Source organism: Phocoena sinus, chromosome 10, assembly GCF_008692025.1.
Source record: "Phocoena sinus isolate mPhoSin1 chromosome 10, mPhoSin1.pri, whole genome shotgun sequence".
NCBI lineage: Eukaryota > Metazoa > Chordata > Mammalia > Artiodactyla > Phocoenidae > Phocoena > Phocoena sinus.
In genome coordinates, this window is record NC_045772.1 from 48,123,158 (window position 1) to 48,195,246 (window position 72,089).

The window sequence follows — 72,089 nt, forward strand, 5'->3', positions numbered from 1 at the left end:
AGCAGCGCTAGGAAACAAATACAGAGGGTGTCTCCCCTGCCCCCTTGTGGCTCTGGCTGGTTTCTAGAAGGTAGAAGAGCTTTGGATCTAAACTGTCATCAAGTTCACTGCCCACTATTATTCTCTACTTTTACAAAAGAATTCTGTTACTAGAATTGCTTACATGATTTCCCAAAAAAGGACTGGGTCCTAATTCCATATGCTAACTCAAAAATTATCCTGGATAAATAAATATATATATATAATGAGTATATTCGTACATGGAGGCAAATGAACTTCTCCATAGTATAAGTGTGACTGCAATATGTAAAGCTATTGAGTTATTGTGAGTTTGTGTCCTTGTCAAGTACTTGCATTGTTAGAAAAAATGGGAAGCTCCATTGTTAGGACTATGGAGGCCTTAATGAGGTCACTGTTCCAGACTTTTATATACTCTCACTTTTCCCTGACCAGTTAGTAGCTTACTGGAGGGTGGGTATTTTGTAAAAATGTGTGCTCCGTGGGAGCTTCAACTTTATATAAGGCAACAAGTGGAAGATGGCCTTTCAAATGTGACTTGGCCATTCTTGAATATTCATCATGACACTCGGTTTGTGTGAGACCCCAGACACCCACTGATTAATAATAACATCTCCTTCCAGCTACTTTCCCATTTCTTTGCTCTTTACAATACTTTTAAAAACTATCTCCTTTCTCTCCTCTCACTCCCTCCTGAATTCACTCCTTTTATCCTCACCACCCCATTAAAATCATTCCACCCAAAGTCCCCAATGAATTCCAGATACCAAACCAAAAGGTCAGTTCAGTCTTCATCTTATCGAAACCCTCAGCACGTGACACACCTCACTCCCTCTTTTGTGAAACTTGTCTTCTGAGACCCCCCTCATTTTCTCTCCCTCTCTCCCTCCCTCCTTTCTTCCTTCCTTCCTCTTTCTCCCACCCTCCTTCCCTGTCCCCCCCCCTTCTTTCTCTCCTCTCTCTCTTCCCCTCTTCCTTGGTTCTCTTACAGGCTGCCGCCTCTATCTATTTGGTTGCATCATTCTATTTTCCCTATTTCTAGGCATAGGAGTCCTCTATGGTTCAGGCTGCTGACATTTTTTTCTTTATCTATCATTCTCTCAGTGACCTCATCTGGTCCCACTGCTTTAAATAGTATTTAGACACTGATACCTTGCACAGTCATATCTTTAGCCATGAAATTGTCCCTGAATTCCAGATATGTACATCCAAATGACTCCTTGATATCTCCACTTGGTAGTCTAATCGTTCTCTCAAACTCAACATACCCAACATGAAACTTTTTATTCCTGCTCCCACCAGAAAATGTTTCTACCCCACCCTCCAGTCTTCTCTATCTCATTTTTTTATTTCTTAGGTCAAAAACTATAGAGATAGCCTTGATTTCTTTCTCTCACATTCACCTTTTGTCCGTCAACAAATGTAGCTGGCTTTACCTTTAAAATATACTCAGTCTCACTGCTTCTCCACTGCTATTACCTTAATCAAAACCACTTTAGGGACTTCCCTGGTGGCCCAGTGGTTAAGACTTTGCCTTCCATTGCAGGGGGTGCAGGTCTGATCCCTGGTCGGGGAGCTAAGATTCCCACATGCCTTGCAGCCAAAAAACCAAAACATAAAACAGAAGCAATATTGTAACAAGTTCAATAAAGACTTTAAAAAAATGGTCCACATCAAAAAAAAGAAAAATCTTAAAAAAAAAAACACACTTTAATTTCAAACCTACACTAATGCAAAATCATTCCAGTTGGTCTACCTGCTACCACAACTGCTCACTAACAGCCTCTTCTTCAGATAGCAACCTGTGATAAAACTTAGGATTATATCACTCCTCTACTCATATCTTTCCAAGTTTCCTGTCACACCATGAGTAAAAGCCAAAATCTTTACCATTCCTTATAAAGCCCTACACAATCATGCCCCCAAACACTTCCCTAAACTCATTTCTGACCATTCTCTTCCCTCATCCTACCATCCTTTGCTGCTTCACTTACCCTTTAGAGCATCTCCACTTACCATTCCCTCTGCTAGAATGATCTTCTCCTTGATATTTACATAGCTGACTCCTTCACTATCTTTGGATCTCTGTTCAAACTGCACCTTATAAAAAAGGGCCTTCCCTGATGAACCTGTATAAAAATATCCTGCCTTATTTCACTTAGTAACTTCAACACCAATTGGTATATTTGACCATTGTCTATCTTTCCTCATTAAAAATAAGCTCCAAGAGAAGAGGGATGTTGTCTGTTCCACTCAGTGCTGCATTTTTGGCTCCTAGATCTGTGGTCAGCACATTTGTTAAATGAATGAATCTCTCCTACCTGGAGAGAGATGCTAACTATACAATGTCCTGATTTGAACACCATATATGACTTCACATAAACCCCTCTTCCAAGACATCCTGAATACTGCAGCACCACCTCTTTTGGGGCTAATCCTTAAAAGCATGCACATAAAAGCACTCAAAAAGCGAAGTTCACGAGCTATATGTTCTTCAGCCAAGTTAGCTCCATAATATCCAAAACTAACTCGGTCATAGAAGATTGGGAGCCCCCCAAATTGATGAGAATATATCCACTGCTTCAGAGAAAAATTACCTTTTCATTTCTTCACTAATCTTGAGATGAAGGAATTTTTTTTTCCAACCTGGCCCTTAGAACAGTGCCTGGCATCTAGTAAGCAACTCAGTAATTCCTGAAAGAATGAATACACAGAACCCATTGGTAATTAAGGCCTTTCAAATATTGGAAGACACTTCACTGCCATCCACATAATATCGATAGCTTCCCTAACCCATCTTGGCCTGCCACCTAGTGGTAGTTGCTTCCAACACTATGCTAGGGTCCATTCTGTCCCAAGAAGACTCGTTCTGGTAATCTCCATCTTAGCTAATTTCTTCAAGAAGCGGACTCCAACTGAGGTCATCATTCCAAGATTTGGGAGCCGTTAGCACAAGCAGCTGTTTTTCAAAACAGTTTTTGAAAAAAAAAAGGAGGTACCACATCACCGTAAGGAGGACAAAGATGGTTTGGCACATGTATACTACTGTCTAAGAGCAAAGGCTCACCCAGAGTGGCTCTAGAAGGCATAGAACTCCAGAACAGTCTGCTCGATGAGGGAGGACGACTCTTCAGTCTACATCCAAGTACACTGATTGTACTGACCACTGCATCCCATCTAAAACAATGAATACACAAAATATACTTGTGTGCAGCCTGACATGCAACTCAAAGTTTCAGAATGTTTATCTTGTTACTGACCATTGTTGGCAATTGCACTTATCCCAACACCCACTCTAGTACGCTGGGACACTGGTGACCAGGCACGTAGTTTCCTTTAACCAGTATGGTGTTAAGACTAATTTTAAGGCTGTTCTGAGAGCAAGTAGTGTCATAAGCTCACTTCTAATATAAACCTTATGCTTTACACTGATGTTATTTGAAATAAAACATATCAAAGCAATGGTAGTTTTTCCAAACTACACATCTTTCTTTCATGTTGAGAATAGAGCAGGAGGCTAGTTATAACATTATTTGCTATCGCCATGCCCTCAATGGATTGTGCTATCTCCTACGTCAAGTCAACTCGTGCTCAAATAAATTTTCAGATATAAACAGGAAATCAACTGTTTTAGAGTAGCATTTGTAATGTTTTTGGGAAAATACCTTAAGTATTATCTTAAATACTCGTTAGTAGCATTATCTAGGTATGATGATAGCTTGATCTAGAATTCAGTTGCACTTAACACAACAAAAGGCTATTTCTATCACTGCAATTTTATTGTGTATTAAATATATCTAAAATGTATATTTACAGTTCAAAGAGTAAAAACACACGAGTACCAACCATTCCGATTAACAAATACATTATGCCACCTTAGGAGCCTCCTGTGGCATGCTCCCTTGACTGTATTCCTCTACCTCCCTGCCTCCGGAACTATTATGCTAAATGTTGTTCATGACTTCCTTGAACTTTTCTATTGTTTTCTTTACATAGGAATCTCTAATACACACTCAAAATTTTGCCTGTCTTGGAACTTTACATAAATAGAATAATACGGTGTGAATTCTGTGACTTGCTTCTTCCAGTCAATATAATTGTAAGACTCATTTATGGTGTTGTGTGCAGCTAGCGTTCTTGTCTTTCCAGCCTATGTAGTATTTCATTATTATGGATGCCCTGCTATTTATCTGCTCTATTGTTGGTGGGCATCTGAGCCATTTCCAGTTTTTTTGCTATTGGAAATAATATTGCTATATACATTCTTGTAAATGCCTCCAAGTACAAAGACACAAGGTTCCCTGGTGTATACATGCACATTTACTTTACAAAGCAATGCTAAACTGTTTTCCAAAGTGGTTTTAACAATTCAGACCCTTTCCAGCAGTATTCTTCATTGCACCATCTCCTAGCCAATACTCAGAACTGATTAAACTTTTTTTTTGTGGGGGGGCAATCTAGTAGGTGTGAAATGGCACCTGTGATTTCAATATGCATTTCCTAGATCACTAACGAAGTTGGGTATCATTTCATATACTTACGGAATATTGTGTGAAGTATCAGTTCATGTCTGTTGCCCATTTTTCTACTGGGTTTCTGTCATTCTCTTATAGGTCTGTAGTTTATTATATATTCTTGATATTAATCCTTTGTCAGTTTTATATGTTCCAAGTGTCTTTCCCCAGTTTGGGGCTTCTCTTTTCACTTTGTGGTGTCTTTTAATGAACGGAAGTTCTTAATTTAATTTATTCACATTTATCAATCTTTCCCTTTATGATTTGTACTTGTATCTTAAGAAATCCTTCTCTAATCCAAGTTCATAAAATTATTTCCTGTATTTTCTTCTTAATAGACTAGCTTTGCCTCTCCCATTAAATCCACATTTAATACACCTAGAATTGATATTTACGTATAACATTAGGTAGATCCCATTTTTCTATTTCAGTATAATCCATAGCATTTCCATCTTAGCATAAAATCTAGCTTTCATATATATGTGGTTTCTGGTCCCTCTATATTGTTTCATGGCCTACTTATTTATTCGTGTACAAAGTCTGCACTATCTTATTACAGGCCTTGGTATGTGACAAGAGCAACTCTTCCCTCTCTTCGTTATCATTTGCTTTTAATTCTGCATAAAGTTTAGGAGACTGTCATATCCAGTAAGACCTGACAAACCTCTTGGAATTTTAATTGGATTTGCACTGATGCTAAGTTAACTTGGAGGGAATGGCCATATTTACATTAAATCTTCCTATTCATGAACATGGTATGTCCATTGATTTGGGTCTATATGAACGCCTTCCATTAGAGGTTTAAAACTTTCTCCTAAAGGGCTTGCACATCTTTTATTAGATTTAAAACTAGCTACTTTATATCTAGTTTCTATATTGATGTTGTGTCCACAAAGCTTTCTAACCTTTTGATTCTAATAATTTATCTGTAGAATCTTTCATACCATCTCCTATCTTCTGTAACTAATGACCAGTAAATCCCACTGTCACATTCTCTAGATTTGCTCTTCTGACCCTAAAGTGGATTACTGCTCTGCTATTGAATCTTCCTAAATTTGTTTCCTCACCTGTAAAATGAGGAACTCCAATGGAATTGATTTGATGCTTACATTAAAAATACCACCTGGGAAAGTGGCCAACATATATTAGTCTCTTCAATGGCTTTCTTCCAGACAGCACATGGTTTTCTTTCTTTGTGTATTCATGGTATTTTGCACATGGCAGTCATTTTGAGTATTCACTGAGTATAAATTACTTTATTTCCTGACTCTCGAAGGGCAGAAAAAATATTCCTTGGCTTATGTCCCCTTCCTGAATGCCAATTTTAGCAGAGTGGCCACTCAAACGCTAAAAACGATAGGCTTTTTCACCTAGGGTTAAAAACAAAAAAAGTATTATATAGCTAAGTAAAATTAAGCCCACACTCTTATACCTACCACAGAATTCTATTCAGAATGACATTAGAATACTATACTTTCCAAAGAAATGTTATATTCTCCATATAATCTATATATAAATACAAAATATGTAGGTACAAAATTCCTTCCCTTCAAATGACCCTTATTATGTGCAGAGAAAATTTAGAAACATTTTCAGTATAACGATGGAAATAAAAAAGGTTTTATTAACTGACTTCATCGGAATATTATCATTATTACTTTGATCTTTTGGTTTGACTATATTGCTGTGACTTAACAGGGACAATGATTAGAAAAGAATCCTTCAGATCTTTCTTGGATAAGAGCCTGGCTTGAATTTTTCAGTTCTTGAGTTTGTCTTTAATTAGTTATTACTTTGGGTCCGAATGCATACACTTATCTGTTTCCTCAATTATAAAATGAACTTACTAAATTACAACTTACCCTTTTTTCTTACATAGTTATCACTAGATGGCAGCACACTAATATTTTAAAATATTAAGCCTCTGTAAAAAAAAAAATCACAATATTTTAATATATCAATTTTCACCTCTAAAACCGATAATTTTTAAAGCACCCATTATTGAAAAGGATGTGGAGAAGTACGCACTTTCATATACAGCTGTGGTGAAGGTCAATCAGAGGGCAGAAGAAAAATGGAAAATAGGTTTAGTAATAATGTGGAGAAACTGAAATTCTCACGCATGGCTTGTGGAAATATAAAATGGTATAGCTGTTGTGGAAAAGCTTCAGGGTTCCTCAAAAAGTTAAATATAGAATTACCATATGATCCAACAATTCCACTCCTAGGTATATATCTAAAAGAATTTCAAGAAGAGACTCAAACAGATACTTGTACACCAATGTTCACAGCAGCATTATTCACCTCAGCCAAAAGGTGGAAACAACCCAAATGTCCACTGACAAATTGATAAACAAAATGTGCTATACACATACAATGGAATATTCACTCTTAAAAGTAATGAAATTCTAACACATGCTACAATGTGCATTTTGAAAACATTACGCTAAGTGAAATAAGCCAGCACATAGGACCAAATATTGTGTAATTTTACTCATATAATGTACCTAGGACACACAAATTCATAGGAAGTACAGTAGAGGTTGCCAGGCTAGAGGGGCTAGAAGTGGGACAGGAATGGGGAGTTACTGTTTAGTGGGTACAGAATTTGTTTAGGATGTTCTAGAATGTATAGTGGTAATGGCTGAACATTGTGAATGTACTTAATGCCACTAAAATGTATATTTTAAATGGTTTAAATGGCAATTTTTGTTATATACAATTTGAAAGATGCTGAATTAGCTCTTACAACTGTACTACCATAAGCATAAGCTAACAGGATAACGTGGTAGACCTAAACCTTAAGGACATTCATTCATTATGTACTGAACATCTATGTGCCATACCCTTATGTAGGCACTTGGGACTTACAAGATATACGCTTTCATGTGCCTGATAGTCAAACAGACAACAAAGATAACATCTTGTGCTAGGTAACAACATATATTATGTTAGGAACACACAGAAAAATAAAGCAGAACTAAGGGAGATATTGGGTTCCATTCTTCAATAGAAAGGTGAAAATAAATCTCATTAAAATGATACTGTCATGCAGATATCCAAAGCCTTCCAAGCAAGGAAAACGGCCCATACAAAGGCTGAGAGGAATATGCCTGGACTATTTGAAAAAGGCCAGGGGAATTCCCTGGCTGTTCAGTGGTTAGGACTCTTGAGTTCTCACTGCCAAGGGCCCAGGTTCAACCCCTAGTGGGGGAACTAAGATCTCACAAGCCACGTGGCATGGCCAAAAAAGGCGGCGAGAATGGCTGGAATGCAGCGAGCATGGGGAAAGGTACTGGGAGGTCTGGTTAGACAGGTAATAGGAGCCAAATTATGGAGGAACCTTTTAAGGACTGGAGTTTTACTCTAGTACAAATGGGGAGCCACAGCAGGATTCTGAACAGAAACGACAGAAGCTCTGACAGCTGTGCTAAGAACAAACTGCAGGGAGGCAGGAGTGGAAAGCACAGAGAGCTGTTAGGAATCACTGCAGTAATACAGGCAAAGAATGAGCGCAGTGCAAGCAGTAATGGGTTGTCAGATTCTAGGTATTTTCTGTGGTGGACAAGATTTCCTGATGTACTGGATATGGGGTGTGAGAAGTCAATAATTTCAGGTTTTGACCCTAAGCATTTGAAATGATGTTGATGTTAGCTGTTAGGGACAACTGTGGGCTGAGCAGGTGGTGGGGAATGGGTGAGGATAAAAGAATTCAACCTTGGCATGTTATGTTTGGGATGCCTGTTTGATATTCAAGTAGAGATGTCGGTAGACACTTAAATCTCCAGTTTGAGAAAAAGGTCTGAATTGGAAATATAAATTTAGAAACTGACAGCATATTAATACTTAGAGCCATGAGACAGGAAAAGAGGACCAAGGAATGCAGGGAGGCTAAGCCTCCTGGGAGTACCCCACAATTCAAAGGTTAGGGAAGAGAAACAGAAGACTAAGAAGGATGTAAGGAATAAAAAAATTTTAAATTAAAAATCTTCATTTATGACCCCATTTTATCTATTTATGTTGAACTGATCAACTTCTAATAAGAAGGCATGTTCCATCCTCAACATTCACGTAAGCATGTGAAACAACTGGTAAAAGGTACCTTCAGGTCATCTCACCCAGGGGTGAGGAGTTGTGCCATTTATCTCCCTCCTCCCTTTAGTGTTCATCTACATACTCAGATCATTTAGAAAGCCAAGGACAATATAAAACTGATTACCACAGAAGTTTACAGGTAGGCAGTTTCCCGGTGTGTAGATATACACAGCATGTTGGCTGCCAGCCATCCTGAAACAATTTCTGAGATGCATAAAAATGATTTCAACAAATGTTTACAATGGATATACTATTATTAACTGTGAAAAGCCAGTCATCACTAAATTCAGCAAATAACAATTAGCTCCAGTCTTCAGTCTGCAAATCGCTTTCTAATAAAATGAGCATGTTCTTAGGCTAAGTTAGATGCTTAGTTAGATTCCAGCATTTTGTTTTCATTTTCTCCCTTACTTGGGAAAAGTTGAAGAAAGAGTAATGTAAAATGACTTACCAGTTTCAGGGGAAAAAGAACTAAAGTGGTACACAGTGATACTCGAGTTTCTATACTGCAATGGGGTGCGGCCCAATTCCTGAGTCAATGCCAAATTTTCCCACAATGTTAAATTAACATTTCCACAAATGTTACTCATTGATCTTATATCTAATAGGACAGCTACAGGAATTATGTCAGTAGAACCTGTACAACTATTAATATGAAATTTTAAAAAATAAAAATGAGATACAACTGAGTTGCTATGGTCCGTCCTATACAGCACAGTATATTTTACAGAACAGGTATGTTCAGTATTTGTGGAAATGAACATTTTTTGTTTTGTTTGGCCACACTGCACGGCATGTGGGATCTTAGCTCCCTGACCAGGGATCTAAACCCTGCACCTCCCCCCTCCTCCCCCCCCGCCCCCCCCCCCCCCCCCCCCCCCGCGTTGGAACAGCTCAGTCCCAAGCACTGGCCAGCCAGGGAAGTCCCAGAAATGAACATTTTAAAGTAATATACTCCTAAATGCTTACAGCTATCAATAAAGCTTTTTAACTTAGCACTTAACAGCAGTGGGGGCTTAGTTTGATAACCATTCAGCACACAAGCTGTGTGGATTTGCAGTCATAAACCTACTCTAACTTCAACTCACCATTCTGCTAGCCATAACCCCTCAGAGCCTGTTGGCTCACTTGTAAAAGGAAAAAACCACCTTGTGTACTCGACAGGGTAAGAAACTCTATCGAGATAATAGGTACAACAGCAATTTTTAAAAAATGCTCATGGATGGACCTTGAGCATACGCTAAGTAAAATAAGCCAGACAAGTACCCTATGATATCATTTATATGCGGAATATAAAAAATCAAACATGTAATGAATCCTGATGGCACTCCCCCCATCCCCAAAAAAACAATGAGGGCATGGGTGATTCTATTCTGCAGCTGGGTTGACAGCCATTAAATTGAAAAATGATGAAGACTCCCCCCATTATTTAGTTTCTTCTCTATTTTAATTGTTACTACAAAGTTATGGCTTTAATCCACATGTCTTCTAAACTCCAAAACCATGTAACTATTGAATACATGACTACTTGCTATTTCTTGGATCTCAAAGGCATTAAATTCAGTGTCTTTTTCCAGTGTTTCCCATCTCAGGCAATGAAAAACCTACCACTAAGTTCTAAACATCATCCTTCCAAACTTTCAGTTATTACCAGTTTTGTCTCAAGTCTTTCACCAAATCAACTTTTCTCTACCACTATTATTCCCACTATCTCTCTAGTCAAAGACTCTTGCAATAGTTTCACTGGTTTACCTCATCTATTCTCTACCTGATTTAATGTGCAGCCAAGCTTTCAGAAATGCTTTGACACTACACACACTTCAGTGATGCCACATCATTCCTGGGACAATCTTTAGTGTGATTTACAAGCCCTGCAGAGTCTTGGTCCTTGTCTGTTTCTTGAGCCCCACACACAGGCCATGCTTTTTTTTTTTTTTAAGGCCATGTTCTTCATTCCCTACTTCAGTCAAATCAGTATTCTTCCTAATATGCTCCCTCATACCAAAAGGTCTTTTGTGCAAACCTCCCTTTGCCTAGAAGGTACTCCCCTTCCCTTTTCCCCAAGTTAAATCTTATTCCTTCTTTAGGACTCGGTGTAACTTAAGGACGTAAACTATTTTCTCAAGTTTTCCTGTAAGTCATAGGTTTTTTGAAAAGTTTGTAAAAAATATACATGTATTCCTTATCTAACACTGAAAATAGCAACTGACTGGAATTGATATAACATGAAAATTCAAGAACTGTTAGTGAAATATAAAAGAGAAAGATACAAGACAAGACAGCATTGGAAACTATTTCTAATATCATTTACTTTTGGAATTAAAACTAGAAGACTGGGAAAATTCTGTCTACGAATCCTTTTTTATTATTATTTGGTCACACCACATAGCTTGCAGGGATCTTGGTTCCCTGCCCAGGGATCGAACTTGTGCCCCTGCAGTGGAAGTGCCGAGTCTTAAGCATTGGACCGCCAAGGAACTCCCTTAGAAATCCTTTATTAAAAAGCTCCCTCTTTCACTAAATCAGGCCTTGACTGACTCCTATTAAGTTTTGTGTAGCACCTGATTAAAAGATGTTCCCAATAATCTTTTCTTTCAAATACTCTTCAAGAGACTCAATTAACTCAATGCAAGTGAGGATCAATGAACACAATCCTCTTTAAAATGTAAACATATAACAAAGAATATTAGGGAAACTAATAAAACCTCAAGCACAATTTTAATGGGGTCACGGAAAGAGATCCTAGTAATGGTCATTTATTTCTTATATCGTTATTTCAACTGTTCAGAATTGCTACCTTCAACATACACTGAATCATACATATGAGAAATCTGGGGCCTGATTTAACACCTAGCACACAAATCTTTATTGAAATCATAATTTGTTACTGTTTAAAAAGTACTCTGTATTACTTCAAAGCTAGTATGAAATATTTTTGCTGCAACCTAGAAACATTTTTACTTGATTAAAGTCTAGTAAGGTTAATAATCCTCTAAAATTAGGCAAACATTTTCTGAATCTTAGACTTAAAAATAAAGCAGCCTAGAAATCTTTTAGGCTTCTAAATCCTAATTTAGTCACATATCATCTGCTTTAAAGACCATCAAAAGGCCAAAACAAAATGACCAGTATCTAGGAGGCTGGCTTAAAGATAAAATACAAACAGTACAATTTCTGTTATACTGCATATTGCAATTAGATATGAATTATTCACACCATACACAATGGTTAAAAAATTATAAATCAAACAAGACAAACTGCAAAGTATTATAAAAACTGTTTTATTTTCAATACAAGATAAATACCATGCTCATTACTAGTGCAGTTTAAAGGCCAACAATGGCCATATAGCAAACTGCTGAACAGTCACCTAAATGCTAAAGAAAGAAAAGACAGAAAGTAAACATTAAACACAAAATTGCAATTACAAACATTTTAATAAAATGGGATAAGCTTTTTAATAGAAGCGAATATGGAAGTCTAGTTCTCAGGGACACCAAAAAGATGTTTATTTGATCAAATATCACCTTACCTTTTGCACAGAAATCTTATTGTGAAGTCACCATAGAGTCAATGGCTAAAATTTTAAGACTTTCTTTGGCCTTCTGGTATTAGTCAAATTATTTACAAACCATGGTTCAGTAATGCATGTATACTGGTAATATGATACAGTTTTTTGTTAAGGGCTTTCGATTAAAAATTGTAAAACAACTTTGTAAGGCTGTACAAGGCTGTAAACTACTTTGCTAATATACCATGGAATGAAGAGGAAGAAGGAATAATAGACCTTTCTTTAAGGCTAAAGTCAATGTTATAGATGCATTCCTTAGAATACATTATGATTTACCCCAAAGGATCCTTTCCCATTAAATACCACCTGAGTACTACAATTTTCAAAGTAAAAAAATAAACACGAATTCACCATTTTAAAATAATTTAACTTACAGAATGCTGAGAAGTGTTACGCAGTAACAATGAGACAAAAAGAACACATCTTCAAAATGAAATGTTTTCACTAAATGCAGGGTCTGTCCAATTATGAAATTAATGTAAAACACTTACACCCATGGTGGAGTTTTAGGATACCCCCACAGGAAAAACTCTCCGTAGTATTTATTATCTGCAGATACCATTTCAAGATTTGTGTGACTTCAATTAAACTCCACCTAATATTTTTAAAAACTTCCATTCAATATGCTAATTAATATAGCAGGAAGTCTTTAAAACATTAACATCTCTCTATACCTAACCAAGTGTTTATATGTCCCATACAAAAACCATAGTAGCTGCATACTCAGAGTGAATGCCAACAACCTGAAATTTTAAAGAAATTGGTTAAGACAAACGTAAATCAATCTGAACAAGATACAACTGCCTGAATATTTTGAATATTCATAGAAATTCATATTGCTTCTTTCTAATACCAAGAAAGAAGAGTATAAGAACTTCCTCCCAGAAGCCTAGACATTTTAGACATTTTAACACATTTTCTATTTCAACTTACAATAAGATACTTTAATCCTGAATCTTTTGAGTTCTCTGAATCAAAAATCTCACATTACAAACATAAGGAATGCTATATGTAAGGCCACATCTTAATAAATTTATAATTTTTGGTTGAATATTTATTAAAAAATTAGTCTAAGGCTTCTAAGAGTCAAGTTGCTAAAAACTAAAATACACCAGTGTTTAAACTGAAGGTTAACGTAAAAAACAACACACACACACACTGTAAAAACAGAAAAATACTTTGCTACAAAAATCCCACTTAATATATTTTAGCACAAAAATGTCTAATGTGTACAATGGGTAAGCGTGCACTTAAAGTACATACAACTATGGGAAATATTACAGATGGCTATGGGATGCAAATGAACTTAATGAATAAAATTTAAAAGGCAGTTATCTGTAAAACAGCTAGGATCTCAATACTGTATTCTCAGTAAAGAAACAGAACATAAACTTCCTCTTAAAATAACAAGCTGAAGCTTAAAACACAAAAGTGAAGCCATCTGACAAGATACAGAAAACGCAATGATCATTCAGGTACGAAAACCAAAATGTCAGAGCACGCCAACAGAAAGTCTTGTAGTAGCATCTCATTGTATAAAACAGTATGTATTTAGGTTATTGGCACATTTAAATACATAAGGGAAAGAAAGTCTTTACCCTTCCAACAATTTTTCCCCCTCACTATAAAATGTTATACAACATTCATTAAAATCTCCATGTTTATTTTAAGAACTGACCTTAAACTAGTAGAAAACAAAGCAATATTCTCCACAGGAGAATTAACTGAAAGTAATACCTTAAGCTACAATCCATAAGTTTTTTGTGAACTCCAAATTGTAGTTAACTGCTTAAGAATATTCTAGGTAAATGGGCTAAACTATGATCATTAGCCACTGTAACTTACTCCGAATCTTGCTTATAAAAATTGACAAAATAAACACTTATAAATTTATACTGGAATATCCTTTCCAAAACCTATGTCCATTAACCAAAAGCAGCACATTCAATTCAAAGTACTGCTTCAAAAGCAAACCATTCAGGTGCTGCATCACTCATTCATAACTTTACTGGCTGAAAGGAATGTGATGGCATAGCACTAACAAGTGCTATGGTTTAAAATTAAATTCAGTTTTGTTTTCATATCCACTATAATTATTATTAAGAAGAAATGAAAAGATCTCTGGGACTCTTTTTTTGGTGTCTATGTAGAGATTTATCTCTTTGGATTGTTTTTAAACATTAAAAAAAAAATTTTCAAATAACATCAGCCCAATTAAAAAAAAAGGGATATGAAGAATAAAACATAGCTTGCATTTTCACCCTCATTGCTATATATTCATGTATCAGATAGAGAAAGACTTGGCAAAAATTGGTCAAATCAAAAAGTTATTCCCTTCTGATAACATTTATAATACACTAACAGCAAACAATTCTAGTACACTCACATTGTCTGCAACAAAAGTCACGTAATGAGATCAGCCAAGTAGGGAGAAGAGTGATATAGTATGAGCAATTAAAGGGTTCCACTGATTTAAAAAAAAAAAAATGAAAAGGTAAATGAAGGATTTAATTAGTACAAAATTTCCAGTTTTCATTTCAAGTTCAAGCAGTTAAGATTTTTATGATCCCATTTTTAAATTGTTCAGAGAAAATTGTATCCTTATGGACATTTACTTACCTTTTAAGCTTACTATTAACTAATTCCCTTGTAATATATTTATGTCCATACTTCTTCGCATTACAGCATTGTAATATAAAAAAAATCTAAGAAATAAAACTAACAACATCTATACACAAAGCAAGAAAACCGATTTTGATACAACTCTCAAATGTTAAAAAGGCAACTGCATTTTCAACAAGATAGAACACTTAAAAAATCATTTCTGAGAGCAAACAGTTCTGACAAACACCAATGATTCCATGCACAAATACTCTAACCACAAAATGTTTTAAAAATAAAGCTGGCAATAATATGGATAATTTAAAACAGCTAATTCTGCAAGAACTGGTATGATGGTGGACAAGATGAAAGTAAAGAACTGCAGTTCTCTGGAGGGCTTCTAAGGTTGCATTTACATAATATTTAGGGTGCCTAAACAAGCAACGTCCTAAAATTTGGCTATGTTTAAAAAAAAAAAGAAAGTGTATTATCAGAAGATCTCTCAAAGATAATCAGATTTTAAAAACATTAAAAAACATATTAACTTGCTTAAGGATTTTAACTCAAATTTCTGAAGTAATGATTCAGAATGAACTTTCTATAAAAATGTCTAATCAAATTGACACTCTGCCTATGCTAATTTTACAATTAAGAACACATGCTAGCCAGGTGCTTTTAATGTGGGCTTATATGCAAGGCAGGTTTGAAAAAAATCTTTGATTAGGTTAACTTTAGCATGAATTAATAGGTTGCATGAATACACAGAACTCCTTAAACTGTGGAGATCGGTACACCTATAATCTCCTATTACACATATAGGAGAATACAACCCAATGTTAATAAACATCACACCCTTCAGAAATCTATTTCCTGTAACTGGAAAATAAAACTAAGGCTTTCTTTACTCACATTTGTCTGCTGCACGGCTGCCTATATTTACGTTGCCCATGGCTTCAACAATAAACCATAAGCACTATCGATATAAAATAGCTAATAACTGCCGCATCAAATCAGAACTGTCAAAATATTTCTTCAATGCTAGCAGTTTACAATTAAGCGTTTCAGTACATCTGTGTTGTAATTAAGCTGCATTACTGTAGCAAATCATGTGTGGGTTTTTACTAAAATGTTAAAACCACAAAATCTTTGTTGACCCCTAACACAATGACTGGGTTGTTATGTTGTGAAATTGCAGTTTTTACAAGTTTACATACCATTCAGCAAAGTCACAAGCTTAACTAGGTAAAAACAGCTAGAAAAGCAGAATATAGAAATATTAAATACCCATGTAATCACCTATTCTAATATCAAAATCAAGGGCAAGAGACACTTAATTAGTATGTTTAATTCACTGAACGCAAGATTAGATTGATGCATATCCAAAAATGCTATTGCAATGTTTTTTTAAAGGACAGTATAAATGTCGTAGTAACATTATCTTTAGATATTGCTGAACACAAGACTTTCCCTGAGGTGTAAACATCAAATAACTTGAACAGCTTTACACATCAGCCCCATTAAACAGTTTATTACAACACTACATCTATTGTAATCAAAGTGGTGCTGTTTACAGACATTATCGTATGAACATTTTTAACAAGAACAAACTACTATAAAACAAGCATTTACTTGACGTTTTTTTTTCCAATTGCTTGCACATTATAATGGCCAAATGTATATAACCAGTAATAAAGTTGCAAAAGCTATAACTTTTTAAATCACACAGGTTTCCTTCAAATAAAACAGGTAAGCAACATAAAAAATAAAAGTAGAGCTACTGGTTACCATTTATGCAGATTTGCTTTATTCAGATCTATTCCTGTTCATTTTATCCATGAATCCTTACAGGTTCAGTTCAATCACAAGAAGCAAACTGCTGGACAAGCGTCATTTTTCCCCCATGAAGACTGTTTTGTCTTGGAAGGTGTTCCTCTTCCTTCAGCTGTAATGTGTCAAAATTTATGATGTAGATTTTGCTATTCCCCATAATACACAGAAAAATGCTGGCTTAACTATACATACACAAGTCGTGCATCTACTTCACTGTTATGTATTCTAACACAAAATAAGAATTAACTGAAACAGTAGCTGCCTTTGTGATGGAGAAACGCTCCCAAATTTATGTGATTAAAACTGAGACATTCTGATTTCATTCTTCTTAAGTATTATTGCCTTATAAATTTAATGACTGAAACGGAAATGAAAATGTAGCAGCTACTGTTTCTGTGAAGATGGAAACATTTATAAGTCATTTTCTAAAGTATGCGTACTACAAAAATAAATGGAAAAACGCTTGGATGATTTTAATGTAAATATTATCATTCACCCACATAAATTCTATATAACTCATAAACAATTAAATGAGAACTGAATATAAATGCAATAAATTATTTTACAGATTAGTTGTATTTATTTGACATACAGGAACTTCTGCAAATGTTATAAATCAAACGGTCCTCCATGTTACAAAATTTATAAATATAAGCTCAGTATGCACATTTAAATAAATATGACATCCACGTACAAATCTTTAGACATATACAAATTTATAACATTACTGTCCCTCTATTCCACCTACACTGAAATATCTAATGTAAATATATAAACTAAGCTGAAACAAGCTAAATGGGAATCTACAATGATAAATTTCATTGAAAACTCACATAAAGAAAAAAAACCCCAATAAATGAGATAACCTAAAGTTTCAGGAGTACATAAATATGCAAACTTCAGGTAGAGGTTCACAAAAGAAACATTCAATTAACGTGGATATAAGTGATCACTTGAAACACCAGATATTTAAAATATAAATTCCAAGAGAGTGTTTCAATAATATGATGTAAGAGGCAAAAGGGCACAATGTTTAGTGATAGTATCCCATAAAAGTAACTGAAAAATACTTTTTGCTCTACAATTAAGAGTAATTAATATTCTGTCACAACTATAAATCTTCTTCTATGTCCTTTCCTCCTCAATTAGGGTGTAAGCAACTTAAGAGCATCAGTACACATACGCATTCACATTGCCTAGCAGTAAAAACTTAAATTTTACAACTACAAAATGAAAAAGCAGATGTTATAATCCTGGACTTTTAAATAGTTTTTAATTTGCCCATATTTTTCAAATAGATACTTAAGCCATTTCTAATGTTACCTTTCATGTATTTTATCTTATGCTGATAAAGCTTTTGGTGGAATTATTTCATGGAAAAAAATCTAGAAAGGTAGCTTCACACATTTTATCTTTACTACTTTGCAATATACTTAAAAAAACTGGTATTGAAGTATTAAAGAGAGACAAGGCATATGTTCTAATCTGAAAAAATAATGGGAAATTCATAAATCTCATTGCAAAAAGATGTTTATCTCCCAGTTATTTTATCATGCTGGAAGGGATTTAAATAAGAGGGAAAAATTAAGTCACAGTGAGCAAAACAAAAATACCCAACCCTTCCAAAAAACATGGCATACTCTGCAATTTTATATCACTCCAATGGAGAATTTTTACTATATTTTAGGTAGAGAATCCTATTTGTGAAATTACAACACATATCTTTAGGATGAATGCACTTATCTTTTGTCTTATAGATAGATCTTTACTATTAATAAGTCTCTAATTTTCACCATACAGACAAAATCTGGGGGATAATCTGACAGCTTTTATTTCTATTTCTAAACACTTTACATTTATCCATTTGGAAATACAAAATTTTACAATCTCAAAAAAAAAAAAAGAAAAAGAAAATTTGAAGGCAATACAACCCATTTCCAATAACCCAATTCCATATTATAGGCTCAAGTTTCTAAGTAGAAATCTACATAAACACAGATATCAAAAAGAAGCTTAGTGACAAATACATTCAACGGTCATGTTTTTAGAATACCATGTGGTCAAATCTGTAATGTCAAAGCCACACAATTTCTTGTTTTAGCTATCAGTTATAGAAGGAAGATCTATGTAAGCAGTTGTTAAAAAAACTAAGACAGATGGAATCTATGGCTCTTTAATGAAGTATATAAAGTGAGCACTAAGTTAAAATTTCAATACAGAGAAGCACCTGCATTTTGAGATAATGCAAGATCAAGTCAATACTAACAACTCAAATTACGAGTGTTTCTGTTAGAAAACTTATCCAAGCAAATTTACTGGTATCAGTTAATTCACCTTTCAAGTAGAAGATTCAAATATATATTAGATATGGATCTTTTACAGGTTTTCACATTAATACACTGAATAAGAAGGATTCTAATATAATTTTAGAGATATACTCTTATTAATGCAATATAATAAAATTCACTTTTTTCTTAATGAGAGGAAAGGAGATGAAGTGGGCAAAAGAACTAGAAGTATCTAAATACAAGTGAACTCTTTAAAATCAAAATCCCTTCTTGCATTGACTAGAACATATTATACAAAATCCTGTTTGTTGTAGATGTTTACAAAAAACTCCCTTACTACCAAAATATTTCGTACTTTCATCTTTGCATCTCTGCAGATCGTACTTACCTCATTTTAACTAATGCATTTCATTACACTATAAAACATATACAGGATTGTTGCTCTAGGCAGTTCACTAAACAGTAGAAATAAACTTCACAGTTAAAGAATACCCAGCTTTGCCCAAAAAATTTGACAAAATGGACATTTCAAAATAAGCTGCTGTGTGATTTAGATTTCACTGTGAGAGTTAAAACATGCTACCACCAAGGCAAATTAGTAAATTTGGACAGCATATATGACACCCTTACTCCTTTTTTGGTTATTAGATTTCCTTTAAACAATGCTAACTATTCATTCAAATCATTATTTATTCAAAACAATCTAATTTACAAACTAGAACAATGGTAGTAAATTTCACACTGAGATGAAGGTGAGAGATCAAGGTGACTCACATTGGCACTGATTTTTTTTTTTAAACAGGGAACATTAATCATTTGTAAACAAAACCATATTCTTAAACCACAGTGAGCAAAACACACACTATACATCCATTCTAGGATCACTTTTTACCCTCTTCTCACTTTAATTAACATAACTGTGTAGTCAGGCAGGTTTTGCAAATAATACTAAAAGCAAGGAAAATTAGAGTGAAAATAATGAAAGCTGGCATATCCAGATGAAGTGGTTAGGATATATGGGGAAACAATACACACAGGGCTGGACAGTATTAGTCAGATCTCAGATGACTTAAGAGTTGCAGAAATAATTTTTAAATCTCATTACCACCTGTATCATTCACCAGATGATTAGAAGAATTTAATTTTCACATAAGACTCAAAGTAACATTAACTCTTGAGGAGATAAAAGCATCTTAACATTTATGCAAGAACTTTTGATTCTTTTGGCTTCCCCCTGCCAAATTAACGCAAAGCTATAAATTGAATAAGGAATGCAAAATACCCTAAATCTTGTGCAATGACAACAAAATCTAAGATCATGGTATTTGTGAAAGGAGAAAAGTAATCATACAGCAAAGCAAAGTATAGTTACTTAACCTATACCCCGTATATGATGCTTAAAATCTAATCAAAGGAATGGATAATGATTTGAGAATGTGTAAACATCATGTGTCAGAGAGAGGAAAAGCATGAATAAAGAGTATTTAAAAAAATAATTTCAGTTCATTACTCTTCAGTATACAAAGAAAAGTAGAACTGTTAACAGAAATCGCTGAGTAGGGTTGTTCCCAGCAAGTAATAAGAGGAACAGAAAAGAAAACAACTATGAAAACAAAATTATTTCTGTAAAAAGCATATAATCTTAAAACACTGAACTACTTTTGTTTTGCTCAGAGTGGTCTGAGAATAGAGGCAGAAATTACAGAATATGAAACACAATATATTTACATGCTGAAATTTACAATACCGATATTCCCATTAAAATATTATATATTTGAACTTAGATATTAAATGCTTTTAGAAAAACTAATACATTTTTTAAATGAGAGAATGCAATTAACATTACCAACAGTTCAAACACACAAAAAAATTAAGATGGGACAGACATTAACAGCTTGCCAACATCATTTAAGTTTCCAGTTAAATTAAGAACTTGCCCTTTTAGCCATTCATCATCACTTTAATAATAGATTACATTATTGTTTTATTTGCATACAGACTTACTACTGACATTCACTTTAGCTTCCAAGTTACTCTTATTCCATTCAGTCCATTTAAGATTTACATGAAAGTTCAAAAGGACTCATATTTTAAAACTTCTAAAAAAGGTCAATAGACCTCATTATAATGGTGATTAAATGTGCAGATATTTTTTATTTGCTCAAAAAAGTTTTTCACTCAGATATATTTAATCCCGGTCCCTACCCATTTATTCACATCTATGTTCACAATAAATACTGTTTGGTACAGCAAAGGTACAATATTCCAGGATAACAGAATTTTTTGCACTGGAAATGCTTATGTAAAATTTTGCTTGGATGAAGGCACATAACAATATTACAACTCAATTCTGATTAATGCACAAACAAAACATGGGAATTTTGGTATGGTACACATCAGTGATTAAGAAAAAATGTCAACAATAGTTTGCAAGTTAGGAATTCATAGTTAATGTCTGAACGTAATGAAACTCAAACCATGATATAGTTAGGTGTACCCATTACCGGAATGTAATGTTAATTCAAAGTATTTAAAATTAACAATGGACTTTTCAGAAGGAGTTTACTTAACTATGCTAAAACCATTAAGAAGACTTGTTAATTAACTTTGGGTATAAACTGGCTCAGAATGCCCTTGATGGGCATATCCAATCTTGGAGATGACTGAAAATGTATGCAAGTTCCATTATCATGACTACAGTAACTAGAAGCTTGTTGATAACTGACAAAGTCTAAATAAAAATATAAATTGAAGGACCTGTACCTTACTTTAAATGAAATGGCTGATATACGTTAAACATTTCCCTAAGTTGGCCACAATTCACCTTAAGCACTGATGGACACTGAGAATTTTTTCATAAGATGGGATCAGATCTATTCAACTGGGGGGTGGGGTGGGCGGGAGTGGGAGAGGCAGAGGGCTACATCTTTAAAATTTAGTATTTAGTCTTACATGATACAACATTCAGTTCTTACATCCAAAAACAGTATCAATTTCAATAAGCTTAGTTTTAAAAATAAAAAGTTTTGCCTCATATTAAAATAATGTTTTGAGAATTATTTATGTTATGTTCTATAATACAGTACATGGAGAACTATTTTAAAATTAAGGTTTTGATATATATTCAAAATGCATATTCAAAATGCAAGGAAAAGTATTAAAACTTGCCTTTTTACTTCAAAAAGCCCTTAAAACTGTAAATAATGTAATAGGTTATTTGTGTACCATAAAAATAAGACTTACATGCTTATTTTCTAAGTAATATTACTTAAAAAGGATCTCGTTTGCTAAAATATATCTAAAGAAACTGTTATTTTGTCACAAAATTACATACAATCCTTTGATTTTGCCCATAACAATTTAAATACTAACAATTACCATAATTGAATTTTCAATATTTCCCAATTTTATTTTATGGAAAATAATCATGTAAAGAGTAATTACCAATAAGGGGTTTGTTTTAGCCTAATTTATTTTGGATATGCCACCAACATATGAAGAAAAAAAAATCTGTTTACAGAATAACCTTTGTGTCACATGCACAAGCCTTATAGTGCCCTCTCCCCACTTTTCACATGAATAAACGCTGTTCACAAATATAAAAATAAAATTACACGTGAAAATGAAGTATAAACAGACAACTCTTCCCGCTTTATGAAAAATGTACACAATAGTTTTAAAATACAGAAAAAAAAGACACAATGATTATGGTTTATGAGTGAAACATCAAAGAAAATTATTTCAAGGTTATTCTAACCTGGGATGTATGATTTGGTATAATTTAAAATTCTCTATATGGAATACCCTGAATCCATTTTAATTGAGTAACTTTCTTATCTTCTTTGCAAATTAAAGAATACTGTTTCTTTTCTTTTAAAAACAAAACCCAGATGGCAGGAAAAGTGTCTTTTCTAAAAAAAAAAAAAAAAAAGTTTTTCTCAATGCTGAGAAACCACCCTCCTATACTCTTCCTGTATTATAAACTATTACACTGTCAGATTTTCTTTAAAATTTTTAGGGATAAATAAAGTTAGTTCAAGGAAAGAAACTTTATTTTTTGAAGTCCAAGCATACTACATATAGTATGAATTAACTCCCTATATTTTATATTTTAAATCACATGAAAACTATGTATGTGATTAAGAGAATTCCAATTTTTAGATTTTTAGAAGTAGACAATGAGTCCTCTTGATTATTTCTTAGGACCATTAACAACCTGAAACCTAAAAGCTGTAGCTCAAGCAAGCAACACAATATTTAAGGATAAGAGGTCAAAATGTTTACCTGTTATTACTCACCTGTCATTTATCTCAGATGTTTCCAGAAGATTAAATTCAGAACAAGTAGTTGAACCATGTAAAATGTGGGTATATACTGCATAAACAATAGCCTTGGAGTTATAACTACTATTAATAATACATATGTTAAATACAACAGGAACAAGGAATACCCACCTTCTAACGATGACGATACTCGCGCTCTCGGTCGCGCTCTCGATCACGGTCCCGGTCCCGGTCCCGGTGTCTCTCTCGTTCTCTGCTTCTCTCTCTGTAATAATCATCATGACGATCTCTACTGCGGGATTTATGACGCCGACTCTTTTCTCGTGATCTACTATGATCCCTTTCTCTTGATCGTTCACGTCTTCTAAAAGAAATTACTGGATTAATGCTCTCCATAATTAGATAGCTTAAAAAGATATTCAATATTTTGGTGTTTAAAAATACCTATGGCAAAAAATAACTTATAAATCTAATTTAAACTAAAATATCCTAAACTGCCAATAATGATTTACTCACGTACAAGCATGAACTAGAAACCCCGTCTTTAAAAACATTCACCCGGGACTTCCCTGGTGGTCCAACGGTTAAGACTCCTCGCTCCCAGTGCAGGGGGGTCCTGGGTTTGATCCCTGGTCAGGGAACTAGATCCCGAATGCCACAACTAAAAATCGCATGTGCCGCAACTAAGACCCGGCGCAGCCAAATAAATAAAAATTGGGAATCAGACACACCATGGCAATACACCATATCATCTATTATAACTAGCAGCCTAAAACAGACATGTAGTATTTACTGAATGAAAAGCAGAAAGGTAAAGGAGAGAAAATTTCAAAGGACTTGTGTTTCAAGCTAAAGAACATACAGAAGGTAGTTTTTTTTTTTTTTTTTTTTTTTTTTTTTTTATGCGTTACGCGGGCCTCTCACTGTTGTGGCCTCTCCCGTTGCGGAGGACAGGCTCCGGACGCGCAGGCTCAGCGGCCATGGCTCACGGGCCCAGCCGCTCCGCGGCATGTGGGATCCTCCCAGACCGGGGCACGAACCCGTGTCCCCTGCATCGGCAGGCGGACTCTCAACCACTGCGCCACCAGGGAAGCCCCAGAAGGTAGTTTTTTAGACACAAAATTCATGGAATCACTCAATATATAATGAGACTTAAATACATAAAACTACCACCCATTAATACAGGTTACCTAAACCTATATGTAAATATCAATTTTACATTTAAAACTAGCCAAAATATGGTTCATCATGAGTGTTACCCCACTAAGAAACTTCCTAATGAAATATATTCGTAGGTATGCTTGGGGGGTGGTGGTGCTGAGGGGCATGGTGGGAAGCAGAGAAGAAACTTAGTAAACATGACCACCAGAAAAGACTGAGATACTATTCTCATTTTTATTTAATAAAGAGAAATGTTTCATGAACTGCCTTTAAAAACAACAAAAAAAAAACAGGTACTTTAACCAGAGTATGTATCTTAGAAATCCTACTATTCTAAATTCTGAAATTCACAACAAGGAAATAACAACTGGCTATTAGTTTAATCTCTATTTTGTATTTCTGCACCAGACAGCTCAACTTAGCAAACATTATTAAGTGCTAAGCCTGTGATTAAAGTATAAGTTATTATTCTAGACTTAAATAGTTAAAAGAAGACTATATAACATACGGTCTTCAGCTATAACAAACGTGTTCAGGTCCAAATATCTTTATACTGGGTCAAAAAGGTAATAATTATAAAGTTGTGGACTATGACAAAGACAAGCTCTCTTTTCCTAACTTAATGAAGACAACTCTACCACTAGATAAAGTACACTAAAGACCTGAAAGTATCATGTCAAGGTTAAAGATCTACCTTTTGAAAATATGTAAAATTTCAAGGTTAGCAGTAATGCCAAAAAAAGGAACTGCCTAATTAAAATAAAAATACTAAGAAATAGATTATTAATTCCTTTGTTCAAGAAATATTTATTTAGCACCCAATCTGTACCAAGCACAGTTTCATCATTACAAATATTGTAGCGAACAAGACAGGTAAGGTCCTTTCCATCTTTTGATGCGTTCTAGTGAAAAAAAATGTGCATTAGTAACAAATAAGAATAGACTGTAGTAAGTATTATGAAAAATAAACAGAATGAACAAGACAATAACCTGGGAGAAGACCCCTCTTAGCAAGTTAGATTGAGTTGAGGCATGAAGGATAAGGAGCCAGCTATTAGAGCCAGGGAAAAGGACTCCCAGCAGAAGAAATACGAAGTACAAAAGCAGCGAGGTGGGCATAAATACCAAGTACAAAAACAGTGAGGTGCGGCTTCCCTGGTGGCGCAGTGGTTGAGTCTGCCTGCCGATGCAGGGGACATGGGTTTGTGCCCCAGTCCGGGAAGATCCCACATGCCGCGGAGCGGCTGGGCCCGTGAGCCATGGCCGCTGAGCCTGCACGTCCGCAGCCTGTGCTCCACAACGGGAGAGGCCACAACAGTGAGAGGCCCGCGTACCGCAAAAAAAACCCCAAAACAAAACAGTGAGGTGGGCAAGTGCTTGATGTGTCAAGAAGAAGAGAAGGGAGACCAATGTGGCGAGAGAACAGTGAGCCAGAGGAGGGGTACACAGTGAGGCTGAAAAGATAGGTAGAACTATATCACACAGCACTTCAATATTTACAGTCTTATTCTAAGAATAACTGGAAGCCACTGAAGGGTTTTAAGCAAGCAAACACCAAACATTTGATTTAGGGTTTAAACAAAAACAACAAGATCACACTAGCTGCTAAGTAAACAGTAATAAGTAAAATCAAAGTCCTATAAAGTCCCAAACACAGTATTTTTTCTATTTGCAAAGCAGCAGTTTTAAACAGACATGAGACAGGAAAGTTTTACCTTGATCCAGAACCATAAGACTTGGATTCAATTCCATGAAGGCAATCTTGCAAAGAGCTAATAAGAACTTTGCAACGATCATCAGCAGATACTTTGGATTGTTTAATTAAAGAAATTGCAGTTACCAATGTCTCAATAGCACTCCCATAATCACCTGTGAGTGGAAGGAGAGGGGCCGAAGTCAAATAAATTTTGTTTTCAAAATACCACCAAACCATTTGGGGCAACCATTTTACAAAAGGAATGCACTTTAAAATCACTACAGAAGATGTCTTAATTTTTCTCAGAGTTTCACCATTCTGAAAGGCTTTAATGTACATGAAGTTAACACCATTTGTTACTATTATAGCTGTGTGAAACACATAATCATTTAGTAAATATGAGAATAAATGAGCTGCCTTAAGGTCCCTGAGCCATTAAATGTCAGGGCTAACATTTAAATTTACACCTAAAATTTTTAAATTAGGGGTTTTTCCACTACACTGTGACATACAGTTCCCTTCAATGCTTTTTAAATAAAGTACAGGTAATGATTTGTAAATATAAAAATAACTACTACATGTAGATGACCCATCTTCAAGACTGTACTTTTTAGGTCATTCCTAATAACATAAATAAGAAATGTTAATACAGAAAGAAATATACAAACCAGCACTGGCATCAGACACAGCTCTTGAAATAGCACTGCTTGAGATTGCCCTATTTCTATTCATGATTTCTTCAAACTCAGCTTCACTCAATGGTGTTCTTGCAGTATCCATTTCCCTGTAAAATCGAAATAAACCTTAAATCATACTCAAAAGATTTTCTAAATTAGTCACAATAGTGTAAAGCAATTCAAATAATTGCTTTTGACAAGTGCCTTAGAGCTAATAGTTACTTTTTCAGATTGAAATGTGATCTTTTTCCTACGAAGAGAGAAGGTCTAAGCAAAATTCCCTTATCTTTCAGCTGAAATAAAGTAGCAACTTAGAAACCTCATCTTTCTGGAGGCCAGAAATTATGTATTTACGTAAGTATAATATACTATTTTTCAGAGTCATACAAAAACAGATATAATAAATTGTTCTGATGTCCCGACACATGTATATCTAAACAAAAAATCCTGACTGCAAAAAATACAACCCTACACTATCAAGGGATGGAATTTGGTTTCATTTATATTTGGATCCTCTAGGCGCAAGGCCCAATTCGTAAGAGAAGGATAATAAATGTCTGTTGGACTAATAAAATTTCAGGAGGGAGAAGACTTTAGACTTATCTTGTTTGCCACTGAATCCCTAGAAGGATATCTGGCAAATAAAAGGCACTCAGTACCTGTAAATATTTGTTGGAAAAAAACAGTAAAATCCCAAGATTTTCTAAAGCTGCTGGACAACTTTAAAAATTGTGACTGCATGTGCAGTATAGGAAAAGGTAAACTTTTTGCCATCTTAGTTATTAGTTACTTGGTAGGATGTTGAACTGAGGTAAGCAGTAGCAGTTCATTCTAATGAAATGAGGAAACAGCTAATATAACCTTCTTGTTTATAAGGTATTATTGTTATTCCCAAAACTTTATAAACAGCCCAACCAAATCACAAGTTGTTCAAAATCCATGTATGATTTCAATTAATTTCTGTGACTCATACCCATCTGATCCCCTAAAAATAAACCCACACAAGATAATCAGTTTTCTCCAATTTTCAATTAAAAATTACTCAATAATAAGTAAAAATATACACACAAATGTATTCTAAGAAAAACTGACACTGTAGAAATTCTATTATGTTAGAAAAAAGACATGAGATTCAAATTTTAAACTGTCAAACCAAACCACCTAACCCACCCCTATACACTGAGTGGACACTTAATAGGTAGTTTGCTCACTGAAATTAAGCTGAACAGGAGAAAAGTTGTGCTAGCTTCCTAGTTATAACGTTTTTCAAAAGAAAACGAACCAATTTTGGCAGTCACATAAAGACACAAGCTCTATGGTAAATAACTGTCAGGAGACTTTGTTTACAACATCAAATTTATTTCCCTGGCCCTGTGCAACTGTATGGAATTAGGCAGATGCTCAAATCCATCCCTGCAGAACACTGTCAGACAAAACAAAATACAAAGTCATTCAACAGTGATAGTTAAAGAATATAAAATCAAATGATAAACTCAAAAGAAACTGAACGGGGCAAATTCAAGTAGTTCTTAGAGATTAATCTCTAGATTATGATTTGAGTATGGATAGCTTTAAAAGTATTTTGAAAGGGGGCTTAGGGATCACTTAGTTCCACCGTGACTTCCATGCAGCTTCTTTCTAAGGATTGCCATTAACCATTTTAATTTCCATAAAGTCTGTGTTTTACAAGTCTTTGTCTACCCAAATATGCTTGTAAATTAATGTTCCCATTTTAATTAAAAGTTAGTAATTCTGCTACTCAGGACTCCTGATAAGCATGAGATAATCAACAGTACCTATCTAATAAACTGACCTAATTCCTAAACCAATGAAGAAACTTTAGCATTCTATGTAATGTCATCAATGGTAAATGAGATTGACTTTAAAACCTTGAAAATAGCTTAAGGATCCCATCTGCTCGCTTTAATTATCTTTATTAACCTCTTTTAAATTAAAAATGATGAAAACAAAGTGACTTGCCCTAAAATCACATGGCTGTATAAGTGGCAGAGCTGGATTATTCCCAACCCCGTTCAGTATGTTTTTCACCATATCACACTGCTTCTTCTAAGAGAAAACAATACAAAAAATTATGTACCTGGGGAAAAGGTCATGATTTTTTTAAAACTTCACTGACAGAGAAAAATACCTTTTGCAGATCAAATACACCAAGTCTACTTTTATAGATACATACTAACTTACCTTCCAGGAGGCCCATAGTCACCCCTATCATATGGTGGAGGCCGGCCATATGGATCCGTTGGTGGTGGACCCCGGCTATCTGATGTAGGCATGCCGCTGTTAGTTGGTGGAGGAAAGAAAGCGGGGTTCACATGTGGAGCTGGTGGTGGGGCACCTGGAGGTGGTCCAGGAAGATGCGGAGGAGGAGCGAGTGTAAGGGGTGGCCCAAGAGGGCCAGGTGGGCGAGGTGGAAAGGGGCCTGGAGGTGGAGGTGGTCCCTGTTGTGGAGGTGGTGGACCAGGAGGGGGGCCGTAGCCTGGAACTGGAGGTGGAGGACCAGGAGGAAGCGGACCCAATGGAGGCTGCCCAAAAGGTTGTCCAGGAAAAAGAACTGGTGGTGGAGGGCGATCTCCTCGATTAGGAGGCCCAGCTAAAGGAGGAGGCAGAACCTGACCAGGAGGTGGAGGACCTGGTGGACCGGGTGGGCCTGGTGGACCTAAGGGTGGACGTGGTGGAGTCTGTCCAGCTATAGAATAAAGGGGAGAGAGAGAGAGAGAGAGAGAGAGAGAGAGAGAGAAACACTTCAATAAGGCAGTTTATCTTCACGCCAAAATTATACTTTTAAAGCGTAACTCATAGACCAAGACTCTTTCTCTTTAAATGCAACCCATATGGTAAATGCTACACTAACAATTACAAAGGCGAAGTTTATCCTTACACATTTAGCTAGCTCAATTTATGTTTAAGAAAAATTACTGAAACAAAAACTTAATAGATTACATTGCTTAGAGATAGTTTCCATCTTTCAGTGTACACACACTTCTTACAGTGAAATCACCCACCTTATAGTCTACTCTGATGCCAAGCTAGAAAGTGAAACAAGGAAAAATGGTCCTGAAAGGATTTTTTAAGAGGTAAGAAAATAAGACGGATGTAAATATTCTATATATAAGTCAAGCAAGTTTGGAGAAAAATAAAGACCTTTTAGGCCAAAAATGGGTATTTCCTCTATGCTGTGCCCCATATGCCATGGAATCCTAGTTTCCAGGAACAAAGGCCGAGTTCCTTTAACAAGATGCTTGATCAAATTTCCTGGATTCCAAAAATAGCATAACAAGGAGAGTAAGTCACATTAATAATGCATTACTTGAAAAAGAGAGAAAAGGAAAAGAGGTATTAGGTAGACACATTTTATCCATGGTAATTTAAGAAAAATTTTACCTGGAAAAGGTGGAGGTGGCCCTCCTGGTCCTGCTGGCCCAGGAAATCTGTCCCCACCAGGAACAGCCCCTGGAAAACGGGCCCGTCCTCTACCACCTTGTGGAAAGGCTGCACGTGAACTGCCTCCCGGAGGACCAGCTTTACCTTCCCCAGACATTTGTCCTGACTGCGTAGCTGCAAATATCCAAATACTCATAAATAGCATTTATTAAAATAGCTGATACATAACCACTGTTAGATATTAGAAACAACTCTATTTCAAAGTTCATTTACACTATATACTAACTTGCAGATGCCTTGGGCCTGTCCAAACTACATGAGAAGTACCAGTTTAGGAAAACATTCATATCTATTTAAGTTCTTTTGAAGCCTCAAAAGATCCAGGCTTAAATGTATTTCCAATAAGCAAACATGAGTTACTTTCAAAAAACCAGTACTCTGCAGCCGCCAAGACCAAAATTCTCCAACAGAAATCTAAATGTCAGTAAGTATAAATCATTTAAATTTTGTAACATTCGTCAGTTGAGTGTTAAGTGCTAGAACATTGAAACAACCACTTGAATTTCTGTTAATTGCCTGATCATCCATTTATCTCTTTAAGTGATAACATTTGTAAGTGTATAATGGCAAATCTTCTCTATAGCTACTTTACCAAGTAGTGAAAGGTCTTGGTGCTAAGCAGAAAATCAACAAATACTTTCTGATTATCCATGGTTCCTCCCCCACCATAACAGACACCACATAACTTTCCTTCAATCTAAGGATTAGAATGTAGTTTCTTCCTTTTTTTACGATGGGAATGACAGGGCTATAGAACTTGTACACTGTTGTATAATGCTGGGTCTGTGACATCTAGAGAAAAACGGGAGTAGGTTCCCAGTACACGGGACCAGTCATAATCGGTAATTTAAATCAAATTCAAAGCATGGACTTTCTAAAATGGATTCTCCAATGAACTAAATACTAAGTATAAATATTAAGACGACTTCTCCAATATAACATCTAACAAATGCTAGCAAGATTAGTTAAAATGTACAACTTTTAATAAAAGCCTTTGAGGGGTTGCTTACTTTTCCTGGACTGCATTTCAAATTGACTCAGGAACTGTTTATTGCATGGAGTTACAACAGGATTCTGACCATGAAGTTCTCTTTTAGGCAACAGATCCATTAACTTTTTTGAGGATGCTTCAGATCCAACACCAACAAGGGCAAACCTAAAAGATGTTTAAAGGGGTGTGGGTAGAAAGTGAGGAGGGATTAACTGTTATTACTCTTATTAAAAAGGAAATGGTCTGAATTTAATTTTACCTAAGAAAACGGAAAATATTTCTTAGAAATATACAAAGCTCACACTTTGATCTTTCACTTTTTTTTTTATAACAACACATCATACTACCTACTCACTTTAAGTGTATAGAATTCAGTGGTTTATTTTTTTTAGCATATTCAGAATTTTACAAACATCACCACAATCAATTTTAAGAACAATTTTCATCACTCAAAACACTCCCCATAACTGTTAGCTGTCACTCCATTTCTTCCCATCCTCCAACCCTAATGAATCACTAATCCACATTCTGTCCCTACAGATTTGCCTATTCTGGACACTTCATATAAATGGAATTATACAGTATGTGGTCTTTTGTGATTGGCTTTTTCCACTAAGCGTAATGTTTTCAAGGTTTATGCATGTTGTAGCATGTGTCAGTGCTTAATTCCTTTTCATGGCTGAATAATATTTCATTATATGGATATACCACATTTTCCAAAAATTGACAGACATTTGGGTTGTTTCCACTTTTTTCATTATTATGAATAATGTCACCATGAAAAGATGCTCAATATCATTAGCCAACAGGGAAATGTAAATTAAAACCACAATGATACCATTTCACATTCACTAACCAAAAAGACAATTAACAAGTGCTGGTGAGGATGTGGAGAAAACTAGAACCCACATACACTGTTTGATGGAAAATGTAAAGTAGTGCAGCCACTTTGACAAACATCCCGGCAGCTCCTTAAAAGGTTAAATACAGAGTTAAAAATACAATCTAATAAATCTTCTCTCCTGGGAGTTCCCTGGTGGTCTGTCTAGTGGTTAGGACTTGGCGCTTTCATTGCCGTGGCCCAGGTTCAATCGCTGGTTGGAGAACTGAGATCCTGCAAGCCTCATGGCAGAAAAATAAATCTCCTGGTGTATACGTGTACCTAACAGAATTGCAAATATATGTTCACACAAATTGGTACACGAATATTCACAGGGGCATAATTTATAAGAAAAAAAAATGGAAATTTTATAAATATTTATAAATTTAACTTCTTTCACTAAATATTTGTCTGTCTATATGAAAGGGTGGTTCTGGAACAGTGCCAAATCATATGGGGACTACAGTGTAACCTATCTTTTTTTTTCACATGCTACACTGATGTTATTATTTATCAGTATTATTACAGAGTTCCCTGTTTACACAATTAACATACATAAATCAGGTATAATGTATTGGACCAATAATAAACTTCCCCCAAAACAAGACAAAAAAAGTTAATAGTGCAATTTAACCTATTGTTGGCTCCCAGAGAATTTGCACCTTAGAATGAAGAAGAAATGGGATGCTTAGTACACAGTTTCCACAGTCAGACCTCATCTCCATGTGCTTCTCACAATATAAGTAGCTCACTTTGCTTATGATAATCTATCTAGTGTTTAAAAATACAAAATTATTTTTCAAAATTAACATTTTATAAAACAGCCCCAAATTCAAGCTATTTAATCAAGTAGTAGCAGTGGTAGAAGATATAATAACAGTGTAACCTATTTAGATGAAAGAAACAATTTCCTTAAAAAAAAAAAAGAAAATATATGCTCATACAAAAACTGGTATATGAATATTCATAGGGGTCTTATTCATAATAGCAAAAATGGAAACAACCCAAATGTCCACCAAATGATGGATGGGATTTTTAAAATGTGGTGTATCCACATGGTGGAATATTATTTAGCTATAAAAAGAAATTAAGTACTGACACATGCTACAACATGATGAACCCTGAAAACATTATGCTAAGTGTAAGACGCTAGTCACATGGGACCACATTCTTTATGATACCATTTCAGAATAGGCAAATCCACAGAGACAGATTGCTAATGCATATGGGATTTCCTTTGGGGGTGATTAAATATTCTGGAATTAGACAGTGGTAATGGTTGTATAACTTTATAAATAAACTAAAACCCACTGATTTGAAGACTTTATAATAATGAATTTTATAGTATGTGATTATATCTCACTAGGAAAAATAAAGTTAAAATAGAAAAAAAAAATGAATGAGCGTCAACTCACAGTTATACAATATTCTAAATTATTCTCAGAAGGACTCTTAGGAGCCTTTTCTCCCTGGTATTCAAAATTGTCCTTTGGGACTTCCCTGGTGGCCCACTGAATAAGACTCCATGCTCCCAATGCAGGGGACCCAGGTTTGATCCCTAGTGGGGGAACTAGATCCCACACGCACGCCGCAACTAAGAAGCCTGCAGATGCAGGGGACATGGGTTCGTGCCCCGGTCCGGGAAGATCCCACATGCTGCAGAGCGGCTGGGCCCGTGAGCCATGGCCGCTGAGCCTGTGCTCTGCAACGGGATAGGCCACAACAGTGAGAAATCTGCGTACCACAAAAAAAACCCAAAAAACTACTAGATCCTTGGGGTTCCTGGTGGTGCAGTGGTTGAGAGTCCGCCTGCCGATGCAGGGGACACAGGTTCATGCCCCGGTCTGGGAAGATCCCACATGCCGCGGAGCAGCTGGGCCCGTGGGCCATGGACGCTGAGCCTGCGCATCTGGAGCCTGTGCTCCGCAACGGGACAGGCCACACAGTGAGAGGCCCGCGTACCGCAAAAAAAAAAAAAACAACAAAAAAAAAACTAGATCCTTGGTCAAAAAAGTCTGCTGTCTGATTAAAGATTATCTTGGGTCTCAACATTTAGAAATAATTTAATTAATTCACTAATTTAACAAACATTTATTGAGCACCACCTCCTATATCCCAGGCACCATTCTAGGGTTAGGGATACAACAGTGAGCCAAGCTCTTATGGAGGTTACAATCTAAACCTAGTAGGAGACAAGACAATAAACGAGTAAAATACATCATTAAGAAAAACTAAAAAAAGGAAACAGTGATGGGGGCAGAAGGTCTTGCATAGGGTGGCCAGGGAAGGGAACTCAAGCAAAATCCTGAATGAAGTGAAAGATCCCAAATGTGGACATTCTGGGAAAAAATAAACCAAAAAGAAGAAATAGTGTAAAGGTCTTAAGTAGCAATGTGTTTGAGGAACATCAGAGACTAATGTGGCTGAAGCAGCATAGGGAAGGCAAAGAGTAGTAGGAGATGAGGTCAGAGAGGTAGTGGGGAAACTGGTCTTAGTGCCTTGTAGGCCACAGTGAAGATTCTGGGTTTTACTCTGAATAAAATAGATAACCATTAGAAAATTCTGAGCAGGCAAATATTGATGTCACTTTTTTTCAACTTCTGCTATGTATCATGTATATAGACTGTAGAGAATCAGAGTGAAGGCAGGAACACCACGTAGGAGGCTATTACAGAAGTTCAAGTAAGAGAGAACAGTGGCTCAGATCAGGTAGTAGAAGTGAAGTTCATGAAAAGCAGTCAGACTCTGTACGTATTTTGAAAATATTCCTAGTTATTGAAAACTGGCATATTAAACAATATAAAGTAAGTACATTAAGCATATTTTTTACTTTATCATTCTGCATCTAGCAAATTACCTTTTAAAAAGTCCAAAATCTGAACCTAAAGATTTATATAAAACGAAGCCTGCCACATTATTTATAATAGGCAAAAACTGGAAACCCAAATAACCAAAAATTAGAATGGTAAAATAAATTACAGTAGCATACAAGGTATGATGGAAAGAACTTAATACATTAGGGAAGATGTATGTTTATTGTTAAATATTTGTTTTACTCCGTGTATCAAATACATTATAACACCTGAGTTGTAATCCTATTGTTTTGGCAGTAAAAATTTAAAAACCTGAAAGTATATTCACTAAAATGTCAAGAGTGATCATCTATGGATGATGAGATTGTGGCTTTTTATTTTCTTACATTTCAACATCTGTATTTTATAATGATCCCGTAATGATCCTACCTCATTTGTGTAGTTTAATAGTTTAAAAAAATAAAGCAAAACATCCATGTTACATTATTCTTCAGTTGCCCATCTTCCACTATCCCTTAATTACAGGGATAGCAATGCTTCTTCAAACTGTCATTTCAAAAATCATTTCAACCATAGATGGAGAAAATTCAGGAAAATTGGAAAAGAGACCTAATCTATCTACACTCCCAGCTCCACTAGTTTTAGTGAGGTAGATCACAGGATACATGAAATGAGTATGAATCTTTGTCCAAGAACCTCCTGACAATGTAGAAATAAAACATCCTACACATGTGTAGTTAACATTAACTTCAAGGAAAGTTACCCCCAAAATTGTAATCACTAGCTACTAACTTCCATTAGGGAAAAAAAAGAATTAAAACAAAATTCTTACCCCTTTGACTGGCCATTTGCCCGATTTTCAAAAAATTTTATCTCCAAAATATCATTTACGCCCAAAGAATGAACTGCTTCAGTTAAGTCTTCATCTGTTGTCCACTGCAAGATATTTCCCCCTCATTAACCATCAAAACATATCCAAGATTTTTATTGTTTCCATTTATTTTTTAAGGGTAAACTCAGGATAAACAAGAGAAAATGCTCAGTGCAAATTAAGTACAATTACTGCCAGTCAGCCTTCAATTTTTAAATAGCACAAAAGCATCTGAGGATATAATTTTATCCCTTGATAAGAGTTTTGGAAATTAGAAGCTACATACCCTTAGAGAGAACATAGATTTTTTTTTTTTTTAAACTCTTAATGAGTTTTTGGTCTCTTCCAGCTTTCAACTGCTACAACTTTAAATTTTCAATAAAACCAATGTCACTTGTCACTTCCTTTCCTTAAAGGAAATTATTTGGGGAAATAAACTCCATCTTATGTTTCAATGCAAGATGGAGAAAAACAAAACAAAACAAAACACCTAACATGTATTGAGTACCTACCATGTACTTTATATCAAATATTTAATTCTTAAAACATAAAAGTCCTATATCACTCCCATTTTACACATGGGATAGAGAGGTTAAAGAGCTTTTCCAAGGTTATAAAACTAACATATGTAAAAACTAAAATTCAGAGGCTTACTTAGCAACCATACTCTTCATAACTACATTGCTACTGTCTCTAATATTTAAAAATTGCTCAGGGACTTCCCTGGCGGTCCAGTGGTTAAAACTTTGCCTTCCAATGCAGGCGGTGTGCGTTCGATCCCTGGTTGGAGAACTAAGATCCCACATGCCTCAGAGCCAAAATACCAAAACATAAAACAGAAGCAATACTGTAACAAATTCAATAAAGACTTTAAAAATGGTCCATATCAAAAAAAAAAAAAACCCAAAAAACTTAAAAAAAAAAAATTTCCTCAGACTGGGTAGTGGGAGATAGATCAATTAGTTTTTTAAAAATGTAAACATTTAAAAACAAAATGCTATTAAGGAAATGGAACAGTAACAAGTTTTGATTTCTAGACAACTAAAAAATTTTCAATTATGTGTAGCAAATGTTTCTAAGTAGGGATGCAAAAATTCTATAGGACTATTTTAGTAAATATTTAAGATTTAATACTAATAAAATATAGATAACACTGAACATCCAGCTAATGAAACTCCCAACCAATAATAATCCTACAGTCTCATAAATAACCCAAATTAAAATACAATGTATATAGCAGCATTTCCATAAATCAGATTTCAAATTTATGAGCAAAAATGAAACTCAACACGTCTGTAGTATGATTTAGATAATGAAAACTCTTAAAACCAGGAGTTGTATTATGTTTCTCTCCTGCACTTCTGAATCTCGGTTTGAGACTTTATGTGAGCATTTTTCTTTGTAAAACTGGGATAGCTGAAGTGTAGGAGTAGTAAAATAAAAAGAATTGATTTGAAGATAAAATCGAACTATATTTAACTGGAATCTCTACCAAAACAAGTTGAATGTCTACAAAATTCAGAACTAGAAGATTTGGAATTTACGATATTTTAAAGGTACTTGTATTTCCCTCCTCGTTGCATAAGCAAGCATGTAGAACCCATCTAGTAACTTCAAATTCTTATTTTATAAAACTGGAGAAAACCAACTACTGAAACAGTTTGAAATCAATCACCTATGCTTTAATTCATATGTTAAGTCACTTACCCATGTTAGATTTCCAATATATAATGCAATTCTCTTTCCAGTATATGTATAGACAACATTTGGTGCTGCTCCTTTACCCACATCATCACCAACAGTTGGTGGGAGAGTATCCATGTAATCCCGATCTTCTGGGGCATCTCCATTATTTGCAGATGGAGAGATGACATCATCATACAAATCTATCTGATCATGCCCACCATATTCAGCTTCCTGAGATACAGAAATAATGCTCTAGATTATACAATAGTCAGACTACTACTAAACAGATTTGAATGCAAATTCATTCAACTATTTTGTTTTAAACATTTGGTAGAAGATAGAAACAGCCAAAGATCTCAGTACAAATCTTTTCATTTTATGCCACAGATGTATTCTTCTTGAACAGTGCCTATAAAGCGAATTTCTATACAATCAATCCTATTTTCCCACCGATATTTATTATAATACAGGAAATAACATTCCTCTAGGAATAGAATAACATGTAGACAAAATAAATAATAAAAAACTTTCCATGGAAATAAAATACTCTAAAAGTAACAACACATGAATACAAATAGATGGGCTTACATTTTTTTGACACAAAAATATCACAAAAATCAGAGCCATTACAAGTATTTTAATATTTAACAGAAAAATACAACTATTGTTTTCTTTGGTATTCAGTATCTTGCTTCCCAACTCTGAAAGCTATTAGTTTTAGAAAAAGCATAGTGAGCTAAGCCACAGGAAAGGGATAAAGAAATGTGGGTATGTAAATGATTCCGTATGTCACAACAAATGAACAGGGGAAAGAGAAACAATAAATAAAACACAGGTTAAACTATCCAAATTAGTATCTATCAATAGTTTCATTATTCTCCGTCAACAAAGAGTTAATGCTTACCTGACTTCTTAGTCAATTGGCAAAAGATATCTACATAGCCAAGAGAAAAGGGATACGAACAAGGATCTAGTAAAGCTTTGCCATTGTCAGCAGCAGAATTAAAGCAATGCTAGTAGATGCCACTTACATGCCCAAGTGATATGCAAGTAAGAGGTAAACGAAAAAAAAACAAATATGTGAACAGGAGAAAAATGGAAAAATAGGGTTCAATCTGTAAATAAGCACAAGAAAAATGAAATGCAGGTACTGGCAGAACACTGAACACCATTTAAATTGCCTTTAGTAACAGTTACTGGGCCACAGGCTTGACTAGCCAGTATCAGAGGAAAAGTTCTATTTTTATCTTCCTCCCTTTCCATCGCCAAGTACCTAGATGGATGTGAACTATTTTATTCTTATGAGGTAGAATATTTGAGATAATAAGGGAAGAGAGGCAATTACACTTAGAAAACAATAAACTTGAAGAGTTCAGACATAACTCATATCATCTCCATTAATACAATTCACTAAGGATGAATACAAATGGCACATAAGGAAAAGCTAATAGTTTTAGGGACTATTATATGGATAAAGAATGACACAGAGAAGATATTTGTGATGACTGTGAACAGATCAACAAAATATTTTTATTATAGGTCCCAAGGGGACATGGCTGTTGTTTTGTTATTCAGAAGGGAGCCAGAAAAAGATTTTTTAAAAAAGAAACAGAAAAAGAAGAAAAAAATCTAGAAGGGGAAATACCACTTATAACGCATAGCCAAAGGGACCTGAAATTTGTAAAGTCATTTCAGGTAACCTTCTGCATAACGAAGTTATCCAATTTACTGATTATGTAACAGAATCTCTACATAACATTGTTAACCAGGTTGAATGTCTGTAACACTTAACAAGGAACAAAAATCTCAAGGTAAGTCAGAGAACAAAACCATCATTAGCAATGGGCAGAAACTAAGACCACAAGTCACTGAATAATGCCATAATTTTGTTTGTACAACAATACCAAAATAACCTTTGAGAACTGAGTTTTTAAAAACCAAGCAACATGATCAAATCGCAGTGATAGCAAAAATTAGAAAAAAGAAGGGTGAGTTTTGTTATGAAGTTTCAGTGTAGCTGAAGCTTCAGGCGGCATGGCTGCAGCAGTGATTCCACACACTTAAGATACTAAAAACCTTCCCGCAAGGGGTAGTGGGCACTTTAGACTCTTTGGCAATCCAGTTCTGTACATCAAGTAGAATTATTATTACTATTATTCAAAAGGAGTTGTGTTTCCATCCTCCTCAGCAGAGACTATAATCACACTATATGGTCTGAGGGAGAGTAAAAGAGAATGCAAGGGTTATTAATAGCAGCACTAAAAGTATTTAGATTTACACTTTCATGAAACAGGTTAACACATTATGATTTTTCATCAGTTGTAAATCTAGGAAAATGTTCACATAAGTAGACATCATTTACAAGCATAATTGCAGCTACACTAACCTGGTGAATCACCATGACTTACTATTTTTGTCCATCCACGAATTCCTATGTTGACACCAACCAATTTTCCATACTGATATGATTCTACCAATATTTAGGATCAGCCATTTTGTCTGGTAGCTGGACTGCTTCCAACTGGTTGAAGTATGATGCTAATTGAGACCATGGTCCTGGGGTTTGATCTCCATGTGGACTAGTTAGCTTCGCTCAGTTCCAAGGCCACAGCCTGTACTTCTAGCCCCAATGGTATGCATTTGGACTTGGTGAAAAAATATTAATGAATCTGAATACATTTGCCACCATTACTAAAATGCAACTCAAAACACATACTCTTCTGTAGTATCAGTAATCTTCCTTTTCAGCTTTAGCATATCACACCTATCCTCCAGATTAAGGAAAAAAAAAAAAATATATATATATATATACACACACAGAACACATCCTACTTTCTGTTCCCACTCTAAAAAGGGGGAAAACATGCACATTCAGACATTATGGAAAATGTATATCACGGGTCACAAATAAAGAAGGTGAGCTCTGAAAGTCTATTGGACAAACTTTGTCAGAGAGATAGCCCACAGTGTCAAGTTCTACTATGTAGTCTTTTTGATTATTACCATTAGGAAATTTTAATGGCATTCAAAAACAACAACAACAAAAAATAATCAACATTACCCCTCTAATTATTTTAGATACCAAATACTGCCCAATTGTAACTATCTACTTTTCATAGCAGCTAATCACCAATAGAGCTGTACATTATATATAAATTCCAGTAGGCAACAGCTCGTAGGGTTTGTTAAAAAATCCACTAAGTTATTTCATTCCCTACATTCTAATTACTATAATCATTTTAAAGGCAAGGTATCCTTTCAAGATTGTACACTTCAAGATTATGTTCCTCATGATATATGAGTAGCTGTTGCCCAGAGAAAACACTTAAATTAAGATGGATAGTAAAATAACCAAAATTCAATTAGCTCCCTTTAAAAGCAGTGTTTCTCAACCTTTTTTTCATTATCATTGACCCCTCCCTCCAAAGAATTATTTTTTAGACATACTTTCCCTAATCACCTCCCATAAAATTTTCATGTCAGATATACTGTATACCATTATTGGGATGACTGTAGTATAGTTGTACTATATTTTCACTCTCCCTGATAGGCCCAAGACTGCTTTTGGTGGTCCTAAAATTGTATTAATACCACTCCTGCATTCTATGATACTACCACTAATGGCACAGCAAAGGCCACTTGTTCAAAGTCTTCGCAGTAAAAAAAAAAAAAAAAAAGGAAATTTAATAGTCATTTCCATTTAGAGAAATATAGCAGGGGGAAAGGTTTTATTTTGCATTTACAAAATGTATTCTATACCATGGAAGAGAATATAATATACCAGCACATAAAACCCAACAGCAAATAATCTAATACATATTTATCTTTTTAAAATACTTCATTTTCTGATTTTGTCTATGTTTCAAGTAGATATTAAAATTAGTTTGTAATCCCTGTAAAAAGCTCAACTAATGGTAAGGAAGCCAACTTGGTACTAAAAATATGCCACATAAACCACAAAGTGGGCAACTGAATGAACTACTCATAAATAATAAAACTGAGTAAGAAGAGTTCCAGCTCCCCTAAACATTTCTTCTATCCAAGTTTCTGAATCAATCTCTACCTACCTCAGTTTCCACCTTACAAGCCTTATCTTAGAGGGTTCTCTATTCAACATAAATTTATCAGAAATAAGATTTCACTGATATTTGCCTAATAAACTTATTTTCCAAAATTAGCTAGACATTGGCTATAGTAGATACACGATAACTAAATATAAACTATAATGACTCATGATATAAAGGCAAGTAGAGTTATAAGCATGTCTAGGTCTCTAGCTTCCAAATGAATTTTTTCCCACTACCTATATACATTTTCATTTTAAAGTTGGATGGTCAGATTACTAAGTGAGCACTGCTATCAGTGACCTACCACCAGGTACATCAATAACTAAATGCCACATTAAGAGCTTTTACTCCCCAAACAAGCAAAATACACACTATTTCAATGCACCCAGCATAAGCTTTCCTGAAGTTCACAGAATCTAACTTTCCTCTCCTCTGCCAACAAAAATTCTACAAAGATACACATAAAAAAATAAAATAAAAAAAAGATACACATAAAGGAGTGGTTTCTGTAACACATGACCTGTCAGTGTTATATTTATGTATGTGTCTCCCAATCCCACTACAGTGCACTCTAAGGACAGACTATCTAAACTTTGTATCCTTCCTTGTTGGCATGTAACAAATACTCAAGATATATTAAACAATTGACCAACAATTTGGTCAAAATAAAAATCTATAATTATTAAATATTAGGCTAGTAACTACTACCTTCAAGTACAAATCCCAGTTCAAACTGAATTGATACACACTATAGAGTCTGAAACCATCCACTTTCTTCTCAACTCCAAGGTAGAGGTTTGGAAGTGCAAATTCTTCCACTGGAGCAACTGTTCTCAATTTGGTTGGTTACATGCAAAGACCTTCAACTTAAGAACTAAAAGAGCAGCTATAAGGAATAGTTGAGTCCCTTGTGCCTTCTCCCTTTCTCCAATTTCATTCTTCATTCTCCATTCTTAATTCATCTGGTGAAGAAAGGAACTATTCTATAGTTTCACTAACTTTTTCTCACACCATATCCAAATGAAAGTTTCTTCTAAGACAGCAGAATATCTCATATTTTGAAATAGGTTTATTATACTGTTCTTTACCAAAACACACATGGAAAAAAAAGCATCATAAAAGTATGACCATTTAAATTAAAAAAATGAAAAATACATGAATTTCAAAGCATACTGTGCAATTAAAACTACAGCTCACATTGAAGAACAAAGATTTTTTTCAAATGTTTACAGCAGTTTAGAAGCCAAAGTCATGACCCGTTATACTTAGCAAAACATTTTACTCAACTACAACAAAATAAAGAGTCATAGTTGGGACTTCCCTGGTGGCACAGTGGTTAAGAATCCGCCTGCCAGTGCAGGGGACACGGGATCTAGCCCTGGTCCAGGAAGATCCCACATGCCACGGAGCAGCTAAGCCCGTGCGCCACAACTACTGAGCCTGCGCTCTAGAGCCTGTGCTCCGCAACAAGAGAAGCCACGCTCACCGTAACTAGAGAAAGCCTGTGTGCAGCAACGAAGACCCAACACAGCCAAAAAAAAGTCATAGTTTACTACAGCAACCAGCAGAAGTAATGTCAGTGCAAAGTAAGAGTGCAAAATAAAACAATCAATAATAATTTTGTAGTTGCCTCTAATTCTGATAAAATTTCAGATAAATATTTCAATGATAGTAACATTATTAAAAATGAAGGATGAACCTTAAAACCCACCAACTATCCTTATGTGGCCATATTTTGAACAGGAACTACCACAGCAAGCAGATTACAAAGGCCAGTGATATGCAAAATAATAACAAAAACAAAGTCTCTTTAATCCCATTAACCGATTGAAAAGTATAAATATCTTTCTAGTAAAAATCATGCAACTATGTGTGAAATATAATACTATATGTACGAATCAACAAAAAGTTACATTTTTAAAAGAACCCTTTAAAGCAGTTCCTCATCAGGGCCACAGAATTTTAACCTCTTCTTACCTCCTGCTCAGTCAGCACTAGTTACTGCACAGGGATAAGCAAGTATCACTACATCCAGCTATACAGGTTAGAGAAATGCCCATCCCAAATTAAACAGGCAAAAGCCTAAAAAATATTTAATTAAAAGGTTCTGAGGAAAGCTCAACTTCTAAAATTGTAGCCCAATTCTTCCTTTATTGTGGGTAGAAAGACAAAGCACATATATTTTCTTGTAAGAAAGCTAATGAAGACTGTCTTGAACATTTAACTCTGCCTTTACTTTCAGGTACGGACCCCTTTTCGATGGAATGTTACACTTATTTGATAAATAAAAGGAAAAGAAATTTCCTGAGAAGTCTTCGTCTACTGACCTTAAAAAAGGGTTAGAATCTGACTCTGTTTAACACTCAAGGTAATTTTCTAAACTGTCATTGACACAACTCAGGCATCATATATCCAAAATATAAACACAACAAAAAAGAAAAAATTTTTAAACTTAATGTTTGATTACAGTGGGTTACATTTAAATATTCAGTCTTTAATGGAGTAGGAAACATTTGAAGCTAATTGCATTTTTTTTCTAATATTTAAACCAGGGGCACAATCATCTCTCAAAAAAACCAGGAAAGATTTCTAGCTTTCCCTATTTAAAATAAAATCTTTAGCCCCTAGTCACAAATAAGATCCTTAATGGAAGGGGGAAAAACCCACAAAAACACATTAACCAGAATTTTACTAAGCTTCTCATATGGACCTGGAAAATATAAGAGATAAAGCGATTAGGTGCACTGCAATTACGCACAATTTAATTTTTTAAATGTGTTACTACATAAAAGGGAGTAGAGATGTGAGCAGTAGGCTTACAGCTTAAACGTCACTACTCTAGTAACAACCCTTCGCAAGGATGCCCAACATCAGACATCATAGCTCCACAGCTAGTCCTTCTAGTCTACTGTGGCCAGTGAGATACCGGAAAAACCTTGCATTCTCACTTTCTCCAGCCTTTCAAAACCCCTCGGAGGACAGTAAACATTTTGCTTTCAGAAATCGGGTCATAGCTACAATCCTTTATTTTAAAACCAACACCATGTGAATTTCGGGTGAGATTCTTTCATCACACCTCTGATCTCTCCGTGAGCTACCGCCTTTTTTTGTTCCATCCAGCCCTCGGGCGTCCAAGTCTTCCTTTCCGCCCGGGCCACCTATCTTCACAGGTATTTTCATCACAAAGGCCAAGCACGAACGACTGGGCCTCAAAGGCACTACAAGCCCTGGGCCACCGAGGCAGGGAGGCAGCGAACCGACTTTTTAAACACGAGCCATGGGTCCGAAAGTCAAAGGACTTGTTGCAAACTTGCCCGCCACGAAGCCGCCTTCCCGGAGTGTGAGGGGAGGAGGAAGAAGGCGCCACGCCGAAACCTGTCGCAAACACGAGCAGGGGAGCGCAGGAAGCAGAGCGCGCGGGATACAAAGGGCCGTGAATGCGGCCTTCCATGAGGCGACCGTGCTCCGACAGAGACAAAATGGAGCGACCGGAAGAATCGGAGCCCGAGCGGCAGGGCCGGGGGCGAGACGGCGGCCGGCGCGCGCCCCGCCAGGCTTCCTCCTCGCCCCGGCGGCCGGGGAGGGGGCTCAGGGGCGGCCGGCTCTCCCCCCGCGCACAAGCCGCCCCTCCGCCCAGGCCTAACACGGCGGGAAGCGCCCGCCGGCCGCCGCCAACAATGGGGAGCGAGGCAGAGGAGAGGGAGGGGTCGGCGGCGGCTGCACGGCGGCCCGCGTTCGCGCTCGGGGACCCGCGGCGGGTGGCGGCGCCTGCCGCCCGCAAGACGACGTGCTAGAACGAGGGGTGAGGGGAGCGCCGCGCCTGGGTCGGGCGGCGCGGCCCACAGGCGCCAAGGGCGCACGGGCTGCAGCCGCGGCGGCTCGCGGCCCACGGTGGGCCCCGGGTCCGCATCCCGGCCGCAGCACCGCCTACTTCGGCGGCGTGGGCCCAGGGCCTTCACGTACCTGGTTGAACTCTTCGCCCACATCCGCGTAAATGTCTATGTGGTCCACACCGTCCGCCATCTTCCCTCGGCCTCGGCCGCCGCCGCCGCTACCTCCTTCAGGTCCGCCCGCCGCGGCAGCAGCAGCGGATCTAGCGCCGGGGGCGGGGCGCGCTGCGTCACTTCCGAGGGCTGAAGCGGGGGCGACAGGGGGCGTGCGTCTGCTCCGCTGCCGCCAGTTCCGCAGGCGGAGAATCAAAACTGCACCTCGGAGGGCACAAGCGGTTTCTTTTGTGTGTCTGGATTAGGCTTGGGGGGCGGGGCGGGGCGGGGGTGGTCCCAGTCATTTCCAGAGACTGGTTTCACGTTGTACCTGGCAGACTCAAGCGTTTTGTGATATTTTCATTTCTTGGTTTTTCTTACATTTCTCACAGCCAGGGCTTTTAGAGAGGTGGAAGTTTTATGTCACGATGAAATACAAAGTGTAGCTCCGCTTTCTGTGAGCGCCCAGAGAGGATGTCTCACCCCTGCAACCTCAGAGACCAGCAGAATTTCGTTTGCCTTGTAAACGCTAGTTACCCGTTGATGATTATCTTTAATTATTTTCATGCTACTTGTGTCATTTGCATGCTGTTTATCTTTCCAGCTCTATCATCGGCATCGTCTTCTTTCCTCTCCTCCGCGTCCCACCTCCCCCCACCCCCAACCTTTCATGTCTCTTCATTTGTTTCCTCCTTTGAGCTGCAGTTGGTTTTCTCTGGGATAGTTTAAATGCCTCTAACTTGAATGCGGTCCCCCTTGGACCCACCCTATAAGGTGGAGGTATCTTCAGGCAAGGGCTTCACTCTTAGACTCATAGAATGTCAGAAAACTGGAAAAGGTGTCATTAAATCCAAACATCTTTTACAGTTGAGAAAGGAAACAGAGACCTAAAGAATCGGTTTTTCCTAGTGGCATGGTGGTTGGGTATCCGCCTGCCAATGCAGGGGAGCTGGGTTGGAGCCCTGGTCCGGGAAAATCCCACATGCTGCGGAGCAATTACGCCCGTGCGCCACAACTACTGAGCCTGCGCTCTAGAGCCTGTGAGCCGCAACGACTGAGCCCGTGTGCCACAACTACTGAGGCCAGTGTGCCTAGAGTCTGTGCTCCGCCACCGCAAGAAGCCCGAGTACCGCGACAAAAAGTAGCCCTGCTCTTCGCAAGTAGAGAAAACCCGTGCACAGCAACGAAGACCCAACGCAGCCAAAAATAAATAAATAAATAAATTTATTTTTTAAAAAAAGAACCGGGGCTTGCCTGGTGGCGCAGTGGTTGAGAGTCCGCCTGCCGATGCAGGGGACACGGGTTCGTGCCCCGGTCCGGGAAGATCCCACATGCCGCGGAGCGACTAGGCACGTGAGCCATGGCCGCTGAGCCTGCGCGTCCGGAGCCTGTGCTCCGCAACGGGAGAGGCCATAACAGTGAGAGGCCCGCGTACCGCAAAATAATAATAATAAATAAATAAAATAAAAAAAGAACCAAAGTGGTTTAACCGGAGTCACGTGGTTAATAAAGAAAGCTTTTGCCACCAATATAGCAGTCCTCCCTTAAAGAGGTTTTCAGTTACCTGGGGTCAACTGCAATCCAAAAATGTTAAATGGAAAATTCTGGAAATAGACAATTTCTAAGTTTTAAGTTGCTACCGTTCTTAGTAGTGTCAAGTAATCTTTAGCCATCCCACTCCAACCAGCCCTGGAAATGAATCATCTTTTTGTCTAGCACTTTTTTTTTAATGTTTTTTTATTGTGGTAAAAGTCACATAATATAAAACATACCATTTTAACCATATTTAACTGTACAGTTCAGTAGCACTCAAATTGTTGTGCAATTCTCACCATCACCCATCTCCCGAATTTTTCACCTTCCTAAACTGAAACTCTGTCCCCTTTAAACACTAACTGCCCATTCCGCCTCCCCAGGCCCCTACCCCCTGGCATCTACCAATGCAGTTTCTGACTCTATGAATTTGACTATTCTAGGTACCTCGTATAAGTGGAATCAAACAGTATTTGTCTGCATCTAAAGTATATTGGAATGCATTTTTAAGGTTAACTTAATATATGTCCTGCAGACAGATTGTACCTTTTTTTCCCCCGTGCTGTACAGTAGGCACTCACCAGCCATCTACTTCACACATAGTAGTGTACATACGTCAATCCGAATCTCCCAATCCATCCAACCACCCCTCCCCCCTTGGTGTCCGTACGTTTGTCCTCTGCATCTGTGTCTATTTCCGCTTTGTAAATAGGTTTATCTATACCATTTCTCTAAATTCCACATATGTGTGTTAATACCTATTAGTCCAGGAAAAAACATTGTATACGTAGGGGTCAGTACTATCTGCAGTTTCAGGCATCCACTGGGGTCTTGGAACATATCCCCTCAGGTAAGTGGGGACTACAACACTCTATTCAAAGGTGTCTCTCCAGTTTGAAACCTTCTCCCATTCTTTATTTCTTTTTCACCTTTTTTAAAACCCACCAAGTTAGAGTGTGTTTCATAAGATACATACTGCCCAGAAATTATTCATACAATGATAAGCCAAGTGATAACTGTGCTTAATATGGTAGAAAAGCTTGGTTGGAGTCTTAGAGACCCGTCTGGTGATCTGGATACAAATTTCTAGTCAGACACTTTAAGCTAGATGACCTCCTTCAAGTTACCTATCCTCTCTCATGTTCAATTTCAGAATCTTTAAAATTGGGGTAATAATATTTACCTCACCAAGGTTGAAGATTGATAGTGGTTTAAATGACATAGTATGAAAAATGCCTGTCTGCTTCTGCTTCTTGGAAACACTGATTTCCTTTTTTCTATAGGGCTTCCTAGAAAAAAAGAGCCACTCATGATAAAGGGCAAGAGCATTTTTTAGATTGGTAATGTGGTAGGTGCAATAATGGCCCATCATAGAGTTCTACATCCCAATCCCTGGAATCTGTGAATATGTTACCTTACATTCTAAAACAGACTTTGCAGATATGATTAAGTTAGGGATCTTGAGATAGGGAGATTATCCTGGATTTCCTGGTGGGTCCAAAGGAATCACAAGAGTCCTAAGAGTCCTATAAGTGAAAGAGCAAGGCAAGAGTCAGAGGAGAAGTGGGGTAAAAGCAGTTTTTGTTCTTTCAGTACACTTAAAAATCACTCCAAGATTCTGACTTCTATTGCTACCTGTGAAAAGTCAGCTGTTAGCATGACTGTTTTTTTGAAGGTCATTGGAGATTTCCCCCTCTGGCTGCTTTTAAGATTTTTTTCTCTTACACTTTGGTTTTCTGCTCTTTTACTGTGTATGTCTGGAAGTGTATTTCTTTCTTTCTTTCTTTCTTTTTTTAATGAATGAATAAGTGGGATTTATTATAACAAATGCTTTAAATATGAGATTTAAAGTTATTGGAAGTGGATTTCTTTTTATTTATGATGCTTGGAATTCATTGGGCCTCTTGAATATATTGATTGGTGCCTTTCATGAGTTCTGGAAAATTCTCAGACACTATCTCTTCAAATATTGCTTCTGCCCCACTCTTTCTTCTCTCCTATAATTCCAATGAAATGTTTGTTAGATCTTTTCTATCCACTATTTCTCTTACCTTCTCTTCTTAATTTTCCATGCCTTTATCTCCCCCATGCTTCTTTTTTTTTTTTTTTTTTTTTTGCGGTACGTGGGCCTCTCACTGCTGTGGCCTCTCCCGTTGCAGAGCACAGGCTCCGGACGCGCAGGCTCAGCGGCCATGGCTCACGGACCCAGCCGCTCCGCGGCATGTGGGATCTTCCCAGACCGGGGCACAAACCCGTGTCCCCTGCATCGGCAGGCGGACTCTTAAACACTGTGCCACCAGGAGAGAAGCCCTCCATGCTTCATTTTGAATAACTTTTTTTCTGGTTTATTTTCTGGATTACTAATTCTCTCTCCTATAGTGTTAGATTCATCTGTTGAGCTGTTAATTTTGTTTTGTAGCTTTTTTTTTTTTTAATTTTAGGTTCTAAAATTTCTATTTCATTCTTTTTAAAATCTGTTAGGATAATTTTAATGACATCTTTTTTTTTTTTTTTTTTTTTTTTGCCAAAACTGTCGATCTTAGGTTTTATCTCTCTGGATATCATAACTGAATCACTTGAAGAAATAATGTGGGACATATGATGATTTTTTTTCCATAGAGGATTTTCATTTTCTTCTGGCATGCACCTGGTGATACCAACAAACCCAGATGATTGGGAATCTTGGGGAGATTGCTTTAGTTTGGTTTGCCCTTACTTCTCAGGGTACTGTCCTTGTGAAGACCAGCCCAAAATATGGTTTACCAAAATCACCACTTTTGACAGGTTCAGAATTATTCTTTTGACAGGTCCTAGACTCCATATTTTGTTCCCCTAGATGTCAAAAGTGGAGTTAAAACTCTCAGCCATCTCTTTTGAATCTAAAAATGCCCCCCAGGACAAAAGCACTCTGAATGTATAGACACTATCCCCTTCTGCTTCTTGGCCAGATAATTCCTTACTCACTTCCTGGTTAGCTTTTCGATTATTTTATTTTATTTTTAAAAGTAATTTTTATAGCTTTTCATTTTAATTTTTGTTTTTATGGCCATGCCACACAACTTGTGGGATCTTAGTTCCCAGACCAGGGATTGAACCCATGCCCTTGGCAGTGAAAGCATGAGTCCTACACACTGGACTACCAGGGAATTCCCATATAGAGTTTTTAAAGATTACTTTCCATTTACGGTTATTACAAAATATTAGCTATATTCCCTGTGTTGTACAATACATCCTTGAGCCTATCTTATACCCAATAGTTTGTACCTCGCACTTCCCCAACTTTCTGATGATTTTAAAATGTTGTTGCAGGGTACTTCCTTATTTGGCCACAAAATGAAACACTGTAGTGGGTTACAAAGGAAAATGCATAATAATTATGACAACAATGACAAACTTTTTCGCTTCTTGAGTACTTTCTGCATAACAGTCTCTTTGTTAGACATCTTACAGCTTTTAATGTACATAGATGAAAGACAGGAGACTTGGGTTCTTGTCCTGGCTTTACAATTGACTAGTCAAGTAACCTTAGACAAGTCCTTTACCTCAAGTCCTCCATGAAGGTCCCTCTCAGTTCTGAAATTCTGTTGTTCAGATCTACATAGAATTGAAGGTTCAAGGTGCCTTGGGAGAAATTTGATAATAGTATATGAAATATTGCAGAGGAGTTTCCTTCTAGCTCACCTGCATTAGTTTCCTATTGCTGCTGTAACAAACTACCATAAATTGAGTGACTTGAAGCAATACAAATTTATTATCTTACAGTTTTGGAGATCAGAAGTCTAAAATGGATCTCACTGGGCTAAAGTCAAGGTGTTGGCAGGGCTGGATTCTAGGAGGCTCTAGAGGAGAATCCCTTTTCTTGTTTTATCCATCTCCTGTAGGCTGCCTACGTGCTTTGGCTATGGCCCCCTTTCCACAATCACATCACTCCAATAGTATAAATAATATAAATTAAAATATTTAAGAAGAGTAGCAAAGAGATTGGAAGGGAGATAAGTAACGTTCTAAGGTTCCCTATTGTACATTTGCTTTTTCTCTGTATAGAGGAACTTGCTCTCCTTTTCCATGTATATGGCCTTGCAACAATGGCAACCTCAGCTCCAGAGTTCAAATAACCACTGTTCAAAAACATGGCCACCTGTCTTAGTTTCGATTACAAAATCTAAGGAGAAAGCAACTGATTAGCTCAGTTTTAATAGAAGTCTACTCCTAGTCCAATCAAGTTTGTCTAAGGCAGTAGGGTCACAGAGTAACAACTTGGCTTACAAATTCTACTCGTGTGAGTTAGGAAAGCATGGAGAATTGTCAGTGAAAGGTGGTTGCTTTGAACTAAGCGGACACCCCAAAGGTTGTCTAACACATTCCACCTATTGAATGACAACACACAGACAAAAGCCTGATGGTTGGGGATGGAAAATCCAAATCCATAAATATTTAACACATGCTATCATTCTGACTTACTCCAAATAAGTCAATGCCATAACCTCTGCAGGAACATGATTTTGGTTCTAACATACTACAGGCCATAGTTTAGTGCTGTGGTCCCCAAACTTTTTAAAATACTTACCCCTATCAGTATAACATTTAAAAACATACAGCCATAGTATATGAAAATGTAAATATTATTTCATTGAGACATTTTATATTAACATTTTTATACCATGAACATGTATACAAATATACAATTTTAGAGGATGAAATAAATAAGATTTTAAAATGTCTTGCTGGGCTTCCCTGGTGGCACAGTGGTTGAGAGTCCGCCTGCCGATGCAGGGGACACGGGTTTGTGCCCCAGTCCGGGAAGATCCCACATGCCGCAGAGCGGCTGGGCCTGTGAGCCATGGCCGCTGAGCCTGCGCGTCCGGAGCCTCTGCTCCGCAACGGGAGAGGCCACAACAGTGAGAGGCCCGCGTACTGCAAAAAAAAAAAAAAAAAAAAAAAAAGTAAAATGTCTTGCTAATCATAATGGCCTTGTATTATCATTAGTGGATGTTAATCCGTATTTCAAATCTTCTTGAAATTTTGGGGTTTACGCTTGTCAAATCTGATTGCATCATCATTGTTTTCATCTATATGTACCTGACAAGGGTTCGTATTAGAAATAGATAATGTTGGTTCTGCCATTTTCCTGCTTTCACTTGTACTTTCATTATTAGTATTAACTGTGAAAAAAAAAAAAAAACTGTGAACCATGGTTTCTTAGGATTGTTTTTAAGACGATTGGACATTTCATTATGGTTAGTTTGGTTAAAGCTAGAGAATATAATCTGTAAGTCTGTATAACTGGGCTCTCATAAACTGCCACGTATCGAAATACACTGCAAGTGAAATGTATTAAGTGCCTGTGTGAGGGAATCTTTCTAGAATCCTCTGTGTTGAGGAGGAAATTACCCTCTTTCCTCAGAATTGCCCCCAGTAGGAGAGATTATGTAGGAAGCAAAAGGAGTTAATGATTCAAAGCTCCTCACTTTCATGGGCCCTTTCCACAATTTGAGACCACTATTCCTTTCCTCTGTCATACAATGCCCCCTCATGCTGGATGGGGGTTGGAATGGCAGTGGGCATCTTATTGAGTCTAAGTGGAAATTGAATGATGGGGTACATTTAGTTTGGGGTTAAAAGAAAATATTTATGTGTAAGTTATTGCTAGCCATCCTGATATAGGAATGCTTTCTAGAAATTTTTTTTTTTTTTTTTTTTTCAGTACGCGGACCTCTCACTGTTGTGGCCTCTCCTGTTGCGGAGCACAGGCTCCGGACGCGCAGGCTCAGCGGCCATGGCTCACGGGCCCAGCTGCTCCGCGGCACGTGGGATTCTCCCGGACCGGGGCACGAACACGCTTCCCCTGCATCATTATGCGGACCCTCAACCACTGCGCCACCAGGGAAGCCCTCTAGAAATATTTTTATTGCTACTGTGCCGACTCACCCAACTTCTGTGGTACGAATACACAAGGCCAGATGTCATACTGTGATCTGGGAGTGTCCAACCGTGCTAGGCTCTGGAGGTATGTGGGTAGTGGAGGAGAAACAAAGTTTGAAAGGTATGGAATTATATACTATTCTTTAGAAAATTAATCTAAAGAGACATGCAAAATTTTAAGTGGAAGATCTGGTTCTCATTAATGGCTAGTCAAAATGAAAATCTCTACTGACAGGAATACACTAAATAATGAGGCATATAAAATTATCAACTCACCATACATTTTTTCCTCTTTTTTAGAAAATCACATGAACTTGAAATTCCTTTTTCTTTTCTTCTTCTAAATAACAATTTGCTTTCATACCTTATTTTGTATTCATAATCTTTTTGTTCTTTTTCTTTAAGAAAGTTCCCCAAATATAGACATATTGGGCCCCAGGAAACCTCGATTCATACCTTCTATATACGTTAGTGACATAAAACCATTTGACATATGAATTGAGTGAGGACACTAGTGTCAATTCACATATTAAATATTAGTTCAGCTGAAGTTTTCAATTTTTTAAATAAAAATTATAACAGTACATGATCTAATATCTTTCTATATCCCAATGAACAGATTTGTATACTCCACTTCAGAGACAATGGTTAAACCAACTATTTTGTGATGGCTAAATAAGAAAGACCTATTAAAGTCCAGAAAAGTGGGGCATTCCCCACTTGAATGCCACTTGAATTCCCCACTTGAATCAGTCAGTTTCATATTAAAGCACTGCACTTCCTGTTAACCAAATTCTGTTAGACTGAACCACCTAAAACTGCAGTTTTTATAGGTCAACAGTGGTCTAACATTGGTGAATTCACCCTAATATATGATTTAGGATGTAGTCAGTTGCGAGTAAAAGAAAGAGGACTCAAGTTGACACTGAAAGTAAGAAAATATACTGTGAGGTATCCATGAACACACAAAATTGACTAAAAGGCTTGAGAACTGAGTTTGGAAAACAGGCAGAAGAACCAAAGGAGGCAAAGTAGAGTCAGGATCATGTTGCAGAGAGTAACTGCCTAGGAAGCTTTCACCAGCATTGTTGCCACTAGATAATTGCTGTCACTCTGGCTGAACTCCACCCTTAACCGTTGATCCTTGCTAGACTGACACACTTTTTACTGAGCTGAAGCCACCTCGTACCTATTCTGTGTTATTTTTTTGTACATTCCCTCAAGATTCAAAGTCCAGGGCTGGAACATTAAGCAAAGGATCATGTACACACTGCCAGGATGATCAGATACTGGCCAAAATAAAAAGTTCATCTCAAGTATGTATAGACAAAATACTGGCTACAAAGACATCCAAATGTTAATATCATTTTTGGGCAGTGGATATCTGAGTATTTTTAGTTTCTTATTTATTTATACATTTCTGTTTTCATTGTTGCTATAATATATATTTATTAACTGTATAATCAAGAAAAATTTTAACTTCAGTTTAAAAATAAAAAACCATAGAATTAAGACTTTATTGTGCAGTATAGCTATTCATTTGGACTCAGGATGGAGCTTGGAATTTAGAAAATTATAATCCTAATGAGACACACCTGATTAAAAAATAAAAACATCTGAAGGCTACACTGTAGTTTGCCATAGGCTATTTTTCAACATTTGTGTGAAAATATATTTTAAAAAATAAACAGTTCTCGCCATGACTTTAAAGTGTGTTGTTTGTTACAAGTGGCCTTATTTTGTGCTTTGTAAAATGTATTTGTCTTTGCAAACAAATCTTTGCGATTTGTTTCTGGAAATTACTGGAGGTGAAATGGAAATATAAAGTCCATATGAAGGACTGGACTTCAGCAAAACACAATAACATTAATATGAGTGGAAGTATTTTTTTTAATATCAAAAATCAATTTTTATGGAGCTAATGGGGCTCAAAATTAATAATCATACTGTTTATTTTTTCCTACAACTTATACAGCAACTAAATAAATGTATAAGTGATGACATAATTTATTCATTCCATTAATCAACACGCATATATATAAATTTTTTAGCTGCGTGGCTTGCAGGATCTGACCAGGGATTGAACCTGGGCCCTCAGCAGTGAAAGCACAGAGTCCTAACTACTGGACTGCCAGGGAATTCCTTTAACACATATTTTTTTTTTTTTTTTTTTTTTTTTTTTTTTTTTTTTTGCGGTACGCGGGCCCCTCACCGTTGCGGCCTCTCCCGTTGCGGAGCACAGGCTCCGGACACGCAGGCTCAGCGGCCATGGCTCACGGGCCCAGCCGCTCCGCGGCATGTGGGATCCTCCCAGACCGGGGCACAAACCCGCGTCCCCTGCATCGGCAGGCGGACTCTCAACCACTGCGCCACCAGGGAAGCCCCCTTTAACACATATTTTTAATGCAACTACTATGTGGGGCCCACCGTAGTAGGTAGTAATGAGTGTTACAAATATAAATAAAACTCCATCATGATGTAGTAAGAAGTGGCATGGTAACATGCAATGTGACAGATCTAGGCTTGAGACTCAACACTGTCATTTGAGACCCAAGTGTGACATTTTGGGCAACAGTTACTTAAACTCAATAGGACCTGTTGAAAAAAATAGGGATAATACTATCTACCTCAAATAGAGTGTTAGGATGAGGACAAGAGAAATGGGAAAGAGCCAACAATTATTGAGCATATAGTAATATGTGCCAGCCCCTGAGACAAATGCTTTATAAGCATCAGCTCAAATTAGAAAGTATGGGCTTCCCTGATGGCGCAGTGGTTAAGAATCCGCCTGCCAATGCAGGGAACATGGGTTCAAGCCCTGGTCCAGGAAGATCCCACATACCGCAGAGCAGCTAAGCCTGTGCGCCACAACTACTGGGCCTGCGCTCTAGAGCCCGCGAGCCACAACAACTGAGCCCGTGTGCCTAGAGCCCATGCTCTGCAACAAGAGGAGCCACCGCAATGAGAAGCCCGTGCACGGCAACGAAGAGTAGCCCCCGTGCGCTGCAACTAGAGAAAGCCCGCGCAGCAACAAAGACTCAACGCAGCCCAAAGTAAATAAAATAAATAAATTTATAACAAAAATTATAGTATGTGTGGTGTGTGGGATGTGAGGGAACTAGTAGTCCTTAGAAGCAGTGATACTCTTTTGGAATTCTCTGGGAAGATGTGCCAGTCAGAACGCAGCAAGAAAGAGATGCCACACTCAATGCGGAAAAGAGAGATTTTTTTTTCACACACACACTGTATTTTATTTTTACAAGAGATAAACTGACACCAAGTATTGTAAATGGATGTCCACAACAAAAGCAACAATGATTGCAATTACCAAACACGAAACACACTCATACTATGTCATAATACTGACATTCAGTCCAGTAATCCTCCACTGTAACAGCTGCTTTACTTTGCAGTGAAAATTGATTTCTATATGAAAAGGGAGAATTTAATAGAGCAGTGATTTACGAGCGTGTGGGCAGGGTTAAGAGAAACTAATAAAGGGTGATGAAGCACTGTAGGGCAAGGTTGAAGGGACAAAGAGAGCAATCAGTTACTAAAACTCAGAGAAATCAGTAACTGTAAGAGAAGACCCCTTGCCTAGGCTGTAGCCTTCAGTAGAGGCACACAGAGGAGAGAACCTGGAAAGTAAATACCTGATATTTCTCCACTCTTGACCTTAGATCTCCTGGTAGGGCCTCCTGTTGGATGAACCCAGCTGGAAAGGTGGAAGAGGTACCACTGATATGGTCCATAAAGGTCACCCACTGAGGTAGAGAGCAGGGTGGAAAAGGGTAAAAAGTGGATCTGGAGGGTCAAAGAAGAATATGTAGAATAGAAAGTATAGAAATGAGTAAATGTTACCTACCATGTATATTCACTTGTGGGATCAAAAAGCTAGAAGGGATCTTTCTAGGCTAAGCTTACTTTACAACCTTTATTGTTCTAAATTCTAGCCCAAGAGTAATGAGATTAAAGTGTATTAGTCAAATCTGGTTAAGCCTTCCACATGGCCAGTTCAGTGATTTAATTCTTCAATAGTGAGCACTTGTACTAGTTTCTTTTTTTTTTTTTAATGCCTCTTCTTCACTCAAGTCAAAAAGAAATGTTTGATCTCAGGAGCTAAGGAAGCTATTATGGAGTTCTGACTAGCAAGCTAGTGTATCTCCAGCTCCACCTCATTTTCATGGATCCTTCCAAAAGGAAGCTAATCCTGCCATTCAATCTTTTTTCTGTATGCTGTCTCCCTTCTTCAAGAAACAATCCCAGGCACAGTGGTTAAGAATCCTCCTGCCAATGCAGGGGACATGGGTTCGAGCCCTGGTCCGGGAAGATCCCACATGCCGTGCGCCACAACTACAGAAGCCTGTGCGCCTAGAGCCTGTGCTCCACAACAAGAGAAGCCACTGCAATGAGAAGCCTGCACACCGCAATGAAGAGTAGCCCCCGCTCGCTGCAACCAGAGAAAGGCCCGTGTGCAGCAATGAAAACCCAATGCAGCCAAAAGTAAAATAAATAAAAGAAAAAAAAAGAAAAGAAACAATCCCAATTACATGGAGCCAGGAAAGGAAATACCTAGGGTAAAGTTACAAACTATCTCTGTACTAGGCAACAACAATGTTTGGAAGCAAGCAGGCCTGAAGAAAAGCAGGCCTGATGGTGATGATAATGATGATGATGATAAACCCAAATGTCACACCTATTATACTGTGAATTCCCTGGGGTCAAGGAACACATTTCACTCATCTCTATATTCCCACAGCATCTTGAAGAATGCCTTAGTTATAAAAGGCATTAAATGAATGATGGCTGAATTGGCTTGTTAAAAAAGAATCAAGAAATTTCAGAGCTAAGAAGGACCTATGAATCCAAGTTCCCCTTTTTTTTAATAGAAGAGAAAACCTATTCTAAACAGGTTGGTGGTAGAGCAGTGATGATCCCACATAAATCTTTGAATAACCAAGTAAAATAAATTAGAACTGAGATATAGGTGTTTACTAGGTAATGTTGAAAGAAATGAAAAAAAAAAAAAACTGTTGAAAAGCCTGAGCTCATTCAGTCTCAAAACTGTTAAATTTTTCTTTAACTAGTTCTCAAATACTTTCCATTCTTCTATTATTATTTTGTCCCAGGGCTTCATCACCAAAAAAGATGATCTAATATAATGTGCTAGTTTTACAACAGAGGAAAGTGACTTGCTCCAGATCATAATTAGAAGGGATGCATTTGGTTCCCTCTTATAAACCATTATCAAGTTTTGTAAAGTGGGAATGGAATCCTGATCTACTAGCAAATACTGTGTTGCCTTAGTTTTCCTAGCTTCCTTTGCAACTAGAGACTTGGTTCTGGCCAATGCAAGCTAGTTGGAATTCTGCTAGTAGCTTATGAGAAAAGTTTTGCTTTCTTAATAAATAGGATAAAAATAAATAAATAAATAAATAGGGTAGATATAAACTTTCTCTTCACCTCCCCCTCTCCTTTTTTCTGTCTTGAATGTAAACTTGGTACCAAATGGAGTTATGGCAACCGTATGGCAACCATGAGGCAGTAAACATGTATGTAAAAGCCAATGTGATAATGATGCTAGAATAGATAGAAATAGCTTGTGCTAAGGTTCTGTTCTGGACTATGATAGAACTATCGAATAACTTCAGACATAGGTTGAAAAAAATTATATGTTAAATTGTTATATTATTATATATGTTAAATATGTTACTCAAAAAATTAAAGGTAACCTCCAAAATTAGAGTTCTGGAGGTCAGAAGACTGAAATGGGTCTTGCTGGGCTAAAGTCAAAGTGTTGGCAGGACTGTGTTCCTTTTTGGAGGCTTTAGGAGATAATCTGTTTCCATGCCTTTTTGATAAAAGATCAATCTTCAGCCTTAAAAAATATCTAGCGGAAACATTTGCTGTGTGGTTACTTGCCCAACAACTCCCAAGTCTGCAGCACAGAAATCCCTTTTGAAAACTAAGCAGCCAGCCCCAAGTGGAGCACACTCTACAAAGCCTACTTCAGATGTGGCCACCGAGAAGAATGGACAGGAAGAACCTCCCACAGGACAAAATTTGGGGTCATGGAGAAAAAAGGGCAAGGATTCAGGAGAGAGGTTCCCACTTACCCCACCTGTCCACCCCCAAGCAGCAATAATAGCGACTGCCATATGGGATAACCTAGGGACTCACTCCAATACCAGTGAAGGGAGTCTTTGCAATTACTGATCTGCAGGATTTGATGATTGCGATGAACCAGAGGCTGCTGTGTCTTTCCCATTCACCTCTTTTCAAATAGATGGTTTAAAAGGGAGGGGAAAAAATATATGGAGCAATCTTATTTGTGCTCTACAATTTATAACAGGATGATTGGAGGCAGGTGACTTTCTTTTAGTTTATAGGCTAACAGACCATGAGGAATTATACATGGATTCTCTAAATAGGACTGAGAATTAAACAGAGATTGTGAACTTTGAGCTGGATGCAGAAACTGGATGGGACTTTGGTGGTTTCTTCCCCCAGGGAGGAAATAAATGTGTAGGAAAAAGGGTGCACATGGATATTTGGGTGACTAGAGGGGCAGAATGGGCTGGAAGCTGTTAGTTGTCCTTCTACATGTCTTCTCTTCTTTCTTAGTATCAGAAGTCTTGAGTTTGGCACATGGCTACCGCGGAAGACAATATATTTCCTTGCCGTGCTTACAGCTAAATTATTCACATAATTAAGTCCAGGGAAATGGAATCTGAGTGGGAGTGATGTTCATGACTTCTGGGTTGCACTCTTAAAAGGAGTGGCATATTCCCTTCCTCTTTTCTTTCTTGTTGGTTGAAATGTGATACGATATCACATCTGGGACCAGGAAGGCCAAGAGAACACCATAGGGCTAGGGATGCAATAAGATAGAAGGAACCTGGGCCCCTGACGCTGTGGAATGATTTACCAGACTTACATGAAAGAGAAATACCTTTTCTCCTGTAAAGCCACTATTATTTTAAGTCTTTATGTGTGTAGCTGAAACCATATCTTAACTTTCATATACATGTTGAGTTTGAGGTGCCTTTAAAATTTCTTATGAAAAGTATCAAACATACACAAAGTAGAAAGGATAGTATGATAATTTCATGCATACTCAACTTTAACTTCAACAGCTACCATTTCATCTATCTGATTTAAGCTAAACCCACACCTCCACCTCTTTCCACTGACATATGTTGAAGCAAATTCCAAATATCATATCATTTCTTCTATAGATATTTTAACATGTATCTCTAAAAGACAAGGATTTTTTTTTTAAAAGAAGAGTTTCAAATGCTTTTGAGTAAAAAAAAATGTAGTTATCTAGTAGGCAGTTGGGCATACTTCTTTAACATTTGGGAGAAAGTTCTGGCCTGAAGGTACTGCTTTGAGAGGTATCCTCATGGATGGTATTTAAAGCCTTGGCAGTAGACGAGATAACCCAGGGAAGGTGGCCCACTGATTTGAAAAGAGAAAAATTATATCAGTTTAGATGAGCAAAGGTTTCTTTACCTGGTGTCAGGTAGCATGGGGAGTTGTGAAAGATAAATGCACATGGGTAGGAAACTTGCACAGACATTATTTTCACTACCCCAAATCCATTCCATATCCTGATTTTCTTCAGGGTAGAAAGTTCCAATCTTATTTCCTAGGTACTAGTTAATTGTTCAGGGATGGTCATATATCTTAGCCACAGCTGATGAGACCCAAGGAATGTTTACTGGGACTTCTAAGAAACGCTCTCAGTTCTTGAAGAACTACTTGCATCTGCCTGGATGATGTGGTGTGATGGAATGTGCTGCAGCCATTTTGTTATCTCGAGAAGATTCTAGAACTACTGAGGGCCTTGTTGTGGAGACTGAGGATGTAGTCAACATTGAGTGCAGAGAGAGAGAGAAACCCAGTCCTTAATGATACAATTTGTGCTGCAGGTTTAAGCTTCTTAAAGCCAGCCCTCGCTCTGGATCTTTTGAGTTATGGTTTACAAATTTGCTTTGTTGTTTAAATCACTTTAAAGTGGATTTTCTGTCACTTGTAATGCAAAGTGTTCTGACTGATAGAATAGGCCATGAGGTTAATGTTTTTCAAGACCTGGAGGGACATCAGTGCTGGTCATCTCAGTTTTAGCATGGGTCGGTAATATGTTTGCATAAGAAAAATAACTATTCGATGGCCTCCACTCAATATATTTCCTTGATGTTCAGTATCAATAAACATGGATTGCTTTCTGGCAGATAGGAGGATTTCCTGCAGGCTTTCTCTAGTGGCTTATACCTTCTGCAGGTACTGGCCAGTTGATGGGGGTAATGGTGGTACTTAAAGGTATGGGTAAATAGCAAATGTGGAACCAGCTGCTGTGAAAGAAAGTGTTCTGGGTAGTGAAATGCAGTGAGTTGTGTATAAAATCTGCTTTGGTTGTGGGATAGACCTAGTTCTTCTCTGTAGAAGCACAGCATGGAATATTGCTCTAAGACTTACCTAATACACCCAACCAAGTGGACAGTAGGATACAAAAATATATCTTTTTGAACCATATCCTTCAAAACAGCAGCCAACACAGCAGTTGTTAGAGGCGGATATTTCTTTGACAAAATGTTGGGGGGAGGGAGGGTGGATGGTATTGATGGAGGGCTAGAACAGGAGATGAAATGTACCATATTGATGCAGGATGACCTCAGCCTTCAAGGCTGCATTGAATTCATGGGGCCATCATTACCTGAATGTTGTTTCATTCTGCAGCACTGACACTTCAAGTAATCATTAAGCAAAGAGCGCTCAGTGATGTGGACCATTACTAAAGTCACCCCCTCAGTGATTTTCCTATATGCAGAAAGGGGAATTTCTATTCCTTTTTATGCACCATTGAGAAAAAAATGGTAGCCATGAGGACTATTTTCCAGGTAGAGTACTCACACTTTTTGACAGTGATTTGTCAGGGAAATTAGCTGAGGTCACATATCTCTTATTAGGTAAATGGAAGACAGCATATGAATATTTCAAAAAAGCAATTCATATCTATTTAAATTTAGCTCAGAGTACTAAAGTTTCTTAAAACTCCATAGACAAGGGCCTACAGAGGACAGGCTTATTTTCATTTTTGTTTTAAGTACCTAGAAACCAGCATTTGGAGAAGCCAAAAGGCATTTATAATTTAATTATAAAGTATTTATGAACATTTGCATTAGCCAATCAAGCATCTTCTTTGGAATGTAGATACTAGGATAACTGGATTAGTAACCACATTTGACAATTTTAGAGTAGGGAGAGTCAGCTCTCTTAGAAGACAGCAAAATATCTCAAGTGGTAGAGGGAACTCTTGGAGACAAGAGTACAGAGCCCCCTGCTGGCAAAGACAAAGACCAAAGAAAAACAGAGACCAGAAAACAGAGTAGAAATATTCATTGGAAATGTTGTGAGAAATAATGAAGTGGGAGACATAGAGAACAGGCTTGTGGTTGCCAAGGGGGAGGTGGGTGGGGGAGGGAAGGATTGTGAGTTTGGGATTAGCAGATGCAAACTATTTTATATAGAATGGATAAACAACAAAGTCCTACTGTATAGCACAGGGAACTATATTCAATATCCTGGAGTAAACCATAATGGAAAAAAGGACGAAAGAAAGAAAGAAAGAAAGAAAGGAAGGAAGGAAGGAAGAGAGAGAGAGAAAGAAAGAAAGGAAGGAGGGAGGGAGGAAGGAAAGAGAGAGAGAGAGAAAGAAAGGAAGGAAGGAAGGAAGAGAGAGAGAGAAAGAAAGAAAGGAAGGAGGGAGGGAGGAAGGAAAGAGAGAGAGAGAGAGAGAGAGAAAGAAAGGGGCTTCTACTCATAAGCAAAAGAAAAAAAAAGAAAGAAAAAAGATAATGAAGTGGATCAGAACGTGACGATTTAAGGTTGGTAAGGAAGATTAAGATTGTTGTCACCCTTGGCAGGAGAAGCTGAGAGTTTACAAGTGTATCCTGAGAGTCAGGTGTAAAAATTGACCCAACCAGTACAAATGAAAATGGCAGAGGACCAGAGTGGGAGTCAAAAAATCAGTAAAGAAGTAGAAGTGGCAGTGGTGTGACAAACCAGAGTTACAAGTGTTAGTCTTGCAGGGGACAAAGGAATTGGTCAGCATAGACGTGGCAATCCAGGTCTGAGGGCAAGTTTAGCAGAAAACTTCTCCAGAACTAGAAAGAGTTTTTGAGATGGTAGCCTCTGGATGCTCCTGGCCAGGAACCTAAAGTGCATATTCATCTAAGATCTACCTTCAGCCCCCACTCCCACCCCCACCCCTGGGCCTATTTGTGGAAAAGATTAGGAGATCTGCCTTTATGTTGACTAAGGGACCTCAAAGAGGTCACTATTTGCATTTGCTGCCTACTGCTCTTAGGCCCCAAACTTCTGGGCCACCCTCGGGCATTCTATTCCCCTGAAGGCAAGGACTGTGTGTATGTGTGTGTGTGTGTGTGTGTGTGTGTGTGTGTGTGTGTGTGTGTGTGTTAATGTTTTCAGCCCCTACCCTCCCTAATACAATGCCTGGCTCATAGTAGATGTTTAATCCATATTTTTGAGGTAAATGAATAAATCATTAAATCAGACCTGTGGGAGGCCTATAATTGGGTGAGGTCTCAGAAGAATAATTTACTTATGTATTCATTTTCCTCTCACTTTATTTCTGTTCTGTCCTCTTCCACAAGGGATTCCAAAAGCTTACAAGAATACATATGATCCATTAGAAAATATAAACAACAAAGTCAGGATCATTAAAAACATATATTAAGCAAAAACATGTCAGTGGAGTGGAATGAGTTATATAAGCAATAGGATTTTATATAATTATCTAAGCTGAGCCACAGATAAGGATTTGAGTTTTCTGCTGAAAAATGAAGGCCAGTTGTGATTTTTCTTGACTACAAAGGCAAAATGTTCTAGTTGTTCAAGCTTTTATTGGAACTTAGCTCTAAAATAAATTTCTGGTGTGGAGTTTTATATCTGGGACATTGAGTAATGTGGTAAACAGTGTCCTTAATGATATTTTTACAAGAAATTCAATAAGGGGTTTGTTTTTTTTTTGTTTTTTTGTTTTTGGCCGTGCCACGTGGCATGGGGGAATCTAGTTCCACCAGGAATCAAACCCGTGCCGCCTGCATTGGAAGCACAGCGTCCTAACCACTGTACTGCCAGGGAATTCCCTCAATAAGGTGTTTCTAAAGCTGTGTCTTAATAGGGTGCTTCTAAACCTGGTGCATGATCTGTAGTGTAACTCATTGAAAGCAGTTTTATGGAAGACCAGGGAAGTATGGTTTGAGATCAAAAGTTTCTAAAATTTTAGCTAAATCAAAGAATACATCTAGAAAATCCAGAAGAGTGCAAGTCCTTCAAACAGTTCTCCATTAAGATCACCTCTCTGAACTAGATCTCTTACAAGGGCTGGGAGCAGAGTTTATATCTTCTCTCAGAGCCTGAAGGGTGATTGTTCTATGTTGTTCATTTAGGATGGCAACACATACTATAGTTATCCAAAGAGATTTTTACCAGCTTTTATGAAAATTGAGACACCTAACCAAACCATTCTTCAGAATAGATGTCTAGTTCTCTTTTTTTGTTATCTATCACTGCCTAGCAAACTACCCCAAAACTTAGTGGCTTAAAACAACAATGGTTATTATTAGTATCTGTCATAGTTATAGGGGTTGAATGGGTTTAACTAGGCAGTTCTTGCTCTGCTTTTCTCATGCAGTTGCAGACAGAGACTGGGGCTGGAATCACCTGAAGGTCTGCTCACTCACATGTCCGGTACCAGGTTGAGAAGACTCAGTCAGCCGGGAGCTGGAACAGCTGGGCTCCTTGGGCATGTCTATCTCTATGTAGTCTCTGCATGTAGTCTGTCCAGCAGCAAGGCTTTAGGATAACTGGACTTCTTACATGGTGGCTCAGAATGAGAGGGAGAGAGTCAGGTAGAAGTCATATTACCTTTTTTGACCTAGCCTTGGAAGTCATATACTGTCACTTCTACCACATTCCATCCATTGAGACGTGTACAAAGGTCTGCCCAGTTTCAGAAGGAAAGGATATAGACTCCAGGAGGTATTAATGGGGAAGTGGTAGAGTTTAGAAGAGCATGTGGGACATAAAATATTGTTGTAACCATTTTTGTAAAATACAATCTGTCACACCCTCCTCATTTCAAAGGTCCACCAAAGGAGTATCTATGACAAGAACATTCTTAAGAACCTATTCTGGTCCTTCAATAAATGAACGAATTCAAGTCCCTGAAGTTTCTTTTCTTTTTTTTTTTTTTCTCATCATGGAGTATGGACGAGGTGACTTAGCATGGAAGATTTTCAAAGAGGCTTTTACTAATCACTCACCACAGACATAGAAAAAAAGGGCGTAATGCGTGCATGAAAAGTCCAGTTCTGAGCAATTTTGAAGCCATTTCTAATTCATGTCTCCAGCAGAGGGGAATGTACCCAGGTCATCCAAGGGTTTTCTGTCATTCAAAGAGCAGTTGATAAGAAGGTGTGGGAGGTAGAAGAACACAGTCCTGCTTTAGACCCTTCAATGTAGTTATCTGGTTTGCCAGGAGACAGATCTGTCAGAAAACAGATACTGACTCTTGCTAAGATGTTAAAATGCAGCTTTTGTATAAGAACCAAGAGATGGGAGTTAGTACTGTGCTCAGGAAGCTTAACGTAGTAGAATCATTCTAGTTCAGGATTAAAGGCAGAGGAAAGGTAAGTCAAAAGGCAAACAGGAAAAACCAACTCTATAATTCATTTACTGTATTTAAGTTTCTAAGTTGTGCCCATTTAATTCCAAGAATGGGAGGCTACTAACAGTCTATTATATTATTCTTGGTAATTTTTTCTGTTAAGTAATAGTGGAGTATCTATGCTTGAAACTTGTATAAAATATTGATCCAGAAATCCTCAGTCTGACGTATCTTAAGGAAGAAATAAGCATCAGGTTTAAATGGACCATTTAATAAACAGATGGGTCTATATTTTAGAGGATGTCATTTGAACAGGCTTTGAATAACTTTGATAGCAGAAGGTCTTCACCTGCTGCTTTATTTAACGTAAGCCTTCTAACCAAATGAATTACATGAGGCGATATTCCTAGGTACCAGTGAAGACTTCAGGAACAGCAAATTTCAATGTAGTTTTAAAATGATACTAACAGGAAGAAAGGGTGACCTCCCAGTTGTCAACTGAGATTTGTGCTTATTTATGCTTACTGTAAATTATTACATCTCCAGATCTATCTTTATTATTGGTTCAGGCAGTAAAAACCCAGGCCTCCCTACAACATTCACTAAGTCAAATTTTAGGCAAAAGGTTTAAATTGAAGGAGATCCTGTCTGATCCTTCATGTTCCTTTTATACACCATTGCACCAAGCCAAGTAATGTTTAGAGGAGTATTAACTAGAATTCTTAACTCCCAGGACTCCAAATTCCACCAGCCTCTCAGGTGGATGTCCTGAGAAGGTTCTCCTCAGATTCTTCTCCTTCAGAGACCCAGTGGGAAATGCACTCAGGTAGTGTAGGGAGAGCAGGAACCTCTGTTCTCAGACACCCTGGAGTGGCTGTGACAGATACTGTTCATTGTACCCAACAGTCCTTAGGAATAGACCCCCCCAGTGTTTTTGTTTTTGTTTTGTTTTTTTTTACTTTTATAGAGGGATAATACCTAAACACCAAAGGCACCAATTCTAAGAGTATAGCTCAATGAATTGTTGTATGTGTATATACTTGTATCATTACCACACAGATCAAGATCTAGAAAATTTCCAGCACCTCAAAAGATTCCCTCTTGCTTCTTCCAAGTCTGCATCCCAATTCCATGGAGAGGAAGGGTGGGTAGTCACTATTCTAACTTCTATCATCATTGATAAGTTTTGCCAATTCTTGAACTTTGTGTAAGCGGACTCACATGTACCTTTTAAACTTGGCTTCTCTCACTCAGTATCTATGCGATTCATCATGTTCTTGCATGTACCAATGGTTTGTTCCTTTTTATTGCTAAGTAAAATATATTCTATTTTATGAATATACCTCAATTTATTTACCTATTCTTCTGTTGATGGGCATTGAGTTGTTTCTGCTTCGGCTAATATGAATAAAGCTGGGATGAACTTCCTTATGCATGTCCTGTGTGGACATATATACTCACTTCTCTTCAGTAAATTCCTAGAACTGGAATTGCTGTCAAGTGGTTGGATATATTTAGTTTTAGCAGAAACTGCCAGATTTCTGGTTTACAAAGTGGTTATACTGTTTTACATCAGCAATGTATAAGAATCCCAGTTCTTCCACATCCTCGCCATCATTTAGCACTATTGATCCGTTTAATTTTAGCCATTATGGTTGGTGTCTAGTGGTATTTCACTGTGGTTTTAAATTGCATTTCCCTAACGAGTAATGATGCTGAGCATCTTTTCATACACTTATTGGATGTTTGGATATCTTATTTTGCAAAAGCCTATTCAAATCTCATGTCCACTTTTAGTTGGGTTGTTTTTTTCCTTATTGATTTGTAGGAGTTATTTACATATTCTGAACATGAATATTTTGACAGAAATATGTATTGTAAATATCTTTTCCCAGTGTGATTTGTCTTTTTATTATGTTAATGGTACATTTTTGGGGAATTCCTGAAAGAATTTTAATGAAGTCCAAATTATCAAGTTTTTTCTTTTATAGTAGTGCTTTTTGAATCTTGGTTAAAAAATCTTTGTTTACCCCAATGCAATGGTATCAGTCAAGTTTCAACCAGATAAGTAGAACCAGTAGATTTATATATTAAGAGATTTATTGCAAGAAATTTTCGTATGTGAAATGGGAGCCTACTAGGCAAATTCAAAGTCCATAGGGCAGGCTATCAGGAAGCATAGGATGGAACTCCTGGCATGGACTGGAGCTGATGTCCACAGGCAGAATTTCTTCTTCATCTGGGAAGCGTCAGCTCTGCTCTTAAGGCCTTCCACTGATTCAATCAGGTCCACCCACATCATCTAGGACATCTCCCTTACTTAAGATCAACTGATTATGAACTGTAATCACATCTACAAAATGCCTTTACTGTAACACTTAGGTTAGTATCTGATTGAATGACTGGGGACTGTAGTCTAGTCAAGATGAGACATTAAAAGATCATCACATGCAAAACAACATGGAGATTTCTCAGAAAACTAAAAATAGAACTACTGTATGATCCAGCAATTCCTCTCCTGGTTTATATCCTAAAAAAACAAAAACTAATTCAAAAAGTTGCATGTACCCCAATGTTCATAGCAGCATTATTTACAGCTGCCAAAATATGGAAGTGTAGCAAAAAAAATATGGAAGCATGTTTCCATCAATAGAAGAATGGATAAAGAAGATGTGGTATATATATATATATATTTTTTTTTTACAGTGGAATACTACTCAGCCATAAAAAAGAATGAAATTTTGCCATTTGCAACAACATGGATAAACTTGGAGGGTATTATGCTAAGCAAAATAAGTCAAACAGAGAAAGACAAATACTGTATGATATTACGTATATGTGTAATCTAAAATATAAAAGAAACTTGTAAATATAGCAAAAAAGACACAGACTCACGGATGTAGAGAACAAACTAGTGGATAACAGTGAGCAGAGGAAAGAAGGGAGGGACAAGATAGTGGTAGAGGATTAAGAGATACAAGCTACTATGTATAAAATAAATAAGCTACAAGGATATATTATATAGCACAGGGAACATAGTCAATATTTTATAATAACTGTAAATGGAGTATAACCTTTAAAAATTGTGAATCACTATGTTGTACACCTGAAACTTATATAATATTGTACATCAACTATACCTCAATTAAAAAACATAATCATAGCCATTAACATATTTTCCATGTTTTCTTCTAAAAGTTTTATTGCTTTACTTTTTCATTTAGTTTGATGACCCCCCTTGGAATAATTTTCATGCATGGTCAAGGCTGAATGGGGTATGGTTATGGGGAAACAATATGTTAGGGAAGATGAGGTCTGGCCCCTGCCTCAGGGGATGAGTCACAGATTGATCCAAGCCAATCATGGTAATTCTATGTCCTTTTCAGTCATTCAGCAAATATCTATTAAGTGCTTACTATGTGCCAAACATATTCTCAGTTCTGAGAATACAACAATGAATAAGACAGATAAGGTGCCTGCTATAGTGGAATTTCCCTTTGCAAGTAATTGATTAAAGATTAGGTATGTGACCCTGTTCTGAGCAATGGAACCCGAAGGGAAGTATGCTGTGAACATCTGGGGAAGATGTTGATTCTTGATGAAAGGGACAGTTAGGAAGAAAAACTCCCTGCCTTGCATATAGGAGCACGTGATATTTGGTGTTGCAGCAGTCATGTTCTGACCCTTAGGGTAATACCCACAGAATGACAGAGAAGCCAACCCAGAGTCCTGACATCTTTGAGCTCCTTTATTAACCAATTCTGGAACAGCCTATCTCCAGGTTTCTTATGTGACATAATTAGATATTCTTATTGTTTAAGCCAGACTTGGGCTTTCTATTAGTTGTAGCCACAGATACATAGATTTTGTAGCATGGCACCACTGCTGTCTAGCACATGGGCCATAACTCACCTCTGTTCCTTTCATCATCCATCTCCAGCCTTAATTCTGCCTTAATCCTTAAGTCTTAGACACTTAGGCCTTCTCCAGCTACCATTCTAACTTGCTTTGGCCTTTAATAAACTAAAGTGATCTCTTCTGCTGAGGTCACTCTACTCCGAAGTGTCCACATCAAAAAAATATCCATCACAATTTTCCTGCCACATCCATCTTCCCTTTCTAGTTTGTCTTCCATCTCCCCAAACTCCACATACACTAAGCTCCAGTTGAAGAGGTAGGCACTAAATTATGGTTACATAGTGTATGAGCCACAGTTGGTGCGTTTTTTGATGGAAAGCCACATGAAGTATGATTCTAAGGAGGAGCAGAAACTAAGAGCCTTGCCCAGAAGCCAGACTTCAAAGACCAGAGTGGACCTAGAGCAGAGTTGAGAGACCACATTGTCCTAGATAGACAGAGAAAGACAGAGAATAGCTGTCCAATGATTCCCAGTTACCATATGGCCTGACTATGCTTATTGCACTTGAGTGCCTTGGAAATCCCCTGTATTCTCATACTAAAACTCTTTCCTTAAGCCACCCTGAAAGGCTTTCTGTTCCTTGCAAACAAATCACCTTGACTATGTGGTTCTTGTAGTCCCCAAGGGGCCCTATTCTTTCAAGTGTACAATCCCCTCTGTTAGAGAATGTTATCAACTGTTTGGGAGTTAAGCCAGGTATCTGTTTAGTACACTTCCAAGTTGCACCAGCAATAACTTCTGCAGGTTCTAGCCTAGGATTCCAAAATAGGGAACAAATCCTTCCTCAGAGTGGGTTCCTAAATTCCTGCAGTTCGCTTTCTTGAGAAGCTGAGGGCAAGCATTTAACTCCTCTCCTGTCTTAATTTGGGTCATTCTTCCCCAAAGCAGAGCCTGGGACTCTGAGTTGACTTGAGTTCAGGTGGTTCATTTGGAAGGTGACCTGAGGAAAAAGGAGAGGGCAAGCAGAGGGTGACACAGGGCAGGAGGAAAAAGTCAGTAAGTGGTACATTATTGGGCTGGTTACCACTGCAGGTGGCTAGGGCTCAGCTCCACTGGAAATGTTATGAAAACCCAAGTAGGAGGTGCCTTAGAATCCACCTGCTCTGTCCACCATTGGTAAGGTTTGTCCCCAGGGTATTAATTCCTCTATCCTTTTGGACTGTCCTGCACAGGCTGAGGGAACTCTTGTGGTTTCAGAAAAACCCCAGAGGCAGAACAGCTGAGAGTTACAGGGGCTCTATGTTGGACGTAGGCAGTGAGCATGGGAACCATTCAGCTTGAGCTGAATTCAGAGGTGGGCTGAGGGGATGTGCCACAAACCACCTTCTACATCCTGTCTTTGGGTTTTATCCTAGTATCCTTAGACCTGATTATGAGTCCCCAAAAGCAGGGACCCTAGAAGTATGTATGGTAATCTTTGGTGACAGACTGCTATCTGCTAACCAGAACCCCACACGGTCCTCTTCTTCCTGGGTATTCTGCTGGTCCATATTTCCCAGCCTCCCTTGCAGTTGGGGATGGCCAACTGACAAGAGTTCCAACCAATGGAATGTGAGCAGAAGTAATGGCCGCTAAAAACCCTCACACGCGTACTTCTCCATGTCCTTTTCCCTCCTGCTGGCTCCATGTTGATTCTCAGGTGACGTTGGAAACCACATGCTGAAGACAGGAAGCCTCTGCCAACCTGGGTCCTCGAATGACTGCCTGTAACCCAGCCTCTCTTCCTCCCCCACCTCCCATCGTGCAGCCCCACCTCAGCCACCTGGAACTACCTTGCTCTGAAAGACAGAAGTAAACTTCTATGGTGTTTGGGTCATTATACACTTGGGGATTAATTTTTTATAGCAGCTATTCTACCCTAACTAATTTACCCACCACGACATCTTATCACTCCCTAGGCACAGAGTGACTCTTCCAATGTCTCTGAACTACACTATTTATGAAAGACTTGAAAGTTTAGAAAGATAATGATAAAATTAATACATACACAGGTAAAAAAAATTAAATACAAGAGAGTCTAAAATCAAAGTAAAAATAAATAAATTAAATCACTAAAAAATGTAAATAAAAATAAAATCAAAGTAAAAGCCTCCTCCCTTCTCACCCCATTTCCAGCCCCACTCCCATTGGGTAACCACTTTAAACTATTTCCGCCTGTATTTTCCTGATTGTTATCTCTATATTATCTCCTCTGTTTCTGTTTTTATCATCATTAAAAAATATTTAGTGGCATTCCACTATGAAAGATGAATTGTTACCAAACATTTCTTTTAACCTCGGAAAGTGAGGAAGAGTAGTAGGCAGGTGAAATAATACGATGGTAGAAAAACCTCACACCTGCTTTAATTATATGAAGGAGAAGCTGTGTGGTGATCTGTGGAGTTTAGCTTCCATTGCTTATTTGCACGGTTAGGAGGTTTTTGTGAGATGAAAAAATGCATCTGCAGGTATTTTGCTATGGGTTCGTTCCTCGAAATATTTGCGGGGTCTTCACACATTGCCAGACTGTGTGGCTGGTGTCAATTAATCTT

The 72,089-nt window shown here is 37.4% G+C and overlaps 1 protein-coding gene across 5 annotated transcripts; it reads right to left on the reverse strand.

Moving 5' to 3' along the window:
- Nucleotides 1–11,892: 11,892 nt before the first annotated feature.
- Nucleotides 11,893–45,596, reverse strand: CPSF6 (cleavage and polyadenylation specific factor 6). Of its 5 annotated transcripts, XM_032644697.1 has the most exons (12): nt 45,468–45,588; nt 37,459–37,668; nt 35,713–35,816; nt 31,207–31,352; nt 30,137–30,310; nt 29,897–30,007; nt 28,937–29,441; nt 26,726–26,841; nt 26,077–26,230; nt 23,372–23,564; nt 20,115–20,151; nt 11,893–16,741 (listed from the first exon to the last, which is right to left on the reverse strand). In XM_032644697.1, exons 1-10 carry the CDS (start codon nt 45,525–45,527, stop codon nt 23,375–23,377), a joined length of 1,770 nt encoding a protein of 589 aa, XP_032500588.1. In that variant the 5' UTR covers nt 45,528–45,588; the 3' UTR covers nt 11,893–16,741; nt 20,115–20,151; nt 23,372–23,374. The 5 variants fall into 5 exon arrangements, with proteins under 5 accessions (XP_032500588.1, XP_032500589.1, XP_032500587.1 ...); XM_032644698.1 differs by lacking the exon at nt 20,115–20,151 and having other exon boundaries at nt 23,372–23,561; nt 45,468–45,596; XM_032644696.1 differs by lacking the exon at nt 20,115–20,151.
- Between the last annotated feature and the right edge of the window lie 26,493 nt (nt 45,597–72,089).

Bases quoted from the DNA above. Each gene is read 5' to 3' on its own strand.
- CPSF6 (XM_032644696.1), bottom strand. From the start codon at position 45,527: ATGGCGGACGGTGTGGACCACATAGACATTTACGCGGATGTGGGCGAA. The intron at 37,669-45,467 runs GTACGTGAAGGC...TCTGTATCTCAG, and splicing joins TGGGCGAAGAGTTCAACCAG to GAAGCTGAATATGGTGGGCA. The intron at 23,565-26,076 runs GTAAAACTTTCC...AATTTCTTTTAG, and splicing joins TCTTATGGTTCTGGATCAAG to AAGACGTGAACGATCAAGAG.